Below are 72,089 nucleotides of genomic sequence, written 5' to 3' on the forward strand. Positions count from 1 at the left end.
AATGAAGTAGAAAAAATAACATAAAATATGAGCTCAGAATTTTTATTATTAGATTTAAAAAAACAAAATTTCTCTCATTAAATGTCTTTAAAGTTTTCTAAACACTCTCTCTCAATTTCTGTACTTATCTTGTGTGGAAAATATACTTTGTAGACCTGCACCACTCTGATAAACTGATCACTGTTCAAATAGCACTGTCCTACACCTTATTTAGTCTAATGTAGTCATTGTATTATTTATATCTACTGTATTCTCACTGATATTTTGTCACAGACTGTCAATTCCTGAAAGAGGTGTTTAAAAATCTTCTCTGATTATAGGTGTGTCTTTATCTCCTTTCTGTTCTCTTTGTTGTGCATTATATAAGTTCCAGCTGTTATTAGGTATGTAGATATTTAGGACTGCTTATATTCCTGATGAATTGAAATAATGCTATTACTTTAAAATGTAGCCTGCCCATTTTTAATATATCTATGCAAGTATTCTTTTACCTGTCTTTTTTATATATTTATGTTTAGGCATAATATATATAATTATTCATTTATATGTGTTTTACATATGTTTTAGAAATGATTTCTCTTAACTAGAACATATAATCCTTCCATATTTAATGTAATTATATTTTTATACATAGCATATATATAAATGCATGTATATGTCTGTGTGTATATGTATCTTATGTTGCATTTTATATTTGTCCCACAGCCAATATTCCTTTTGTCTCCTTTATCACTACTTTTGGATTCATTTTTTTCTTTTCCCCTATTTGTTTTTGAGTTACACACTGTTTTACTATTCTTTTAGTAGTTATCCCAGAAATTACATTATGCATTATTATATTATACTTATTCTAGTATAATATTAATTAATGATTTTAACTTTTTCCCAGACCAGGCAAGGAACTTAGAATAATTTAATTTGACACTTCTGCTAATTTGTTCATTTTAATTAGCTATCTCTACCTCTCAGTAGCTAGCTATGTATCTATATTTATGTCAATGTACTTCAAAAGATTCTGTTTGGTAAAATCAAAATTTACTTAGGTCTGCAAATACATTTACCATTTTATTTTCTCTTCAGTTATTCCCATATTTATTATCTTTCCTCTAGCACAGTTTCCTTATATTTGAAGAACATCTTCTGGAATTTCCTTTATTGTAGGTCAGCAGTAGTTAACACATTCAATTATTTGTGGGTGTATGTGTGTGTATTTGATCTTCATTTTTTAAGAATATTACAAGTGTGTTTAGTTTTTGCCTTAGTACATTGAAGATGCTTTTCTGCTGTTGTCATCTGACTTCCTTTGCTGTTGTTAAATAGTCAGTCATCAATATGATGGTGAACCTTTGTAGATATATTTTCTCCCCCTGGTTGAATTTCATATTTCCTTCTCCCTTTGGTGTTTTTCAATGGTTTTTATTTGTCCTGCTTGTGATTCATTGTGATTCTTGAAGCTGTAGATTGATTTTTTTATCCATTTTGGAAAATTCTCAATTTAAATTTTTAAATAGTCTTCTGTTTCATTCTCTCTTGTCTTACGGGACTCCAATCATGAGAATATTTTATTTTTTCACTGTATCTTCTATACTTCTATCTACATTCTGTATTTTCCATTTATCTGTGTCTCTGCATTTCCTTCTTGATGTTTTCTTTTTGCTGATTTGATTCTATTGTTTATTAAATAGTTCCTAATCTGAATATATTTTTAGCTTTAAAATTTTAAATCCATTTTCAAATCTGCAATGTCATTAAATATATGTATATCTTCTCATATATCTTCTAATCTTTGAATTTGTGCTGGACATTGTAAGAAAACTATATCTAGAAATAATCTGAGGACTAGTAAGATGTTAATATCTTCTGAAAATGATTTTCTACAATTTTTCTAGGTGCTTGAGAGCCCTCAGGAATCTAGAATCACTTTAATCCAAATTCAAGAATTGACCACCTAGATAACTGAAAGCAGGGCTGTAGTCTGTAGAAGGGGGCTGATTTATTTACAGTTCATCTTATTTACTGATCAGCACAATGTAGAGGAAAACGTAGCTGATTCCCAGTCATGATGGCGCCATTAATGTGACTTCTGTTTTAATAGGCTAATTATGTTAAGAATATAGCTCAGCTTCTTAGTGCTGTCTTCAGGACTGGAAAAATCAGTAACTTCCAGACTCATCTCTCCAGATTTCCATCCTTTCCATGATCTCAGCCTGTTAATTTCTTGGTATCTTTGTAAACTTTTGATGTTTTTATGACAATGTTATTTTCTTTTCTCTTTTAGACTTGAAAAATATTGCACAAAGCATTTTTAGTTATCTTTTACATGAGGGCTGGCATAAATTTCCTAGTCTGCCTTTCTCAGCATTGAAGGCCCAAGAATGAAAATTTATGCACAAATATTTTGATTAATTGTAATAATAACTACTTCTTCTTAGGGCTTGATATGTATATCAAGCCTTGTGTTAAAAAGTACTCACATAAAGGCATACCTCATTTTATTGTGCTTCATTTTATTGTGATTCACAGATATTGAACTTTTTACAAATTGAAGGTTTATGGCAATCCTGTAGCAAGTAATTCTATTGGTGTCATATTTCTGACAGTGTTTTGCTCCCTTAATACCTCTGTGTCACATTTTGTAATTCTCACAATCTTTCAAACTTTTGTTATGATTGTATTGGCTCTGGTGATCTGTGATCAGTGATCTTTGATGTCATGCTTACAGTTGTTTTGGAGTGCCAGTAATCATGCCCATGTAAGATAGTGACCTTCATTGATACATGTTTTATGCATTTTGACTACTCCGCCAACAAGAAATTCCTCCATTCCTCTTCCTTTCCTCAGGCCTCTCTATTCCCCCTCTATTCCCAATATTGAAATTAGACCAGCTAATAACCCTATGATGGCCTCTAAGTGTTCAAGTGAAAGGAAGAACCTCATGTCTTTCACTTTAAATCAAAAGCAAGAAATGATTAAGCTTTGTAAGGAAGGCATGTTGAAAGCAGAAACGGGCCAAAAACTAGGCCTCTTATGCCAAACAGTGAAGTTGTGAGTAGAAAGGAAAAGTTGAAGGAAATTACAAGAGCTACTCCAGTGAACACAGACAAATGAGAAGAAAGTGAAACAGCTTTTTGCTGATATGGAGAAAGTTGAAGGTTACACTAGCCACAACACTCCTTTAAGCCAAAGCTCAATATTTTGAGCCCAATGTTGGGACCAACTGCTCAGAAAAAAAAATATCTTTTCAAGATATTTATGCTCATTGGCCACACACCTGGTCACCCAAGAGCTCTGATGAACATGTACAAGATTCATGTGGTTTTCATGCCTGCTAACATAACATAGATTTCATTCTTCAAATATTTCAGCATAGCTTCTGTTGCAATATGGACTTCAAATAGCAACAGTAACAGGAGTTTGGAAGAAGTTGATTCCAACCCTAATGGGTGACTTTGGGGCTTCAGGACCTCAGTGGAGGAAGTAACTGCAGATGTGGTAAAAATAGCAAGAGAACTAGAATTATAAGTGGAGCCTGAAGATGTCACTGAATTGTTGCAATCTCACAATAAAACTATCAGATAAGCAATTGGTTCTTATGGATGAGCAAAAAGAGTATTTTCCTGAGATAGCAACTATTCCTGAGGAGGATGCTGTGAAGACTTGAAATGCCAACAAAATATTGAGAATATTATATAAACTTAGTTGATAAAGCAGTGGGAAGCTTTGAGAGTACTGAGTAAAATTTTAAAAGAAGTTCTATGGGTAAAATGTTACCAAACAACATTGCACGATATAGAGAAATTGTTCAAGAAAGAAGAGGCAACCTTATTGTTGTCTTATTTTAACTAATTGCCATAGCCACCCCAGCCTTCAGCAACCATAACCCTGACTAGCCAGCAGCAATCAGCACTGGGGCAAGATCCCCCACCAAAAAATGTATGACTCACTGAAAGCTGAGAAGATGTTTAGCATTTTTTGCAATAAAATATTTTAATTAAGATACGTATGGGGTTTTTTTGTACTTTTTTTTTGGACTTAAGCTATTGCACAATTAATAGACTAGAGTGTAAACATGACTTTTATATGTAGTAGGAAACCAAAAAATTTCTTTGACTTATGTTATTGTGATAATGACTTTGTTGTGGTTTTGTGGAACCAAACCTACAATATACCCAAGGTATGCTTACAAATGATTTTATTTAAACTTCAGTTCAGTGCCCTGTGAGGGATTTTGTCATATTAATTTTGTGATATCAAAACAGAGGCTCAGAAAGGGGAAGTGCTTTTGCCAAGATCACATAGCTTCTAAAAAGGAGAGCCAGTATTAGAACTCACACATATCTAGCATAAAAATATGGACCTTTCCCTACATATTGTGATTCTTACTCTAAAATATGTCTGTTTTGATGTTTTTTCCAAAGTTGTATGTATGTTTCTTTCACTCAATAATCACTTTTGAAGTAGTCAGTTTTGATGCAGTATAATGTTAAATTAAATTGTAGTGAGCCCTTGTATTAGCTCCATAATTTTATCTGATATTTTACAACAATATAGTGGGTCTTAAGAGTTGTTAAGTGAATGAATCACATGGCATTTTAATATTGTAGTGGCATATAAGTGGCTAGCACATAATTATTTGTAAAATATTGGATTCACAAGACCCCTTTCTATTTCCTATTATCATTCAACAATGATGCATAGAACATTTTATATTTCAGAACACATCAGAAGCTCAAGAATTCAATTATTAGTTGAAATCAGAATATAAGAATACCAAGGATAATTTGAAGTTTTGGAAGAGAGGAACATGATTTCAACTATGTATCTCTAATGAAGGGAGAGTTAAAAGGAATAGACTGAATAATGAGAGTGCTTTGAAAGAGTATGAGTCTCTTAGTGTAAATGTGTTCTTTTCCAGAAGACCAACTCAACCATTCTCTACTGGCTCTGCAATTCAAAGGTTCTATTGTGGTTTTCCTTTCGTTATTTCTAACACACAGACTTCTAGTTAGACTGAGGCTAAAGTGTTGGCACTGGGAAGCTTCTTACTCTGTCTATTTTCTCTCTCTCTCTTTTAACGTCTTTATTTTTTCTTTACTGATTGAAAGGTAAAATCTTGGCCACTTAGCATCAGTAAGAACTAAGTCATTATTATCCACCCTTCCTCCTAGCTTAAACATTTGTGAGAACATATTGAATCCTATTTAAAAATATATCCTTTCTTTTCTCCTACTCTTCTTTCCTTTCTTCCTTCTTTCTTATTTGAAAGCCTATTAGGCAGGCCTGGGAGAGTTGGGAAGGGAGCATGAGGGCATCCAGGGCCCACATAAGGAAGGCATTTGAGCAAGGAGGCCCTCACTAGAACAGAAGTTTGCTACATACAGGGACTCACACATAAATTATAATGAGGATACTAGGAGTCAGGGTCCTCACTGAGTTGAGAAATATAAATATGGAAAAGGAAAAACCTAGTAAACATTGCAGTTTGGGATTGGAAATGAAGAGTTTAGTATAAACTCTCTATATAATATGTATCATTTCCTAGCACTGTCCACTAAAGTGACTTAGTAGTGAGATCCTATTAGGAATTGGCCTGCTTATCAGCCTGCTACCATTCTCCAATGGAGGAACTCCTCGGAAAAATGGGTGATTCCAGGACTTAGGTGGGGATAAACAAGATGGACTGAAAAAACTTTTTGTATCAGAAAGTAAGGAAGTGCTTTTAAAAAAATGATAAGGACAGATGGGATTAAAGATGGCGGCATGAGAGGAGAGAAAGAGGCTTCCTCCTAAAACTGGATACAATTAGAAAATTTAATTGGCATAACTAATCCTGAGAGAGCAACAGGAAAGAGGACGGCATCAGACTACACACACCTGAAGAAAAGAGCAGACCTCAGCGAACGGGATAACGTACCAGAGCTGTGGCTCTGCGGGACCTGAGCCCCTCCCCCACCCAAGCTCACCGGCGGGAGGAAGAGAAATGGAGCAGGGAGGGAGTGGAAGGCTTGGGACTGCTGAACACCTAGCTCTGGAGATCTTCTCTGGGAGCACAAACCTGCATTTCATGGTGCTTTCATGAGACTCGCATGACTACTGGGTTGGAAAGTTAATACAGGCAGAGATCCTGGGGAGACTGGGATTCTGGCTGCTTGTGGATAGCAGGGATCCATATCTGGCTGCTCTGGGACAAAAACTTATACCTGTGCGACCGGCCCACTGGCTCAGGCAGTGGAGACAGGCACAGCAGCCAGGAGGCGGGGAACAGCTCTTTCCTCCCCCCAGGAACCAGTACCGCTCCCCTGTGATCCCTGACATTGCTTCAGGGGCTCAGCATCTTCAGAGAGCAGAGCTTTTGGACACTAGAGGGCGCCATATACAAACACGAAACGCCAAAGGAACCTTGTCCAGAGTAAAATTATTAATACAACTCCCGAGAAAGATTTAAATGATATGGACCTCGTGACTCTTCCTGAAAGGGAGTTCAAAATAAAAATCATCAACATCCTAATGGAGGTACGGAAAGACATCCAAGAACTCAGGAATGAATTCAGGTCAGAGATCCAGTCGTTGAAGAGCATGATGGAGGGTATTAAAAGCAGGTTGGATACGGTGGAGGAGACAATAAATGAAATAGAAACTAGAGAAGAGGAATACAAAGAAGCTGAGGCACAGAGAGAAAAAAGGATCTCTAAAAATGAAAGAATATTGAGAGAATTGTGTGACCAATCCAAGCGGAACAATATTCGCATTATAGGGATACCAGAAGAAGAACAGAGAGAGAAAGGGATAGAAAGTGTCTTTGAGGGGGTAGTTGCTGAAAACTTCCCCAATCTAGGGATGGACATAGTCTGTCAGGCCATGGAGATCCACAGATCCCCCTACACAAGGGACCCAAGGAAGACAACAGCAAGACACATAGTAATTAAAATGGGAAAGATCAAGGATAAGGACAGACTGTTAAAAGCAGCCAGAGAGACAAATAAGATCACATACAAAGGAAAGCCCATCAGACTAACATCAGACTTCTCAGCAAAAACCTTACAGGCCAGAAGGGAGTGGCATGATGTATTAAATGCCGTGAAGCAGAAGGGCCTGGAACCAAGATTACTTTATCCAGCAAGATTATAATTTAAATTTGAAGGAGGGATTAAACAATTTCCAGATAAGCAAAAGCTGAGAGAGTTTACCTCCCACAAACCATCTCTGCAGTCTATTTTGGAGGGACAGCTATAGATGGAAGTGTTCCTGTGGTTGGATAGCTGTCACCAGAGGTAGTAAAATCATGGTAGGGAGGGTGGAGCAGCTGATTTCAAGGCAAATGCAAAATTAAATTGACTATCCCCAAAGTTAATCAAGGGATAGACAAAAAGTACAGAATTTGATACCTAATATATAAAGAATGAAGGAGGAAGAAAAAGGAGGAGAAATAGAAAAGAACCTTTAGATTGTGTTTGTAACAGCAGACTAAGTGAGTTAAGTTAGACTCTTAGATAGTAAGGAAAGTAATCTGGAACCTTTGGTAACCACAAATCTAAAGCCTGAAATGGTAATAAGTACATACCTATCGATAATCACCCTAAATGTAAATGGACTGAATGCACCAATCAAAAGACATAGAGTCACTGAATGGATAAAAAAACAAGACCCATCTAGATGCTGCTTACAAGAGACTCACCTCAAACCCAAAGACATGCACAGACTAAAAGTCAAGGGATGGAAAAAGATATTTCATGCAAACAATAGGCAGAAAAAAGCAGGTATTGCAGTACTAGTATCAGACAAAATAGACTTCAAAACAAAGAAAGTAACAAGAGATAAAGAAGGACATCACATAATGATAAAGGGCTCAGTCCAACAAGAGGATATAACCATTATAAATATATATGCACCCAACACAGGAGCACCAGCATATGTGAAACAAATACTAACAGAACTAAAGGAGGAAATGGACTGCAATGCATTCATTTTGGGAGACTTCAACACACCATGCACCCCAAAGGACAGATCCACCAGACAGAAAATAAGGACACAGAGGCACTGAACAACACACTAGAACAGATGGACCTAATAGACATCTATAGAACTCTACACCCAAAAGCAACAGGATAGACATTCCTCTCAAGTGCACATGGAACATTCTCCAGAATAGACCACATACTAGGCCACAAAATGAGCCTCAGTAAATTCCAAAAGATTGAAATCCTACCAACCAACTTTACAGACCACAAAGGTATAAAACTAGAAAAAAATTCTACCAAGAAAGCAAAAATGCTCACAAACACATGGAGGCTTAACAACACGCTTCTAAATAGTCAATGGATCAATGACCAAATTAAAATGGAGATCCAGCAATATATGGAAATAAATGACAACAACAACACAAAGCCCCAACTTCTGTGGGATGCAGCGAAAGCAGTCTTAAGAGGAAAGTGTATAGCAATCCAGGCATATTTAAAGAAGGAAGAACAAACCCAAATAAATAATCTAATGTCACAATTATCAAAATTGGAAAAAGAAGAACAAATGAGGCCTAAAGTCAGCAGAAGGAGGGACATAATAAAGATCAGAGAAGAAATAAACAAAATTGAGAAGAATAAAACAATAGAAAAAATCAATGAAACCAAGAGGTGGTTCTTTGAGAAAATAAACAAAATAGATAAGCCTCTAGCCAGACTTATTAAGAGAAAAAGAGAATCAACACACATCAACAGAATCAGAAATGAGAAAGGAAACATCACAATGAATCCAACAGAAATACAAAGAATTATTAGAGACTACTATGAAAACCTACATGCTAAGAAGCTGGAAAACCTAGAAGAAACGGACAACTTCCTAGAAAAATACAACCTTCCAAAACTGACCAAGGAAGAAACAAAATCTAAACAAACCAATTACCAGCAAAGAAATTGAAGCGGTAATCAAAAAACTACCCAAGAAAAAAAACCCTGGGCCAGATGGATTTACCTCAGAATTTTATCAAACATACAGAGAAGATATAATACCCATTCTCCTTAGTTTTCCAAAAAATAGAAGAGGAGGGAATACTCCCAAACTCATTCTATGAAGCCAATGTCACCCTAATACCAAAACCAGGCAAAGACCCCACCAAAAAAGAAAATTACAGACCAATATCCCAGATTAACATAGATGGAAAAATACTCAATAAAATATTAGCAAACCGAATTCAAAAATTTATCAAAAGGATCATACACCGCAACCAAGTAGGATTCATCCCAGGGATGCAAGGATGGTACAACATTCGAAAGTCCATCAACATCATCCACCACATCAACAAAAAGAAAGACAAAAACCACATGATCATCTCCATAGATGCTGAAAAAGCATTCGACAAAATTCAACATCCATTCATGATAAAAACTCTCAGCAAAATGGGTATAGAAGGCAAGTACCTCAACATAATAAAGGCCATATACGATAAACCCACAGCCAACATCATACTGAACAGTGAGAAGCTGAAAGCTTTTCCTCTGAGATCGGGAACAAGACAGGGATGCCCACTCTCTCCACTGTTATTTAACATAGTACTGGAGGTCCTAGCCATATCAATTAGACAAAACAAAGAAATGCAAGGAATCCAGATTGGTAAAGAAGAAGTCAAACTGTCACTATTTGCAGATGACATGATATTGTACATAAAAAACCCTAAAGACTCCACTCCAAAACTACTAGAACTGATATCGGAATACAGTAAAGTTGCAGGATACAAAATTAACACACAGCAATCTGTGGCTTTCCTATACACTAACAATGAGCCAATAGAAAGAGAAATCAGGAAAACAATTTCATTCACAATTGCATCAAAAAGAATAAAATACCTAGGAATAAACCTAACCAAAGAAGTGAAAGACACTCTTAAGAGAAATTAAAGAGGACACTAACAAATGGAAACTCATCCCATGCTCTTGGCTAGGAAGAATTAATATTGTCAAAATGGCCATCCTGCCCAAAGCAATATACAGATTTGATGCAATCCCTATCAAATTACCAACAACATTCTTCAACGAACTGGAACAAATAGTTCAAAAATTCATATGGAAACACCAAAGACCCTGAATAGCCAAAGCAATCCTGAGAAAGAAGAATAAAGTGGCAGGGAATCTCACTCCCCAACTTGAAGCTCTACTACAAAGCCATAGTAATCAAGATAATTTGGTACTGGCACAAGAACAGAGCCACAGACCAGTGGAACAGATTAGAGACTCCAGACATTAACCCAAACATATATGGTAAATTAATATTCGATAAAGGAACCATGGACATACAATGGGGAAATGACAGTCTCTTCAACAGATGGTGCTGGAAAAACTGGACTGCTACATGTAAGAGAATGAAACTGGATCACTGTCTAACCCCATACACAAAAGTAAATTCAAAATGGATCAAAGACCTGAATGTAAGTCATGAAACCATAAAACTCTTAGAAAAAAACATAGGCAAAAATCTCTTGGACATAAACATGAGCGACTTCTTCATGAATATATCTCCCCGGACAAGGAAAACAAAAACAAAAATGAACAAGTGGGACTATATCAAGCTGAAAAGCTTCTGTACAGCAAAGGACACCATCAATAGAACAAAAAGGTACCCTACAGTATGGGAGAATATATTCGTAAATGACAGATCTGATAAAGGATTGACATCCAAAATATATAAAGAGCTCACACACCTCTACAAACAAAAAGCAAATAATCCAATTAAAAAATGGACAGAGGAGCTGAGCAGACAGTTCTCCAAAGAAGAAATTCAGATGGCCAACAGACACATGAAAAGATGCTCCACATCACTAATTATCAGACAAATGCAAATTAAAACTACAATGAGACATCACCTCACACCAGTAAGGATGGCTACCATCCAAAAGACAAACAACAACAAATGTTGGCGAGGTTATGGAGAAAGGGGAACCCTCCTACACTGCTGGTGGGAATGTAAATTAGTTCACCCATTGTGGAAAGCAATATGGAGGTTCCTCAAAATGCTCAAAATAGACTTACCATTTGACCCAGCAATCCCACTTCTAGGAATTTACCCTAAGGATGCAGCACTCAAGTTTGAAAAAGACAGATGCACCCCTATGTTTATTGCAACACTATTTACAATAGCCAAGAAATGGAAGCAACCTAAGTGTCCATCAGTAGATGAATGGATAAAGAAGATGTGGTACATACACACAATGGAATATTATTCAGCCATAAGAAGAAAACAAATCCTACAATTTGCAACAACATGGATGGAGCTAGAGGGTATTATGCTCAGTGAAATAAGCCAAGCGGAGAAAGACAAATACCAAATGATTTCACTCATCTGTGGAGTATAAGAACAAAAGAAAAACTGAAGGAACAAAACAGCAGCAGAATCACAGAACCCAAGAATGGAGTGACAGTTACCAAAGGGAAAGAGACTGGGGAGAATGGGAGGGTAGGGAGGGATAAGGGTGGGGAAGAAGAAAGGGGGTATTATGATTAGCATGTATAATGTGGGGGGTGGGGGAAAGGGGAGGGCTTTGCAACACAGAGAAGACAAGTAGTGATTCTACAACATCTTACTATGCTGATGGACAGTGACTGTAATGGGGTTTGTGGGGGGGACTTGGGGTAGGGGAGAGCCTAGTAAACATAATGTTCTTCATGTAATTGTAGATTAATGATAACAAAATAAAAAAAGTGTGTATATCTAAAAAAAAATGATAGGAACAAAAGAACACAGATGTCAAATAACACGAATGCTAGCTTGAAGGAGCTCTCACTAGCCAAATATGGGACAATTTGAGCTTTAAAATAAATATTTATAATAGTAGATCATAACTATTAAAATAATACAGGAATACAAAAGTTTACACTAATATAAATTAATAAATAGTTCACCTTACAATAAAATGTGAACTAGTAAATGAGATCAATACAATTATTTCAATTAAAGAAAATGAAGTAAACTTTCTCATTGTTACAGAACTAGTAAGTGTTATATTCAGGCCATAAACCAAATTTGTCTGACTCTAGAGTCTAAGTTCTTAACAAGTACATTTAGCTTTCCATTTCTGATCTTATGACTTTCAACCAGTGACCTCTTGGCCTGACTGCTGGCTTTCTGTGAAGGTCTGGCAAGCAGCCCAGTAGTTGTAATCACGTAATGGAACTGTGAGCCCAGGAGCTATCATTATAAACTAAATCCACCTTTCATCTTTCCTGAAACTTTCCTTAGCCTCCTAGTCTTTGTGCAACTTTCACAACTTCTGACACAAATGCTGTGAGAAAACATTCATATCCATTAAATTTTCCTGGTTGGTTTTTGTTTTTAAGAGCTAGAGTTAATGTTGACATGATTATTTTTTTGAAGAGCTCAGCTAAACAAAACCTTTTTTATTGTTTTGAGAGGACTCAGTTGGCAAGAGCAAATCCATGCCCTACCGTCTCTTGGCTCCAAGAGTAGAATCACCCAGCAACTCAGACAGACCATATTTTGCAACAGACCCTGAGCTAGCTTTGTGTAAGACAGCAGATGCCAGCCAAATGCAACCTCTCCTCATGTCCCTATGGTAGAAGTTTACTTTCTAATTACACTAAAAGGTTTGCAGGCATAAAAAAATTCAAAATAAAATCAGACTTGCTCAAAACAAGTTCACTCTTGAAACAGGGCAAATTAGATGTAGTCTGGGTTTTTAATTTAGCTGGCTGGCTGGCTAAGACGTGGCTCCCACACACAGCACAATAGCACTGGGATTTAAGGAAAGGTCTTTCTGTTTTACCAAATGATCTTATAACCACCAGTTGACACACAGCCACGTGCCCTTCTCCATGCCACAACTTGGCAGTCACCTGTATTTTGTGCTCTGAAATACTGAAATATAAGCCAAATATGTGACAGAATTAATCATGGACTTTGTTTCTCTTTGATTTGATATACTGAAGGTAGATCTATGAATGTTAATAAACACAATTATGGGTTTGGTGCACAACACTAATGATGTAGTATCATATGCCTAATTTCATAACAGTACAAGGTAGAGTGCTCAGCCCAAACCCACTAGGACTAGATAAAGATCCTGTGGGGTGCTGGGCACTTAGAAATTTACCAACTTTCCCTTCCTCCATCCCTCTTTTAAGCTACATAATACATTATTCTCAAAAGAAGGAAATATTTATTATTCAGAGTAAAAAAAACCCAAATAATTATAATGTAAGCAAAGTATAAATCACACATCAAAAGTAATGCTTCCTCAGAAGGCCCAATTTGAGCATAAGTGATATATTTATTAGAATGTAAAGTTTCTTTATGGTTAAATAGAAACCTTTGTCCTTTAATTTGAACCCGAATGTTCGAAAGTAGCTGCCTTCAATGAATGTGTCTTGTAAATTAAGGTGATGTTCTTTCTTCAGACCTGATGAGACCTAGTTGATTTTTATCTCTTCTGCATATGTTTCTCTTTTGAGAGGATGCTTTCAAATTCCAAGTAGGAATCTTTACTGTGCACGTGTTCCTTATCTGAACAGCAGCAGTACAGTACTCTTCCTTAATTAGGCGTTTTTAGCCCAGTTTCTTTCATGGCTGCCATCACCACCACTATCATCCTCATTCTCATCAATCAATATTGAACACTGATTGAATGACAAACACTAAATGAAACCAAATCATACCGCACGCGAAGGGAAAGAACTAAATGTCTCAGAAGATCAGAGAACTATGGATTTTTAAAACCAAAAGAAAAAATATTTTGTAAATCATGTAGTCTAAATCTTTTTTGCTATAATTTGCTCATATCTTCATCTAAACTTTCTGGGAAGTCTAACATAGCCCTTATATCTCTGAGGATTCTTGACAGAACATCTTTTGTCTCCTAGTCTTCTCTGGCCCAGATTTCCTGCTTGCACTGGGCGCTTGCTCATCACCCTACCTCTTCTCACTTCCTGCATTTACTGTCTCTTGTATTGTCACATCACATCTTGGTAGACCCTGCATCAAGCTCAGTCTTTTACTTCCCCCAGGTACCTCAAGATCAAAACAGATGTTTGCTAACAGTAGAGGTTAGGTGTATGTTAATGTGAGCTGCTTGGCACATCAAAGCTGCAACAAAACAACTTAACGTTAAATATTATTAGGCTTACAAATTCTTAAGTCTCTCAACAACACCTTTCACTAGGAATGTCTTGCACACTCTCTCTTGTCAGACTCTGGCCTCCTGCTATCTTCCCCCCTCTCTCATTTTCCTGGATTCTTACCATTCCCCCTAACTGCCTTTTCTGTGTCAGGTTGTTAATAGCTCAAAGTTTGTATTTTATCATGAAGTGTAATTTATTTTTGTGTTATTCTCTTATGTCTTCCAGGCTGTTTTTTGACATATTTTTCCAATTTTTTTTATTGTAGTAAAATCCACATAATGCAAAATTTACTATCTTAACCACTTTGAAGGGTACAATTCTGTGATATTAAGTACATTCATATTGTTGTGCAGTCATCACCAGTATTTTTATAACCAAATGACCAAAAGGTATGATTCTGTTAAGCAGCAAAAAACTATTCACTCTTAGAAAGAATTTTAATTTGAGACTTCAAAATAGTTGTTATATATGTGTGTACATGAATATAATGTGTACATGTGTATACACACACACACACACAAACTCCCCTAGACACAGACACATGCATATTTCCCTTATAAGTGCCACAGTTCCTCCATAGATTGGCCTGTATGCCACTTAGAAACAACTGGTAAGTTTTACAGATGACTATATCCTCCCAAAAGAAAGAATTCATTACATAAATCATGACCAATATTGTACATTTTAAATGATATATAAGGTTTCATGAACAGATGGAAGGGGGAGTTTATATTGCACATTACATGCCATACTTCTTCAGATTGCCCAAATACTTTCTTCTTTTCCCAACATTTAGTTCCTACAGCCACTACTACCCTCTTCAAGGTCCTTCTTACTCATACTCTCTTCTCTCTGTCTTATTCTGAGGATCTCTCCCCTTCCTGGTGTCTTTATCAGTTCTTCTTTTCTTCCTTTACCTAGGATCTGATATTTTCCAGTTCTTCCTATCCTTTTTATGCTGATCAATTTAATGTACTCTGAGTTCCTTCAATTTGAGTTGCCACTCATTACCATGCTTAGCATAACAAAGAACCTTTATTTTCTGAAGTTAGTGGTAAGGTATTATAAATTCTGGTAATACTTTTTAGGTTTATAAAATGAGAGTACATCACAATTTCAAATGCCCATAACTTTTGTCCTACCCATTACCTTAAGATTTTATCCTTAAATATACTTGCATATATGATGTATGTATGAAGTTATTTATTACAGCATTATTTTAATAGATAAATTTGGGGGAAACCATGACAGCCCATTCCAAAGGGACAGTTTAATGATGTACATTTATATGCTGAAATACTATGCAGGTGTCATAAACATTCAGGAAAAAATTTGAAGAAAGTAATTTATATTAAATGATATGATTTCCAAGGTACATTATTAAGTACAAAATTAACCCACAGATGAGTTTACAGATCTATCATTTGAAAATGTATATATACATCAATTTTTGCTTTTTCTTACACAAAGGAGTCTCTGGAGTAGTAAGCAAGAATTTCATAATAATGGGTTAGAGATGAAAGCTCACTGGACCATTTGGGGTGGATGAGTGGCATATGTATTAAATGTTATGTACTAAATAGAGAAAAACAATTTATTTTCCTTCAAAAGCCATGAAAAAAGTAACTGTAGGATAGCATTTAGGAATAATGAAGATGAATGCATCCAAACTTTTTATGAAGCCAGTATCATATCAAGCCTTAAAATGCATCAAAAAAGAACAGTGCAGATCAATCTCCCTTATGATTATCAAAGTAAATCCTAAATAATATATTATTACAAAGAAGCTAACAATATATTAAAAGAATCCCTTCTCCTGACCAAATGGGATTTATTCTAAGGGTACAACCATACTGCTCCACATTAATAGATCAAAAGGGAAAAGTCAGATAAACATCTCTATAGGTGCTGACATTTGATAAAACTTTATATCAACTTGATTTAAAAAAGAACCTGAACTTAAAAAAGAAATACAGAAATATTTTAAATAAAATAGGAAAAATAGGAGAGATTAACACATCCTAACAAGTGAGATTTGACAAGTATGTATTTCAATCATGCCCGACTGGAAAACATTAGTTGCATTACCAGTTAAAAACAACAACACCAAGATGTCAAATGTCACCACTATTATTTAACACTGTTCTAGTAGTAATTCAGAGCCATTGTAATAAAGGAGGAAAAAGGAGTTAAAAATAATTTAAATTGGAAAATAAAATTAAGATTATTTTTTTAATGTGGTGATTGTACACATAGAAAATCCCAAGACTCAACTGAATGATGTAGTGCAAATAATCAGATATACAAAACTAACACTCCAAATTCAGGAACTTCCTATATAGAAACACCAAAATTACAAAATATAATGGGAGAAAAGATCCCAATTACAATAACAAAAATAGTAACAATAAAAAGCTAAGGGAAAAAAACAAAATGAATAAAATCTGTAATCTTGGTAATCTGTAAGAAGAAAAAAATTAATATTAACACTGAGGAACAAAAGAAAGACTTTAATAATTAGCAAAGATACATTTATTCAATAATGTATGCTAAGGCTACTGAAAACCATTTGAGGAAATTGGATCCCAACTTATCCTCCAAAAAATATGAAATGAATCAAATATTTTATCATAAACATATTAAAATAAAGGTAATAAAAGGAAAGCATGGAAGATTTAAAAATATTTTTAAAAATATCTAAAGTATGTAGTATAGGCAATGTAATAATTCCTTATCAATATAAAGAGCTCCTATGATTCATAACAAAGAAAACAAGCCAACAGAAAACTAGGCAAGGAGCATAAACAGTTCTCAACAAAGGAAAAAATGAATGTCTTTTAAAACATAAAAACCTCACTCATAAGAAAATAACATAATATTTAAACCTTTAAATGACTTTTTTACTCACAAGTTTGACAAAAATCAGAATACTTGATTGTACACTGTATTAGTTTGGTGAAAGTGACATTCTCATATAGTGTTGGTGGATGTATGTATTTGTACAACCTCTATAGAATAATCTGTCAATGTCTATCAAAATTTAAAATGCCTTTTTGCTTCCACCCTGTAATTTGATTTCTAGGAATTAATCCTGCATATATATTCACATATATGCATAAGGGTGATTGGTGCTACATTGCTGTTAACAAAAATACAAAAACTAAAACTAAAAAGAAACAACTAAACTCTCCATTAATAATGCATTATTGGTTAAATAATCTCTGGCAAATTCAAATGATACAAAACTATTCAAGTATGAAAAGGAATGAGTCGATTATATGCACTGAAACTGAAGGATGTTCAAGATAAAGTATTAAGTGAAAAAAAGGTGAAAAAATGGAATATATTTATCATTTGTGTACATAAAACATAATGTACAACAGTGTATGCATGTCTGTTGACAACATATATGACTGTGAAGGGTGTTTGTCACTGTGGAGAAAAGCCAGAAAACTCACTTTTCATTCTTGATTTTTGGAATTATGTACCGTCTACATGTTTTACCTGTCTATAAATATTTCTAAAAAAATTTTGCTTGTTGGAAGACAGAACATTTAGTCAGTGTGGCATGGTTGTCATAGAAGCAGTCTGTTCATACTATTGTTACCTCAGTTGAGTTATTTTGTTCTGGGAACATTTAATTCTTCCTTTTATTTAATTCTTAAATATATTCAGAAATATTACACTATAATCCAAGATTGAAAGGAAAGATGATTACATTCACAGAACAAAAATAGACATACACTAGTTAAGACAATTGAAACCAGGAGAAATTGCCAAATTCTTTGAAATAGAACATAGGGTTTTTTTTTATGGTATCATTAATATACAGTCACATAAGCAATATTGTAGTCACTAGATTTCCCCCATTATCAAGTCCCCACCCCATTACAGTCACTGTCCATCAGCATAGTAAGATGCTATAGAGTCACTACTTGTCTTCTCTGTGCTACACTGCCTTCCCCATGCCCTCCTCCTGCTATATTATGTGTGCTGATCATAATGCCACTTAATCCCCTTGTCTCTCCCTTCCCCCCACAACCTCCCCAGGCCTTTGGTAACTGTTAGTCCATTCTTGGTTTCTGTGAGTCGGCTGCTGTTTTGTTCCTACAGTTTTTGCTTTGTTGCTACACTCCACAGATAAGTGAGATCATTTGGTACTTGTCTATCTCTGCCTGGCTTATTTCACTGAGCATAATACACTCTAGCTCCATCCATGTTCTTGCAAATGGTAGGATTTGTTTTCTTCTTATGGCTGAATAATATTCCATTGTATGTATGTACTGCCTGTTCTTTATCCATTCATCTATTGATGGGCCCTTAGGTTGCTTCCATTTCTTGGCTATTGTAAATAGTGCTGCAATAAACAGGGATGCATATGTCTTTTTGAAACTGGGCTCCTGCATTCTTAGGGTAAATTCCTAGGAGCGGAATTCCTAGGTCAAATGGTATTTCTATTTTGAGTTCTTTGAGGAACATCCATACTGTTTTCCACAATGGTTGAACTAATTTATATTCCCACCAGCAGGGTAGGAGGGTTCTCCTTTTTCCACATCCTCGCCAACATTTGTTGTTGTTTGTCTTTTGGATGTTGGCCATCCTAACTGGTGTGAGGTGATATCTCATTGTGGTTTTAATTTGCATTTCTCTGATGATTAGCATTGTGGAGCATCTTTTCATGTGCCTGTCGGCCATCTGAATTTCTTCTTTGGAGAAGTGTCTGTTCAGCTCCTCTGCCCATTTTTTAATTGGATCATTTGCTTTTTGTTTATTGAGGTGCATGAGCTATTTATATATTTTGGATGTCAACCCCTTATCAGATATGTCATTTATGAATATATTCTCCCATACTATAGGATGCCTTTTTGTTCTACTGATGGTGTCCTTTGCTGTACAGAAGCTTTTCAGCTTGATGTAGTGCCACTTGTTCATTTTGCTTTTGTTTCCCTTACCTGGAGAGATATGTTCATGAAGAAGTTACTCATGTTTATATTCAAGAGAGTTTTGCCTATGATTTCTTCTAAGAGTTTAATGGCTTCATGACTTACATTCAGGTCTTTGATCCATTTCGAGTTTTCTTTTGTGTATGGAGTTAGATCGTAATCCAGTTTCATTCTCTTACATTGTAGCTGTCCAGTTTTCCCAACACCAGCTGTTAAAGAGGCTGTCATTTCCCCATTGTATATCCATGGCTCCTTTATCATATATTATTTGACCATATGTACTTGGGTTAATATCTGGACTCTCTATTCTGTTCCATTGGTCTATGGGTCTGTTCTTGTGCCAGTACCAAATTGTCTTTATTACTGTGGCTTTGTAGGAGAGCTTAAAGTTGGGAAGCGAGATCCCCCCTGCTTTATTCTTCCTTCTCAGGATTGCTCTGTCTATTTGGGGTCTTTTGCAGTTCCATATGAATTTTAGAACTATTTGTTCCAGTTTATTGAAGAATGCTGTTGATATTTTGCTAGGAATTGCATTGAATCTGTATATTTCTTTAGGCAGGATGGCCATTTTGACAATATTAATTCTTCCTACCCAAGAGCATGCAATGAATTTGCACTTATTAGTGTCCTCTTTAATTTCTCTTAAGAGTGTCTTGTAGTTTCCAGGGTATAGGTCTTTCACTTCCTCGTTTAGGTTTATTCCTAGGTATTTTATTCTTTTTGATGCAATTGTGAATGGAATTGTTTTTCTGATTTCTCTTTCTGTTAGTTCATCATTAGTGTATAGGAATGCAACAGATTTCTGTGTATTAATTTTGCATCCTGCAACTTTGCTGAATTCAGATATTAGATCTAGTAGTTTTGGAGTGGATTCTTTAGGGTTTTTTATGTACAATATCATGTCATCTGCAAACATTGACAGTTTAACTTCTTCCTTACCAATCTGGATGCCTTTCTATTTCTTTGTGTTGTCTGATTGCAATGGCTAGGACCTCCAGTACTATGTTGAACAAAAGTGGGGAGAGTGGGCATCCTTGTCTTGTTCCCGATTTTGGAAGAAAAGCTTTGAGCTTTTCACTATTAAGTATGATGTTGGCTGTGGGTTTGTTGCATATAGCATTTATTATGTTGGGGTACTTGTACTCTATACCCATTTTGCTGAGAGTTTTTATCATGAATGGATGTTGAATTTTGTCAAATGCTTTTTCAGCATCTATGCTGATCATGTTATTTTTGTCCTTCTTTTTGTTGATGTGGTGGATGATGTTGATGGATTTTCAAATGTTGTACTATCCTTGCATCACTGGGATGAATACCACTTGATTATGATGTATGATCCCCTTGGTATATTTTTGAATTCAGTTTGTTGAGCATTTTTGTATCTATGTTCATCAGGGATACTGGTCTATAGTTTTCTTTTTTTTGGTGTCTTTGCCTTGTTTTAGTATTAGAGTGATGCTGGCTTCATAGAATTAGTTAGGGAGTATTACCTCCTCTTCTATTTCTTTTGAAAACTTTAAGGAGAATAGGTATTATGTCTTCTCTAAATTTCTGATAAAATTCAGCAGTGAATCCATCTGGACCGGGAGTTTTGTTCTTGGGTAGTTTTTTTATTACCAATTCAATTTCATTGCTGGTAATTGGTCGGTTCAGATTTTCTGTTTCTTCCTGGGTCAGTCTTGGAAGGTTGTATTTTTCTAGGAAGTTGTCCATTTCCTCTAGGTTATCCAGTTTGTTAGCATATAATTTTTCATAGTATTCTCTCATAATTCTTTGTATTTCTTTGGTGACTGTAGTGATTTTCCCTTTCTCATTTCTGATTCTCTTTATGTGTTTAGATTCTCTTTTTTTCTTGGTAAGTCTGGCTAGGGGTTTATCTATTTTGTTTATTTTCTTGGAGAACCATCTCTTGGTTTCATTAATTTTTTCTTTTGTTTTATTCTTCTCAATTTTATTTATTTCTTCTCTGATCTGTATTATGTCCCTCCTTCTACTGACTTTGGGCCTCATTTGTTCTTCTTTTTCCAGTTTCAATAATTGTGAATTTTGACTATCCATTTGGAATTGTTCCTTCTCCAAATAGGCCTGGATTATTATATACTTTCATCTTAGTACTGCCTTCACTGTGTCCCATAGAATTTGGGGAATTGTGCTGTTTTTTCATTTTTCTCCATATATTGTTTGTTCTCAGTTTTAATTTGGTCATTGTTCCAGTGATTTTTTAGAAGCATGTTGTTAAGCCTCTTGTGTGTGTGAGCCCTTTTCTTCTTTTTTTTACAGTTTATTTCTCATTTCATATCTTTGTGATCTGAGAAGCTGGTTGGTACAATTCCAATCTTTTTTAATTTTGAGGCTCTTTTTGAGATCTGTTCTGGAAAGTGTTCCATGTGCACTTGAGAAGAATGTGTATTTTGCTGCTTTTGGGTGGAATGTTCTGTAGATGTTTGTTAGGTCTATCTGTTCTGATGTGTTGTTCAGTACCTCTGTCTCCTTATTTCCTGTCTGGTTGATCTGTCTTTTAGAGTGAGTGGTGTTTCGAAGTCTCATAAAATGAATGGATTGCATTCTATTTCCCCATTTAATTCTGTTAGTATTTGTTTCACATATGTAGGTGCTCCTGTGTTGGGTGCATAGATATTTGTCATGGGTATATCCTCTTTTTGGACTGACCCCTTTATCATTATGTAATGTTCTATTTGTCTGTTGTTACTTTCTTTGTTTTGAAGTCTATTTTGTCTGATAGAAGTACTGTAGCACCTGCTTTTTTCTCTCTATTGTTTGGATGAAATATCTTTGTCCATCCCTTCACTTTTAGTCTGTGTATGTCTTTGGGTTTGAAATGAGTCTCTTTTAGGCAGCATATAGATGTGTCTTGCTTTTTATCCATTCTGTAACTCTATGTCTTTTAATTGGCACATTCAGTCCATTTACATTTAGGGTGATTATCAATAGATATGTACTTATTGCCATTGCAGGCTTTGGATTCGTGGTTACCAAAGGTTCAAGAGCAGCTTCTTTACTATCTAGCAGTCAAATTTACTTCACTTACTATGCAATTGTAAATAGAGTCTGATGATTCTTTTTTCTCTCTCCCTTTTTTTCCTTCCTCCTCCACTCTTTATATGTTAGGTACCATATTCTGTACTCTTTGTGTATCCCTTGACTGACTTTGTGGGTAGCTGATTTAATTTTGCATTTCCTTAGTATTTAGTTAGTCTACTTCCTTTGCTGTGGTTTTATTTTCTCTGGTGAAAGCTATTTAGCCTTAGGCATAATGCCATCTAGAGCAGTCCCTTTAAAATACACTGTATAGATGGTTTGTGGAAGGTAAATTCTCTCAACTTTTACTTATCTGAGAATTGTTTAATCCCTCTTTCAAATTTAAATGATAATCTTGCTGGATAGAGTATTCTTGGTTCAAAGTCCTTCTGTTTCATTGCATTGAATGCATCATGCAACTCTCTTCTGGCCTGTAAGGTTTCTGCTGAGAAGTCTGATGATAGCCTGATGGATTTTCCTTTGTAGGTGATCTTTTTTCTCTCACTGGCTGCTTTTAATACTCTGTCCTTGTCTTTGATCTTTGCCATTTTAATTATTGTATGCCTTGGTGTTGTCCACCTTGGGTCCCTTGTGTGGGACATCTGTGGACTTCCTTGGCCTGAGAGACTATTTCCTTCCCCAGATTGGGGAATTTTTCAGCAATTACCTTCTCAAATACATTGTCCATCCCCTTTTCTCTCTTCTTCTTCTTCTGGTGCCCCTAAAATGCAAATATTGTTCCATTTGGATTGGTCACACAGTTATCTTAATATTCTTTCATTCCTAGAGATCCTTTTTTCTCTCTCTGCCTCAGCCTCTCTGTACTCCTGTTCTCTGATTTCTATTCCATTAACAGTCTCCTCCACCTCATCTAATCTGCTTTTAAATTTCTCCCTTGTTTGTTTCATTTCTGTTGTCTCCCTCCTAGATTCATTCTTTAGCTCTTGAGTATTTTTCTGTAGCTCCATCAGCATGCTTATGACTTTTATTGTGAATTATTTTTCATGAATATTGGTGATTTCATTCTCACTGAGCCCTCTTTCTGGTGTTTGAGGGATTTTGGATTGAACAAGGTTCTTCTGCCTTTTCACAGTCCTGGAGGAATGGGAGTGGTCGCCAGTAAGTGGCACAGGTGTCAGCTGGGAGGACAAATTCCCTTCCTCCTTGCCAGTCACTGTGCCTGTCTCTGCTGTCTGTGCCAGTTTACTGTGTGGAGGAAGCAGCCTCTCGGTCAACCCCCTAAGCTTCCATGGGTGGGGCAGGCCTTGGGATGGCCTGGGGCACTGGTGGGGTTCACAGGCAAGTGCTCTGCCACAATAACAAAGCTCCTTCATGGCTCCCGGTCTCAGCAATCATCTCCATTGTCCGTGCTGGTCAACTGCACACAGGGAGCAGCCTCTGAGTCTGGGCCAGTTAGCTGTTCACAGGGAGAAGCCTCTGTGTTAATCTGTTCAGTTGCTGTAGGCAGGGCTGCCCTCTGGCCAGTCTGCAGCAATAGCAGGGACAGCCAGATTGCATGGTGGTGCTGGCCCAGAGGAAGTAATGGCAGGCTTCTTATTGTAGTGAGGGGCCTCAGGGCTGCATTGCCAACCAGGGGGATAGGGTGTGTGAAGCTTCTGAAAGTTCCCCACCTTCTGGGATGAGTGTGCCAGGATGATATTGTCCACCTATTAAACCTTTGCCTCTCTAAGACTTCTAAAGTGCCTGCTTTCTTTTGTCCCAGGGCAGCCAGTTGTGGGAACCTATTCGCAGTGTTAGTCTCAGACTTTGCTTTTCAGCTCCTCTAATCTCCAGAGCACCATGCAATGTGGGTCTGTGCTCCCAGGGCAGATATCTAGGGTTGGGTATTTAGCAGTCCTATGCTTCCACTCCCTCCCCACTCAGATTCTTTTCCTCCTGCCAGTAAGCTGGGGTGGAGTGAGTGCTTGGGTCCCATCAGGTTGTGGCTTTTTACTGTATTCTTTTTGGTGAGATGTTGACTTCTCCCAGATGTAGTCTGGCTGGTGTACTGTTGCTTCTGGTCACTCTTTTAGGAATAGTTGTATTTGCTGTATTTTCAAAATATATGTGGTTTGGGAGGAGATTTCCACCACACTACTCATGCCACCATCTTTTCCTCTCCTAGAACATAGGGTTTTTGAAGGTAGAGCATTTGGTTGACTGATACACATTTCATGAAGGACAGTCATGTAAACTCAACAGTGCCTGAAAGGTGCTAAAGAAGTCAAGACCCCTGGCATGGAATTTGAGGAACAGACTGTCATCCCATGTATGTACAAACACTGGCGATTGAAAGTGATATTGAAGATTATGAAGAAAGTTTAGATACCAATTAAAATCACACTACTGAAGAATCATATTCTTTGGAATATGTTTGCTACTGGGGAGAAAGTGCATATCTTGTGACCTTTCGGTCTACTGAGCACAGATCCCTGCACTCTTGCACAGTCTCTGGTCCCCTGTACCTTTGGAGAAAACTGGTCTGGAATTCTCTTTAAGCAGACATTTGCCTTCTTAGGTCAAGTCTTCAGAAAATGAGCACTCAGTATTCAACACTTTGAGTAAAATGAAAAGGTCATTGTGTTATGGATACAGTCAGTCAAGACAGGGCCAACAGGGAGCAAAAATAGACATGAAGAGGAAGAAATATTGTGAAATGCGCACAAGAGCACACAGAGGAGGGCTTCATCTTAATCACATCTTCTTAGATGATAATTACTTACCACCCAAAATAATCTACTATTGGTTATTATCTTCTGTTTTAACTCTTCCAGAAGGCCTTAAGCCCATTCTTACTTCCAAACAGAATCCTCCAGGAAAAAGATGTGAACTTAAATCAGCTTTCATTTATCCTTATCACTTTCTGAATTTCTCCACTAAGTTTAACTACATCAATTAAGTCTAAGTGTTTCCAAAACGTTTGTTACTGCTCTCTTTGATCCCAGAGGCTTTAAATTCCCTAAAAAGATGGGTTTCTTTATAGGAGTGCTCTAGTGTCCTAGAATAGTAAATCCTTCTTAAAGTAAATAAGTTAATGCAAAGGTGTCATGTTATTATAAATTAAGAATCCTCCTATATTATATAATATTTATTTCCATTAACCTACCCACTCAGCATTTATTCCCTATTTATAATGCCAGACATTGGAGAAAAAGCTTTTTAGAGATATCCCAAAGCCTAGGGGTTTCCTAGTATCTCAATATTTGATATGATATAGAAAAAAAACATTAAAACATTTTTCTGACACTTTCTATTTATAATTTTGACCCCATCTTTTTATGGAGGTTCTTAAAATTGTCCCTTGAAGGTAGATAGATGAACTACTAATCATTTCTGATATGGAGTGGCTAAATCAGTAAAAATGAAAACTAGAATCTCTCTCATGAATTTCAGACCTGTATGTCCACCATCTTCTACAAGGTATTTTCACCTGGTTGCCCTAGGGGTTCTCACTCCACAGGTCTTCCTCAGGAATGAGCTCCCCTTGTCACATCACACTCAAGGACTAGCATCCATCTTCTAGCTCAGGTCAGAAACTCTGTTCTCATTTTTGACTCCTTCTTTTTCTTCCTGATAAATTCAGTAAATCATCAGTATGAGAAAAATTGTAAAACAAACACACACACACCCTTCTGTCTTTTTCCAATGAGGTATTTGTAGTCAGACAATCAGCTCTCAGCTTAATTAAGGATTTAATTTCTCTGCCATATTCATCTTATTCCCTCCAACTTTTTGTCTACACTGCAAACAGGGCTCTTTCTTGAGTAATACATGCTTGAAAAAAAATAAAGCGGTGACTTTTCTGCATACAAATTTGATCATCTAACTGCCTCACTTAGAATTTCTAATACTACACATTGGCTTCAAAAGCTCAGTGAAAATTCTGGCAGTGCTAAGATTGTCCACAAACAGCCCCCTGCTTACATGTCCAGCCTCTGAGTTCCACTCACATCAAACTATTTTAAGTTCCTTTCAATAGTTTGAATTCTCTCTTCTGCCTCCAAATCTTTGCATATGCAGTTACTCCTGTTTAACTGTCTGCTGCTCAACATTTGGGTCTCAGCCTGAATTTCATATCTTCCAAAGGTTTTTCCAGACCCTCCCCAGCCCAATGCCTCTGTCGAGACTGGGTCAATGGGTAAAGTGTCACCTATATGCTCCTATAACCACTTTTGTTTACCCATATCATATGAGGTATTACCTGTATTATAAATTTCCTCTGCCTTACTCTGAATCACTCAGTATATAATGAACAATTTGAACATAGAGAATAGCCTGAAGCCAGCAGAATTCCTAGCACATAGTAGGCACTCAAGAATTATTTTTTGAGTAATTACATGAGTGGGTGAATGAATGAATCTCAGTTCTGTCAAGTTGAAATCAATATCCCAAGATAAGCCCACACCCAACCAAAGGGCCTGAATTCCGCAGGCAGTCAGAAACACAGAGGAACAACAATCTTCTCACTGACAATAACAGTCTTGGTAGGCACCTTCCTGAGGAAAATTATCTGTTTACTGATGCCAAATGTGTGTGGACAGTAAAACCCAATGACTCTTAAGCCCCATACTGGAATCTTCCCCAAGAGCTGCAGCAAGTTCTTGTCTGTGTGCAAAGAATAGAATGCAAGCAGTGGGTCTCCCTGTGAGAAGGACTATTTCCAGTAAAGACAAGGAAGGATGAATGAATGAAAAAGCATTTCTTTCCTTCCTTCATGGAGTTAGGGCTCAAGCATACACACACACAAAGACACACTTAAAAATTACCATTTGCAGCCCCTGGTCAAAGAGGAATGGGGAAAGTACACTAACATTCAGTGTTTCACAAGTATCTCAGGTGAGCTCTCAGTTGCATTGAATATTTTTTAACCATCATCTGTTCGTTGAATACTTAGGTATATTTAAGCTTTTTAGTGTTATTTTATGTCTGAATTAAAATGACAGCCTAAGTCAAAGAGAAAAAGGAGTTATAATGTAGATGTGTACAGGAGAGCATCCTGGAAGTCACTATCCTCAACTCACCCTACTGACATAAGATTAGGAAGGTGTTCCTAGGCATCTGTCTGTTTCATTTTGCACCAGAGAAAAGAAAAAGATATGGAAGGAAGAGCTGGTAATTGTGGTATAAATAATTTGGTGTTAAGGGCTGATTCACCCCCAAAGAGAAAAGACATTAGCCTCAGGCCAGTCTGACTAGGGAAATACCAAGTTTATTGACACTTCTCATTGGAGAAAGGACTGGGAAGGGCTTGAGAGGGTGTCTGCTCCTCATTTTCCTAGGACTGAGATAGCCTCTAAATGTGGCACTGATAATAAGATGATATACTTTCAGTCAATGATGTGTGTGGTTTTCCTCTCCTCCCCCCAGCTATTAAAGCTGTATTCAGTGGGAGACACATAGTAATTTGTTGAAAATCACTATTTTCTAAGAAACTCTCACAAACCCCCAAGAGCCCATTATAGTAACAGAAGTGACAAGAAAATAAATGTTTTTGACAGGGAGTGCTCCTATCCAGGGTAGATGGCTGCAACATCAGTGATTATTCAGCAAATCAAACTTATTTAAACACACTGTCTCTGATACTTAATAAATGTTATAGTGTGGCTTTTTGTGGCTAATAAAACTTGGTTTACATTCCATCCCGTGTCTTCTATGATTTGCCTCCCTGGGCTCACTTAAAGTGCATTAAGAAGCAGCAAGCAAGATCAGGACGATTTGCTGCAAAACTTAAATAATTCATTTTTGCACCACTGCTTTCAGACTGTGTTTTTACAAATGCTGTAATGAGACAAGCTGTGAAATGTTTTACATGGGGAAAAAGACAAGGGAGTCACTGAAAGAAAACTCCCTTTCCATGCCTTATTTCTTTAAGGTTCAGGACAAAAATAAGAAAAGCATGTCTTACAAAAACATTTGTGTTATTTACCTACTCCCCATACATATGGCATCAACTAGATCCCATTTATACTTTTCTGTTAACTAGAATTAAAGTCATGTTATATTGGGGAAAAATTTCTGAATTAATTTATAAAATTGACCTGTGTCTAATCAAATTGCCAAATAGATATTTGAGGAGAAAAGCTTCACAAAATTATTTTAAAGTTTATCTTAATAGGGTAACTGAGCAAAAACATACAATAAATATTGCAAAATTTAACATGATATGCACTTGAGCTGTTAGATCATAAAGCATATTATAAAGCAGTGATATTTAGAAGAGTGTGGGTCTACAATAACTAGGCAGTCAATGAAGCAGTATAAAAAGTTAAACAGGTGAAACAGTCTAGAAACAAGAGAAGAGCATATTCAATATATACTAAAAGCAACACTGCAAACTAGTGAGAAAAGAACACATGTGTTTAAAGAAAAGATAAAAAAATATTTAGTTATATGAAAAAGACATTGTATTCAACAAATCAGTTCAATAGGATTATTTAATTATGTAGGTTTCTTACATATCAAAGAGAACCAATTGTTTTTGAAGATGAGTAAAGGATATGATTAGACAAGAAGAAAATATGAGATATATAAAATAACAAGACACATTTGTTTTTGCTTGTGTTTGCTTGTCACAAGAGCAAGGATAAATGATTATTAACTCCTAGTGTTGATGAGGGTGTGGAAAAAAGTCAACCTCTTAAAAATATCTGATGAAAATATTAGTTCGTTCAATATTTTCTTGTGAGAATATTCTCAAATGTGCTTCAAATACTGTTTTAAAAACATATCTTTTGAACTCAAAATTTCTCTTCTGGGAATTTATATAAGAAAACAATCAGAAATTTACAAAGATATAGTGGAAAGTTTATTGCAAGGTTACTCATAATAGCAAAACTTCAGGAAATGAGTTTGCCTTTTTTTGGTCTTGTTTAGAAACCCTTCTTAATTCTAAGATCATAAGGATATTCTCCTGTATATTTCCTTCAATAATTAAATTTTTTTTTTACTTTTTACTTTTAAATCCTTCATCTGCCTGGATTGTTTCTATATATTATGTGAATTACTGACCTTTCCTTGCATTCTCCATTCCTCTTCAGTCTTAGCTCTGTCCTATGTCAAGTTGCCTTATAGTAATGAGACTGTTTCTTGCCTCTATATTCTTCTAAATAAGTCTTGACATCTGGTAAATTAACTTTTCCACTCCCTACACCACACCTTGTTTTTGTTCTATTCAGTGGTTTCTTGGCTGTTCTTTCCATTTTGCTGTAAAATTATCTTATCAAGTCATATGCATACACTACATACAAACATTGGAATGTTGGTAAAAATTACATCAAATCTCTAGATGAATTTGCAGAGAATTGATATATTTACAGTATTGACTGTACCTAATTATGAATGTGGTATTTTCCAAATATATTTAGGCTTTCTTTATTGTCTTTCAATAAAAATTCATGATTTTCCTCATAAAGGTCTTGTACGTATTTAAAAAAAAATTCCTAAATCCCTTCTTTGCTTATGATTATATATGATATACATTCTTTAATTTTTCTAAAAGTTTGTGGTCAGTATATTGAAATATAACTGAATTTTGTAATTTTTTACTTGGAAACCTTGATATATTCAGTTGTTGATTCTAATAATTTCCCCATAGATTATTTTGGTATGTCATATAAGCAGCCCTATTTTCTATAAATGATGAGAGTTTCCCTTTTTTGCAGTAATTATACTTTTGCCTTTTTCTTGTCTTATTATGCTGGCTAAGATTATAACTGTACTGGTGAACAAAAGTGATGATAGTAGGCATTCTTGTCATGTTTCTGGTATTTTAAAGACATTTTCAATATCTTACCACTGAATGATGTTTGTTGTGGAATTTATTTTATAACTACCCATCACTAGAATAGGAAAATTCCCCTCTATTACTAGTTTGTTTTTGTTTTAAATCATGAATGAATGTTGGGTTTTTAAAAATAATACCCAAAAAAGGCAAACACAAAAAACAAACCCAGTAACATTTTTCATAATAACAGAAATTAAAAGTGACTCAAATGTCCAACAACAGTAAACTGGTCAAGGTCTGCTCTACTCAGAGAAAAACAAACCCTAAGCAGCAGTAAAGGGAATGAAGCCCAGCTACACAACACAACATGAAACTTCTCCAATTCACAACATTGAGCACACAAAGGCAAGTCAAAAAAGAATACATGAGTGTTTTATATCCAAAGAAAGATAAAGAATGGGCAAAATTAAACCATAGTGTTTGGGGACATGCACATATATGATAAAATATTAAAAAAGCAATGAATGATGAACACAAAATGTGCCATACTGGCTTCCTGGGGGTAGGAAGTTTGATGTGGTCAGGAAGGGACCAAACAGGAAAAACTCTAAGAAGCTGGGCAAATGTGTTTTTAAGTTGCAGAAACTCCTGAATGCATGATAAATTTCATAATTTTTTTAATTGAGAAGAACTTCTGAGACATGATGGTGCATTTATAGGTGATTTTAAAGATTTTTCTGCTTTACTTATTTGCATCTTCTAATTTTGTCAACATTGAACATGACTTGTGTGGTAAATTTTAAAATATTTGTGGAATCAGACATAGTTTAAAAAATCTGCATTAGTGGACATGTTTAGTCAGCTCAGCAACTTTAAGACCCAGTTGATCTCACATCAAAAGGATTATCCATGTGATGACAATTTGCACATTCACAGACCAAGGAATTCTGCAACAACTTTCTCTGCTAGTGGATAGGAATACAGAAATTTCAATGCTTACAAAATACTTATAAGTGGTATTACTTGTATGTAAAGAGGTAAATTTTACTGATATATCTAAGACCCATTTTAAGTGTCCGATATTTTTTAAAAAGTAATGTAAATTTAAGTTTTATATCTATCTCTGTTTATGAAGTAATATGGCCACAATCAAAGAACATTTTTAAAACAGATAAAAGGAAAAATGTCACTCCAGATTTTGCCATCCTGCAAAGAGCCATAGCTATTGTTTAATTGTTTTCCCTTTCAACAATATTTTCCTTAACATAGATATTTTCTTCCTAAATTTTAATCCTAGTGAAGACATATGCCCTTATTCTGCTTTTTGAAAACTTAATATTATGTGAAAGCTTTTGTTGATATTGCTAAAAAGCTCACAATATCATATTAAAAGATGTATAATATTTCATTGAGTGAGCTTACCATGGTTTACTTAATAATATTCCTATCATACTTTTGCTTTGAGGCTTCCAGAGACGATCAGTAAAGCTAGTTTAATCTGAATTCTTTACAATAGGCCATGTTTCCATAAGCCCAAGTGCTAGAAATACTAGCTGGCCTAATACTTCCTCTGCCTCTGTTGTGTCCCAGCAGCCACAGAGCTGTGGTACTACAGTCTCCAGAAGCTATTAACAGTGGGGCTGTTGATTCTGTTTCAACAGTGAGTTCCAGAAATCAAACCTGAGGGCTTACTCTCTAAATGCTTCTGTTTCAGAACCAACTGTCTTTATTTCGGGTTTCCCCAAAGGCAGAATCTGAGACAAGGACTTGACATGAGGATGTAAAAAGCATGATACAGGGATAGTAGCATTACCAGTGGCACATCTGTAGGCAATAAAAATGTAATTTGGCCCTGGAATTCTGAGAAGCATATAGGATACCTCCAGAATTGTCCAGAATTGGAGGGGTGAGAGGTTTGATCACTTACCTGCTGGTGTCCATCTCCCATTGGTTGAGGTTTTCCTCAGGGAGTATAATTTTTCCCCCAACTTTGGGCTATGCTGTGTCTTGGCCAAGAATGGAGCTACAAAGAATACTGAGGCAGAAAGACAAGTGGTGCCCTCTGGGAAGCGATGTGCTGGTTCAAGGAAGTTGGCTCACACAGAGCCATCCACCGCAGCTACAGCTGAAATCAGAGTTGGGCTGAGGTAGTATGACGCTGGGCATCAAATGTGCTGGATATATTCATACTTAAGAACTTGAGCCTTTCTTTCAGTGGCAATGAAATCTATTGAAAAGTTTAGTAAGTGAGGGTCTGCTTTGTATAACTGGGTATATACAGAAATACTTGGTAAGAAATAATTAAGGAAGACAAGATTGAAGGAAATAAATAAGGAGTTTTGTTTCAAGTATTGTGATTTGAGATTTCTGTGAGCCATCATCTAACTGCAGATATTCTTTTGGTAGTTGAAAGTACTATTTGCAGCTCAGGGGTAAGGCATGGATAAAGAAAAATATCAGTGTCAGCTGAAGCCATGGGAGAAGATGAGGTCATCTGAGGAAACATACTGAATGAAAAGAGAAGAGCTTCTTCACAACTGAGCTCTCTAGAAAACCAAAGTTTAAAGAGTGAGCAGAGGAAGAAGAATAAACAGAGGAGATAGGCATAAAAAATAAGAAGGTAGGAAAATAACCAGGAAAAATGGACCCAAGACCTGGAAGTAGAGACTTTTATGAAAAGAGTAGTAAACTGCATCAAATACTGAAAGAGGCAGTGATGATAAGGACAGAAGAGAATTCATTAGCCTTTGCATTTGAAGTATAATTGGCCAGTTTGATAAAAATAATTTCAGGAGACGGCTCGGGTAAGTCTGGGTTAGGAAAACTCTAGCTCTAGTGGCATTAAGGCTGGAAGATGAACCAGGCTGGGAGTCCAGGTGATAACTTAAGAAAATCTGCACTAACATGGTGGCAGTGACAGTGGAGAGCATGAATTGTCAAGGTTTGAGGTATATATCTGAGGCAGGAACAAAAGAATTTGATATATGACTAGATTATAGGTTGTGAGCATGGAGAGAGCCAAGGAGAGACAGATTGAAGGTGTCTTTGAGGTTCCTATCTAGCTTGGGAGACTCGGGGACAGATGAGTCATTAAATAGTCTTGATTACATGAAGTGCAACAGTTTTGGGGAAAATGTAATGAATACCATTTTGGGCATGGGGTGTATGAAATAGCTGATCTGTGATAGTCTATTAGAAATATCTAAATGGCACTTGGATTTATGGATCCTGAACTTACAAGAGAGAAAGATAAAAATATAGATTTGTAATTTATCCACATACAGGAAGATAAAGTTATTTGACTAACTTTATAAAGCATATAAGCCTCTCTTCCCAGGAAAATCCTTAACAGAAGAGACTGCAATAGAAAGAATCCAGGCAAGAAACAAGATGGTAAAGGAGCCAGGAAAAGACATACAATGCCAAAAATAAAGAACCCTCCTTATAATGCTTCTGTTCTTACAAAGATAAAGGCCTGAAAAGTTCTGTTTTCTTTCAAACCAGGATGGAAATATTTGCAAGGAAAATGGAAAAAACTCTGGCTTGATCTTCCTACAAATCCCAAATCCATAGCTAGAAATGAACTGCAAGATAGGGCCAGACTTGCATTTTGTAAACAAGAAACCAGTCTCCGACAAAAAACTTGCATTTGGCTCTTAAATTAAATCCGTGTATTTTGATGAATCACAATTTTTTTTTCATTTTAAAATAGTTTATTAGCATGTGCCATGAAGAGTAATGTTCTTACTCTAATTGACACTACAGGGATTTTTCCCTTCCATTCACTTAAAATATGACTTTTTTTTTTTGAGAGGGCATATCTTATATTTATTGATCAAATGGTTGTTAACAACAATAAAATTCTGTATAGGGGACTCAATGCACAATCATTAATCAACCCCAAGCCTAGTTCTCAACAGTCTCCAATCTTCTGAAGCATAACGAACAAGTTCTTACATGGTGAACAAATTTTTACATAGTGAATAAGTTCTTACATGGTGAACAGTGCAAGGGCAGTCATCACAGAAACTTTCGGTTTTGATCACGCATTATGAACTATAAACAATCAGGTCAAATATGAATATTCGTTTGAGTTTTATACTTGATTTAGATGTGGATCCCACATTTCTCCCTTTATTATTATTATTATTTTTAATAAAATGCTGAAGTGGTAGGTAGATGCAAGATAAAGGTAGAAAACTTAGTTTAGTGTTGTAAGAGAGAAAATGTAGATGATCAGGTGTGTGCCTGTAGACTATGTGTTAATCCAAGCTAGACAAGGGCAACAAAACATCCACAGATGCAGAAGATTTCTCTCAAAACAGTGGGGGTGAGGTTCTAAGCCTCACCTCTGTTGATCCCCAATTTCTCACCTGATGGCCCCCCTGCGACTGTGCCTGTCTTAGGTTGTTCCTCCCTTGAGGAATCTTACCCGTCTCTGGCTAACCAGTCATCTTCCGGGGCCATACAGGGAAATGTAAAGTTGGTAAGTGAGAGAGAAGCCTTATTGTTTGAAAAGGTTAGCTTTTTACTTCTTTGCAGATTTATGCCCTGTGGCTTCTATTCCCAACATTTGTCTTGAGTATCTTTAGCACTTGGAGGAATTATGATACTCGGTAAATTCTATTTGAGGCACGAATTCTATTTAAGGGTTGTAATTAGGAAGGAAGAAGAAAAGCTATAGAGGTAGCAGATGGAAGAAAACATGGGAAGATTGATTATTTCTTTGACATATCTTCTTGTAGAGTAATTTAAGCATGTATAGGTTTTAAACTACTAATTAAATTGCGCACACACATTAACATAATAGGAGTATAGTTACATAACCAAAGCAGATCTATAATTACCAGCCATCTCCAGTGAAACCAAGAAAACCAGTTAGGCACCCTAGGCATTTGTGAAAATTTGTCTATGATATGATGGATATTGTCCAACTGTACTTGAACAGTCTGAGAGAAATCAGACAAATTAAAACAGCCCATTCCTGGTGAATCACATTTTTTTATACTCCAGAATATCTAGCTCTCTGCTTTTCTATGTTGCCTCTAACAAGAACATTACATAAGTGTCTTTTACACTGTTGCCTATGCTACCTCTCTTGAGCCCTTAAGTTATCTCTCCTCTGCTCTTCATAAAAGTAGATTGGAATAAAATTATCTGGTTCTACTCCTCTGATGGAGAAAACGCGCCTGGTTGAACCAGGCCCTGGATCCATTTTGATGGGGCTTATATTCTTTTGCTAGGGTTGCTTACACATCAGAAATGTATTTTCTCACAGTTCTGGAGGCTGGAAGCCTACAATCAAGGTTCAGGAAAGTTGTTTTCTGGTGAGAGCTCTCTTCAGGGCTTGCAGCCAGCTCTCTCCTAGCTGTGTACCCACATGGCTTTCCTTCTGTGGTACATGGAGGGGGAGGAGGGGTAGAGGAAGATGGAGATAATGAACTACCCAATATCTCTTCCTATGAGGACACTAATCCTATCAGATCAGGGCCCCACCCTTATGATCTTATTTTACCTAATTATTTCCTAAAAGTCTTCTATCCAAATATATAATCACATTGGGGGTTAGGGCTTCAACATATGAGTTGGGGTGAGGCTGAAGGAAAATTTCAATCCATAGCAGGGCTTATACTGCTGATATAATTCAAGAGGAAGAGTATTCCACAGCCAAGTGGCTATGGGTCTTGAGTATCTATCTAAACTGTTAAAAGGATTAGAGAATCTTATGAGGACAGAAGATTGTTGGTTGAGTTTGTTTGTTGATATCTAAGAGAGTTGGCTTTTGTAAACACTTTAAAATCAAAATACCTCTTTTTTTTTTAGTTAATGTGAATAAGCATTTGTTATTTACCAATATAGATAATTACTTTTTACTGTAAATTTGTGTAGGGCTGAGCTTCTCTCAGTTGGGTGAACTCTAAACAATAACATGAAACCATTATAAGTAATATTTATGCAGAAAGGATGCAACAGTAACAGTTGAAACTATAACATCACTTGAAAGTTGGGTGTGTCAGGGTGTGGAGATTATCTGAGCAGGATCTCAGAGTTTATGGCTTATCCCCAGAAAACATCCCAGGAAACCATATAATAACTCCCTGAACACCCTGTCTTTGGGAAGGTAGAGGCCACTGGACTGTGGTGGGAGATTCAAACTGGAGAGCTGATATTGGCCACAGCCATAACTTCGGCCTTGTCACATGAATCCTGTCCTGCCCCACCTTTGGCATTTATGATTAACTCCAAGAAGAGGAGGAAGGACACAAAAAGCTGAAAGATAGAAATGATGAAAGACACATGCTTTTATACAAGAGGTTGTGGATACACATCTCCCCTGTTTGTGTTTCAGCAATAAAGATTAAAGCACCAGTAGGAAGAGGCTCTTCTCTGCCTCCACGAAGCAGTTGTAGGAGCAAATCCAATGTGATAAAACCAGTGCTGTTGAAGTCATAAGAGAGAAACAGGGATGTATCCATAGCTACCAGTGTCTGGCAGTGGCAGTGGCCAGGAGCAATGAGGGGCAGCAGCTAAACGAGGCTCATAGGTGTCCTCATAAGTATTCAGGAGATCCCAGGAACTCTTAGAGCTAAGGGGAAGATTGATACAGCTGAAGTCCTCACCATTTCTCCAGTGGGATATACATCTTGATTATTGCTAATATGGCACACAGCTTTCAACTTTCTTCCTTAGGGTGGTGAGGGCAGGGACTAAGGTATGCAGTTGCTTGTGGATTTTTGTATATCTGATTACAATGTTGATGCTAGTCCTAGAGCATAAGGCTCAAGAAGGCAGGCTACCCAAGTATAACTGCCTATCGACAGTGCCTAAAATGTGCCCCACCTAGACACAGTGGGCATATTAGTGAAGATAACCCTTTGATGCCCTGAGCTAATAAATGGTAAGTAGGTGTGACTCTTGAAGGCCACATAAAAAGAGAAAGGTATGATTCAGTAGCTGAAGTGCAGAAGGTCTTGCTATTCATATGAATGCAGTGGTCTTACACAAGTCACTCTCTCTGTGTTCACACACACACACACACACACACACACACACAGCTTTTTTCTTCCTCCCTTAGCTTTGTGGCCCACCTACCCACTCACCCCTGCCAAACACACACACAGATGTGGTTGTAAGTCATCTTTGATTTTTCAAAATAACTTTGATTTTCACTTTAACTTTACATCACTTGCAAACTCATGTTAGGGTAAGGAGAAATCCATGCATATATTGGAATAGGGTCAAGGAAGGATGAAGTTGGGTCCTAATATTATGTGCTTCATTCCTAACATCTCACCTCCACCTTCCCTACTTTATGAAAAAATATACTTTCATGCAGATAAAACCTTGACTAAACCTTCCAAATCAGGATTCAATTTGGTTTTTCCAGTGTGGGAAAATGAGTTAATTCCTATGGGTTCTTCTTGATCATGAGAGGGAGAATACAACAGAAAATAAACATACAGACAACTCTCTGTGCACTAGTCTAAAAATGGTAATGATTGGAGCCCAGCCTGAAAGCTGCATCAGCTGCTTTACCTCAACTTCTTGCCCTTTTCCCAACATGCACATATTTATAACCTGGGTTTCCCAAACAGATTACTCTGTATTTCCGCCATCTGGTTTATGGAATTTTTTTTTTAACATGCTACAGACTGCCAAACGGTAACACTAGCAAGATTCTTGTTCAAGGGAAAGCAACTCTGGCTGAGTGTTGTAAAAAGACAGCACATTAGCTCCTTGGAAGCGGTAGCACAGTTGACTTCAAGAACACAGGAAGGACTTTGAGAAGGTTTAATTAGGATGCGACCAACCGCATTATAAGTTTTGGCAGAAGATTGAAATGTTCTCTTCCATGAGTATAGGGAGACTTTTACCAGACAGTAAAAAGTGAAATGTTGTTTTAATTTTGACTTCATTTTATAACTATGTCTGCACTGTAGAAAAATGGTATAGCTTCATTTATGCAGAGACCTAGCTATTGTGTTTTTGTTGCTTCCATTTCTATCATGAAAGAGAATCTAATGTTAAAGCCCCCCCTGTTGAGTGGAAGGTCCCATAAAGTTCATGTCACAGCAACATTTTTGTTAAGTGAATCTTATTACACTGTTCAATTCCATTATAAATGTCAGAGATTCAGTCTACGGGAAAAGCAGCTGGCCCTGAATAGAATGAAATCACGGGTCAGAATGTGGAAAATGTCCTCAAAACACTTATTTAAGGGAACAAACCCTAGCTGTTGGAAAATAAATGTTGGCATTCAAGATATGCTTAAAAGTACTCTGCACTCAAATAACATAAAAAATAAAAACATAGGGGTGGGAAATTTTGGCAGCTTTCTCATCTGACTTACCTTGACTTACTTATTTCAATTAGTGTTAAGAAAGCAATTCCTAATGATGAGAAAATTTGGCTAGGATGTTTTATTTTGTTTTAATCAGCTTCAGTGAACTTAAAATTTCTGGTTTGATATTCTACGTAATTTGGGGGAAGGGGAAGAGGGGAATGAAGTGGCGTGCACTGTTTCTAGACCTTTACAGTAATCTCTCCAAATATCTTTATCTGTATCCTTATACTTGGGGAACAGAAGGGATGGTATAAAATGCAATACCCAAAGTGTGCATGCCTTGCTTCACTGGGGAGTTCTGCTCTGGTGTTTGAAGAAACACACTTGGTAAGGGACTTTGTGGCATTCATTGGGCAATGGTTATACATTTTGTGGCTGTTCTGATCTTACGTTTATTTCAGTTAGCTGACTGTTTTTCTCAGTTGAGACTGGTAGTGTATCATATGGTGTTTTTTCAGTTTAGAAAAATTTTGAGCATAACTATATGGATTTATTCATTCACTCATCCAGTCACTCATTCATTCATTAATACAGAGATCAACTACAAGGTTACTGCTCTAAGGACGTCCATAGTGCCAGGAAAAAATTTGAGTGTCTCTAGAATGTTGAGCACAGTATGCACAATCTGTCATTTAATCGCCACTCCTTAAAATACAGGCATTATCATCCCTTCTTTAGAAATGTGTAAAGCGAGGCTCAGAGGGAGTATGTAATTTGGTCATACTGGCACGAAGTGAAAGAGTCCAGATATAAACTCAGAGTTCTCTAATCTAAAATCCCATGCAGTTTCCCCTGCAAGACCACTTTGACTCTTAGCAGTTTAAGAATGAGGTAATCAAATTACAATGATAAAATGGGATTCCTAAATTTTGTAATTTTAAAAGTATGCTTTTCCCAACATGAATATTGGTTTTCATGAATATCATGAATTCTTTAAGTTTAGAAGTCTGGGAGGCAACTGTTCTATAAAGGAGAGGAATACCTGTACTATTTAAAATAAATTTCCAGCAGTTAGCAACCCCCTGATAACATATTACTGACAACTGGAGATCTTGCTAACAACAGTTCTATGGATGAAACCTCCCACTGTGGGATCCATCATGTTGCTGCCATCTGCACAAATCTGAAGAGGAAGTGGAAGATGGGAGAGGGGTGGCCGGCCAAAAATCTCTCCTGGTGACCACTCTCAGTACAAGTGAGGTGAGAGATGAGAATGGAACTCTTCAAGGGTTTCTCCTCCTCCTCTCTTTTGCTCTGGACCAGTTCTAGTCCCCATAGATTAGAGGAGAGAGAAGAGAAAATTCAGCAGGCAGAAAGTAAAGTGGTTGTAAATGAAAAACGGGAAAGGAAAACTTGTAGAAAATATTTCCAATACTCTCAGAAATAGTGGAAGGAGATAAAGCCCTCAAAATACCTGGAACACGATTGCATAGTTCTTCAATGAATTCCAAAGCCCTGGATGGGGGAAATTTCTGCCTAACATGAATAATGTAGGCACAAAAGTACATAAAGCAGGGAGGATTTCCAGTGAGTCAATGTGCTACATTCAAGGTGGTCTCTGAGATAATTGGAATCAATAGAGTTTTCAAACATAGATTTCATATGTCCTGATATCAACTCTTTATATATCTAAGTATCTGTATCAGTATCTGTATCTATCTGTATCATCTATATCTCTATGATTTTTATTTAAATATATTTGATATATAACATTGTATAAATTTAAGGTGTACATGTTAATTTGATATGTTTATGTATTGTAGTATGATTGTCATTGTAGTGATAACTAACATGCTATCATGTTACATAATTACTCTTTCTTTTTAGTGCTTTGAGTAATGAATTTCTAGTCTCTTAGCAAGTTTGATGATTATGATACAGTATTATTGTCTTTATTCACTATACTGTGCATTACAGCTCTAGAGCTTATTTATTGATGATTGATTTTAAGTTTGTGCCCTTAAACAATATTTGTCCTACTCCCCCATGCCTCATTCCTTGGTAACCACCATTTTTAATCTCTGTTTTTTGAATTTGGCTTTTTAGATTCCACATGTAAGTAATATCATTCAGTACTTGTCTTTCTCTGTCTGACTGACATCAACTCTTTTAGCTTGAAAACTCTGAATTCTCAAGGGGCTCCCTTAGAGAGTACATCGGTTCTCTGGTTAAGCCAGTCATCTCTAAAGTACTTAAAGGGACCCAGGTAAATCACTCTACTTAGGAAATCCATCACACCTAACTCATCCTCAGACATGGAACCTTACTTGACCTCTGTCACACTGCGAAAAGGCAAACTGAGCTCAGCAGAGAATTTGTGAGACCTTTTGTAAGCAAACTTACGAAACATCCAGAAAATTTCTAGAGGGTGAATTTCCAGAAATATTATTCCTGTGTCTCAATTATGAGGGTACTGCTGAAGGAGACTGTACCTCCCAGCTTGTTTTAGGCCGGGGATGAGGAGTATTCAGGGGTGATCTACAGAGATAGCTATTAGGTTGGACAGGAGGCTAAGAGTGAAAGGCACTGACATGTAGTGGGGAGATGAGAAAACATAAGACCAATTTAATAATACTGCTGTAAATGATCGGTAATCATCAAGAGATGTTATTTTTCTGTTTCAGTTCAAGCAAAGTAGTAGTCTGTTTTGTCAATAGAGATTGGAGCATATTTCTAGATATCCATGGAGAGAGAAGTCTGTCAGTTTCTTCTCTTCTTAATCTTTTTCCCTGTTTTATTACAATATAGTTGATACACAGCACTGTAGAAGCTTAATATATGTAGCATAATGATTTAAACTACATGTCATAAATGATTATCACAATAAGCTTAATTAATATCCATTTTCTCATATAGACATAAAAAAAATGGAAAAATAATTTTTTTTCCCCTGTGATGAGAACTCTCAGAATTTACTCTCTTGACAACTATATGTCATACAGTAGTCTCAACTATAGTCATTGTGTTGTACATTACATCCCTACTACTTATTTACCTTATAACTGGAAGTTTGTACCTTTTGGCAGCCTTCTTCTGAATCTTAACTTTGGGCTAAAATGAATACCAAATACAGATAAGCACTAGGTCGTAACTGGGGGATACTGAGAAGCAAGATGTGGGATGACTTTTGTAGAGCAAGGAGCTCAACCAGTGAGACAGAGATGGCTGCAGTTCACCAAAATTCCCATTCTTCTCTTCCTTCTAAGCATACAGCCATACCCATGCTTGCCAGCCTCCCTTACAGTCAGGGTCACCGTGGGACAGAGTCCTCAGTACTTTGTGAGTGAAAGTGATAGTCACCTCTTTCACACATAGTCTGTGGAAGTCTTCCACACATGTTCTCCAAGCTCTTCTGGATGAATAGGACAGAAAAGACTCCAGAGTCTTCGGAGAACTTGCGTTAAAAATGACAGCCTCAGTCAGTCTGGATTACTGAGCCACCTGTCTTGTCTGTTATGTGAGCGAGAAAGAACCTTCTAGTGAATTTCTGTCATTCTACATTTCAGGTTCCATTTGTTTCACAAGCTGTTTCCCTACTAATCACTAAAGACAATCACCTGGGTGAACATATATGTAATATGTAGCTACATCTTATAATTTAAAAACAAACAAATAGCTGCGAGAAGCCTCTTCTCTGCAGGCCTCTGACATCCTTTGCTGTGTCTGGACTTGAGAGGAAGCCTTGCAAAAGATAGGAGGGATTAGTGCACACACTTTCCTAGGCTCCCATAATGCCACAGTTGCATGATCCCATGACAGTTGGGGCCATAGCATGAATTGTTCAGATTTCTAAAATGGATCTGGAAATTTATGCCTTTCCTGTGGGGAAAATTCTTTTGATTTATGATCACCATGTTTATATGTATTAAATCATAATGAAGTATATTAAATATTTTGGTTTGGTTTTTAATTTTGGCTGAGCAGGGTGATGGGCACCCAAATTAATGACTATTCATGCATGGCATAAATTCTGAGAGGCATTTACAGTGGGTGTGCCTTATTGGAATGGCCAAGGCAGATTGATGGTCTCTGTATCCCACAGGAGTATCAGGCAGTCCAGCAACTGCTCAGTGCACTCGGTCTATGACCATAAACTTGAGTTGTTGTGATTGTTGGTAATAGTTGTACCTTAAGCCATGAAGAAGAGTTATTTTAAATTGATGATCCATGTTGTTTCCTAATCACTATTTTTAAAGGCCTTGATGCTTCTACAATGTCAATGTTAGAGCCAACGCATGCCCACATAACTGATGGAAGTGCTTTGATGATACATTAATATCTATCTGTATAACCATCAGAGTAAATTCATTTATTATTTGAATATCTTTGCTGACACCTAGTTAAAAACAACTGTTGTCTTTTATTTTTGCAAAATATTATTACAAGTTTGTCTCTGTATTGTTCTCATGCAAGTGAGAGCCCTTCCAGAGTTATTTATCAATTAAAATACTCTTTATCAATTAACAGATTGACTTTTCTCTCAGGAAAATATTAGGTACCAGAACATATGAAGAAAAGAGAAGAGATATGTGACATGGATTCTACAGTCTTAGGAGAGACACATGTAGCATGGTAAGAAATATTACCAGACAAAGATAGAATTTCATATTTCCTCAAATTTCAGAGTTGCTCAGGAGGACCTAGATTTAAATAATGTCCCTGGTCCTTTCTAGCTGTATAATGCTGAATAAGTCACTTGACCCATGGAGGCTCAGTTCCCCATCTGCCAAATAATATTGGTACTACCCATCTCCCAGCACTACATGTCAGATTCAGGAGTAGAGCCACCTTGAATGGTCCTAACACCAGTACTAGCAAAACAAGAAAATATTCATGGTTATAAGCCAGTTGAGCCATCAGTGAGTGAGGGGTCCTCACAGGCAGGGGAAAGCTTAAAAAGCAGCAAATTATCAAGGATAAATCCTAAGACTCAAGACATAAGGGCTCTAAACCTCCAACTATAGGTGAGGGTCAAACAGGTCTAGGTAAGTAGTATTCAGCAACCAGAAGCTTGTCTATTCAAACATGATTCTGTAGTATATTCTGTGTCAGTTAGAGGCATCTTACAGTAGAGTACTCAGGAATTTGCCACTGATCACTAGTTCCTGTGAACTGAGTTACACTTTTAAGATCACTAGATTGACAAAGCACTGATCATCACTTGGTTTACTTATTTGTTTATTGTACATCATCTCCCCCACTGGGATGTAAGCTCCATGAGAACCAGAACATATTGTTTTTCCACTGACAAATTTCTTTCACTGATAAATCCCTAGTGCTGAGAACTGGAAATGTATAGGCACTCAACATACGTTCTGAATAAATGAATACATTAAATAAATAATTGGGTATCCACTGTGGGCAAATCATAGTATTTGGGCCTGAGGCATCTGCAAAAGATAATTAAGATAGGTCCCTGCCATCAAGAAATGGGTTTTTTTGTGTCTAAGCCAATTATGTGATATTTTTTGTTCACAACTGACATAGAGATGGGCTGAATTAAGGCAAGATTGGCCAGTAAAATGAATCAGTCTTCCAGATGCTTTTGAGAAAGACAATTTTGGACTCTTAAGGGAATCCAACCTTTCCCTCCCTCTCTCTCTTTCTCTCCTCTCCCCTCCACCGCTCCTCCGCATCTCAGCCCTTGGTGCCCACAGTCACCTTGAGACCACAGCAGTGCAGGGAGCAAAGCAGAGCTGAGAGGGGGAGAGATACGAACACGTGACACACCTTCCTTGATTCCCAACCCATTTTCTGACTATCAGTTCTGTGAATCCTTGTGAGTTCTTGTTGTTTAAGCCACTGAGAACTGGTTTTTGTGACTTCAGCCAAAGCATCACACTTTATATCACCTGTTACAGTTCTTTCCAGAGAGCTGGAGAAAAAAATATTTGTGCTCATCAAGAACCTGCCAAGTATTCTTTCACGGTCTTTCAAAATACTCTACACCAAGAGGCACTGTCCAGTTCTTCCCCAGATGATGGGAGACAGTAACAAAGCCTAGATTGATTAAATTGAGAATAGAACCTAACCTAATCTCGGCCTTTTGGCTAAGATCAAGTGTAGTATCTGTTCTTATCAGTTTAGTATCTGATAACGTCCTCTATCCGAGGACAATATACTTAGTGGATTTTTGGAGCAGAGAGATGGAATAGGAGCTTGCTCCATCCACTCCACGCATCACGCATCGATCTGGTATTGCAGTACCTCCAGGAACAGTGCGCCCCCTCAAGGGGAAATAAACGTCTGTTGAAGATCAGTTGGAAGTTGCGGTTGCATCGCCTGGGGTTAGCTCAGACTTAGCTCTGATGTCAGGCTGTGAGCTCGAGCTTTAGTTTTTAGTTGCTACTTTCCTTGATGGGGACGCGGGCGTCAAGCTCTCACTTACTCGTAAATCTGAGTCATAATCCTCTGACAACTATTGAAGATTCATATCTTTTTTAATTGCCAGCGTTAAAAAATTTATTTATTCCCATAGAGGAGCAGCTCAAGATAAAGAAGGAAGCTCAAGGGGCTCCTTTCGATTTCTGCTGCATAGGAGATCCTCAGTTTAGTATCTGAGAGTGAGAGTCAGGAGGGCTTTTTCTGGAGAAGGCGGCCACTTTGGCTCAGGGACATGTATAGACCCCTCAATGTCACACCACAAAAAATGTGGCGACAAAGATTATGATGAGGATGGGATTTTCAGCAAAGGTGCAGGGGAGCTCAGCGAAGTCCTAGAAGCTTCTGACTTCAGCGTCAGCTGCTGAAGAGCTCGGAGAGGAGAGTGAAGCACAAGACCCCACTGCAGAGTGAACCCAGCCCGCCCCAGCCCACCTACAATGTTTCTAACATTGGCTTATCAATAAAATACATAATTTTCTCTGAAGAAAAAAAATTATAGAACCTAAGTTTTGCTACTTTTGCCAAGAAGCTAAGAGGAAAAACCAAAATCAAAACTATTGTACATAGAAGAGAGTAAGGGTGTCCTGTATCCTTTGAGACTTGTAGTGACTAATGTGCATGTGGTGGCACCTTACCCAGTCACCGACTTTGTTTTCAAGAGGTGCCGTGATGGGTAGTGCGACAGACCAATCTGATCATTCAACAGTGTGATCTTGGTTTCCCTGGCCTGTTTGCCATTCTTCAGTTGTGTCCATGCGTAGGTAGAAAAAGGCTCAGCAAAGAGATGATATTCAAACAGATTTTCCCCAGTCCTAGTCATTATCATGGCTGGAAGGTGTGAGGGAGAAGTTTAAAGCTGTTGGCTACCAGAAAGTATTTAAAATTTAAATAATATATATACTTCTTCCATCTCCCAAACTCACAGCAGCTCTCTCCAACCTTCCCTGCTTATTTTCTCCATAGCATTTATTATCTTGACAAACTATATATGGTAGTTACTTGGTCATTAGACTATATCTACCCCACCCCCAACTAAAATGTAGACCCCACAAGGGCAGGGATTTTGTTATCTAGTTTACTGCTAACTGCTAGCACATTGAAGAGTGTCTGATCCATAATAGTTAAATAATCAATATTTGTTGAAAGAATGAGTGAATGGATTTTTCATTTGTAACAGCAGAAAACATTTGAGACATTTTATAAACTTGATTTGAAATTACAAATCCAAGCTTGAAAAAGCTTTTAGCTAATAAACAACTTTTAAACATGAAGTTACTTCTTTTAAAACTTGGATCTACTCAGAACATATTTGACTCAGGGAAGATTCTGTTAAGGAAAGTGTAGATTCACTCAATCAGGGAGCAAGGAGAGACTTCAGAGATTTTGGGAATACTGACTTCACATATCTTAAAGTTATAAAGATGTACTGTGTTCATGTACACTGTTAACTGTCGAACCTTCCTATATCGAAACTAGGATCAGATATATATTAATTGAAAAGCGCTACAATTAAAAAAGGATGGTCAATGCTTTCAGACTCTTCCCTGGAATAAATGAGAGGCAGAAATAGTCCAACTTTTAGTTTAAAGCATGGTGGACTAAAAACTTGCACTCGTTTTTGTTCTGTTTCTCCAGGTGGTTCTTTCTTTGCCTGGGAAGATTGCATTCCCTACTCTAGGCTGCAGCTAATTCCTGGTTCCTCACGCCTCCTAATTTCTCTTGCCCCTTCTGTCTCCTTCCCCCATTATTTAAGAAGATGTTGTGGCCCAGTGATCTGCAGAAAGTTAACAAGTGCTAAACATGTGTGGAATCCATATGATCCCTCAGTCCATTAGTTCTCCTCTATATCCAGTTTCTTTCAATAAGTGCCATTCTGCCCCTTGTTCCAGAAGATGCTTGTGAATAAAACTCATTACTGCATGGCTCACAAAGGGGGATTGCCAAATAGGTCACCAGAGAGTTTCCCAGCTTTCGGTGGCTGGAGTGCCGTATTTCCTCAACAGCAGCAGGTAGTCAACCAGGGTGTTTATTCACTGAAGGTCAGGCTTTTGTGTTATGAAACTTCTAGCAGATGTGATAAGCAGTAAATTGCAGATCTATCACTTTTCTTTCACCCCAGAAAGTACATGTGTATGAAATCAGCAGAAGACTGCCTCTCTGTGATTTATGGCCCACTTTTGACCACCTCTTATCAGGTTCCCACAAGCCCTTTTCTGATGCAGCCCATGTCTGAATGACAATAGACACACCAGTGCCATTATGCACCAAAATCTCTCTGCATTCTAGACACCGAGATTACATCTAGGGTATTGATTTATTGCTGCCTTCCTCCCTACAGGGACCAGTTTGTTCAGCCTGAACAAGATCCACTATTATTAAATGGAGCCAACAACTCTTTGTGAACTTGGTAAAGAAATAATCATTTGCTCCCATTTGCTTTCTAACAATGTGGGCATATAAGGAAATGCTTGCATTTAAATATTTAGACTGTTTATTTGTCTCTACTCATCTCATCTTTAAGTATGCAAAATAAGATAAAACAGATCTTTGGGAGAACAGAACCTTTGTAGTTTCTCAGATGTTGAAACACAATGTGCTTCTTTTTATGAACCACACTGAAATTATTACAAATCTCTGCTTTGGTGTGTATTTCTGAAACACCTACTGTATCTGTAGCAATGAGATTTTGTGACAGCTTTAACAGTTTCTACAAAATTTATATGTTCTACCAGTAGATCATTTTGGGGAGCGATATAAATTTTACAGCACATCAGAGTTTTATATCACTTACAAACGCCTGATGTAGGATTCACATTAAGCAGACCCCACATCCACCCACGGTTTTCTATTCTTCAGGGTATTTATGTTTGCCAGGCAAAAGGGCCCTTCAACGCTTTTCTTTTTACAAATGATCATTCCTCTTCCCTTGTTACCTTTCAGTTTAACATCATTCAGTCTGACTATTTGTCTATGGGAGATTCACTCACGCTCTCATCAATTTACATAGTAGGCAATCTCTATACTCTCTCTGCTCTCTAACTCCTATGTAGGGGGAGGGTGGTGTTTCTGAGTTTCTGGAACCCCTAAAGACCGGACTGAGCCAAGTGAGAAGCAAAGAAGGGAACCCTCTTATATAGGGCTCTTATTTTCTGAAACCCCAGTTGATTCCTATGATCTGACATAGGCTAGTGAACTTGGAAGTTATAAGTTAATAACCTTAATTACTTTAGGAAATCTGGGTTGTTTCTAAGTCTATGAGAAAATTCTAGGACCACTATCCCAAAGATTTAGATACATTGAAATTAGGGAAGAATAGAATCAAATTCAGAATCAGAGGTATAGCTGGTACTCTTGTTGAGATTCTTATCAGAATTCTGTTTTTCGAAAAATTTCTGCCATCTCTTTCACTGGCTCAGGAACCTCTGTTTTTAACATTTCTCATTCATGTAAGCTCTATTCTTGGTCCCTGAATACATGGAAATTTGATATGTAGATTTTAATCATAATGGATAAAAGAAAGTTTATGTGTTGAGAGGCATAGTGGGCATGTATGGTCTGTCTCTTTCACTGGGAAACCATCCTTACCTCCTGCTTCCCACCTCCACACCCACTTCCAGCCCCCCCAAAAAAATCCTGCTCAATCCATTTGGTTTGAGTAGGATTGGGTTTAGAACTTTGACCTTGGGGGGCATATTTGTGTGACTCTGGTCTCACTAATCAGAAAGATTCTTTTTGTGTCTGTGGAATCATAATCTACACACATGCTGTAGGCTCAGGGCTGCTGAGAGCCAAATCAGTGATACATGAAAACGACCTGATCTGAGGCTAAAGTAAAACAGTTCAGACAGAGCCCAGAGATGGAGACAAATTTCTAAGACCTCTTAATACAGTTCTACCTAAAGCCCAATCCACTTCTGGACTGTTCATTTGGGGAAGCCAGAAAAATCCCTCTTTTGACTTAATATAAGGGGAAAAGTAGACACCAACATATGGGGAGTGAATTCAGATAAACTATGTTGTATTTCGGGCATCTCATGGTCTGTGTTTTTTACACCACAAACATGGTCATTTATCTCTTTATGTCCTGTGCTATGGTCATTATGACATTGTGGAGTAAGAAATTAAAAAGCATAAAGTCCTACTAAAACAAAGGTTGTTCCATGTTCAGGTCAATTTATATTTTCACCGGCCTAAGAAACCAGTTTGGATAAGGAGGATAAGACCAGAGGCATGTGGGTTTAATCACCAAGCAATAGGGAGCCAATATAAGTGTTTGAGAAAAGGAGTAACAATTACAGATTTGCTCTCTAAGAAGCTAAGACTGGCAACTGTGTGAGGAAGGACTAGCAGTGGGGAGAAATTTGTGGGAGAGCTTTTCAACCAATGGAGTCGGCCTCAGCTGGGGCCATGGCAGCAAAAAGGAAAAGGAGAATTGGTTTGGGGAAAGTTTCTGAGGTTGAATTGACAGGACTCGGTGATTGAGCACATGGATGTGGGAATGGAAATGTCAGAAGTCCAGTAAAGAAACAGATAAATAGTGATGATATTATTGGTACTAAGAAGGAAAAGGAGCATGCACTGAGCAGGTAGAAGAAAGAAGGTATCCCATGGTCATTTCACCTTTGGTTGTAGTTTTGTTGCCTTCTGTGTGATCTGTTGAGTTTGGACATATAGAGCAGTATTAAGGCTGAAAACACTAATGGTAGGAGAGTTCCACATATAACTGGTAGTGGAGTCACAGGGATGAATGCATTCATTTATGGAAAACATACATGTTGAACCAAGGGAGACAGAAAAGCAGACCCACAGGGACCACTGACGTTCAAGGGCTGGAGTCAGTCTGAGGAACCAAAGGAGACTGATCAAAGGCAGCCAGAGGTGAGGCAGGAGAACCAGGAGAGAACAGATCTTTAGGGCTTAAAGACTACAAAGGAGGGAGTGGCCCACAGCTGCCTCCTTCACAAATGTGAGGATGGCACTGAACTTACCAATTTACTGAAAAGTGAGGTGACATAACACTTATTGGAGAGCTCAGATGGGAAATGACTTTGCCACAACAGTGGCTTTTCCTTTTTAGGTGAAAATTCCCTGCCAAGTGATAACAACACATCTAGGGTTTATTCAGTATGAGCATCAGCCAAATAGCTCATGTAATTCCAGTTTTAGCATGTTTTTTTTCCTTCCCTCCAAATGTCATCAACCTCACCGACCTTCTTTCTTCCACCTGCTCAGTGTCCTACTTCTGATCATCTAATACCTATTCTTTTACTCATACTCATACTCATGTCTTCCCTGCATCATTAACACCACTGGCATATCAATGCTGACATTCATTATATGCCAAGCACTGATCCCAACATATTCATATACAGGCATAATCCTTTAATATTCCAGACACCATGACAAAGTGAACATCACAATAAGGCAAGTCTAATGACATTTTTGGTTCCCAAGTGTATATAAAAGATATCTTTACATTATACTGTCATCTATTAAATGTGCAATAGCATTATGTCTGAGAAAACAATGTATATACCTTAACTTAAAAATATGTATTGCTGACCTTCACCTGAACTTCCAGAGAGTCCTAGTCTTTTTGCTGGTGGAGATTCTTGCCTCAAGGTTGATGCCTGCTGACTGATCAGGATAGTGGCTGCTGAAGGTTGGGGTGGCTGTGACGATTACTTAAAACAAGATAACAATGAAGTTTGCTGCATCAGTTGACTCTTCCTATCACTAGCAGTTTCTCTCTAGCATGGGTTGCCGTTTGACAGCATTTTAGCTACAGTAGAACTTCTTTAGAAATTGGAGTCAGTCCTCTCAAACCCTGCCACTGCTTTATCAACTGCATTTATGTAACATTCTAAATCCTTTTCTCCCATTTCAATAATCTTCACAGCAGTTTCACTAAGAGAAGATTCCACCACAAGAAACCACTTTCTTTGTTCATCCATAAACAGCAACTCTTCATTCATTAAAGTTTTGTCATGAGATTATAACAATTCAGTCACCCCCTTCAGGATCTACTTCTAATTCTAGTTCTCTTGCTCTTTCTACCACATATGCCATTACTTCCTCCACCAAAGTCTTGAATCCCTCAAAGTTATTCATGAGGTTGGAATCAACTTCTTCTAAACTCCTGTTAAAGGTTGACATTTTCACGTCTTTCCAGGAATCGTGAATGTGCTTAATGACATCTAATGGAGAATCCATTACAGAAGGTTTTTAATTAACTTGCCCAGATCAATCAGAGGAATCACTATCTATGGCAGCTGTAGCCTTATGAAATATATTTCTTAAATAATAGGACCTGGAAGTCAAAATTACTCTTTGATCTATGGGCCTCAGAATGGATGTTGTGTTACCACCCATGAAAACATTAACCTCATTGCACATCTCCATCAGAGCTATTGTGTAACCAGGTGCATTATCAATGAACAGTAGTATTTTGAAAGGAATCTTTTATCTGAGCAATAGGTCTCAATAATGGGCTTAAAATATTCAGTAAACAAGGTGTAAACAAATGTTCTGTCATCCAGGCTTTGTTATTACATTTATAGAGCACAGGCAAAGTAGATATGGCACAATTCTTAGGGGCCCTAGGATTTTCAGAATGGTAAAATAAGCATTGGCTTCATCTTATGGTCACCAGTTGCATTCCCCAACAAGAGAGTCAGCCTGTCCTTTGAAGCTTTGAACCCAGGCATTAACTTCTCCTGTCTAGCTAGAAAAAGTCCTAGATGGCATCATCTTCCATTATAGGGCTGTTTCATCTACATTGGAAATCTATTGTTTAGGGCAGCCACCTTCATTAATCCTCTGAGATAGAACTTCTGGATAATTTGCTACAACTTCTACATCAGCACTTACTGCTTCACCTTACACTTCTGTTTTGGAGACGGCTTCTTTCCTTAAACCTCATAAACCACCCTCTGTTAGCTTCGAACTTTTCTTCTGCAGCTCCCTCACCTCTCTCAGCCTTCATAAAATTGAAGAGTTAGGGCCTTACTCTGGCTTAGACTTTGGCTTCAGGGAGTGCTGTGGCTGGTTTGATCTTCTATCCAGACCACTAAAACTTTCTGTCCATACCAGCAATAAGGCTGTTTTACTTTCTTATCATTTGTGTATTCACTGGAGTAACATTCTTAATTTCCTGTAAGGAAGTTTCCTTTGCATTCACAACTTAGCTAACTGGTATGAGAGGCTTACTTTTCAGCTCATCTCTGCTTTTGACATACCTTCCTCACTAAGCTTAATCATTTCTAGCTTTTGATTTAAAGTGAAAGAGATGCAGCTCTTCCATTCACTTAAATACTTGAAGGCCATAGTAGAGTTATTAATTGGCCTAGTTTCAATATTGTTGTTTCTCAGGAAATAGAGAGGCCTTAGGAGAGGTAGAATGATGGGGGAAAGGCTGTTCAGTGGAGCAGTCAGAAAACACATATAATTGATGAAGTTCACCCTCTTATATGGGTGGGGTTTGTGGCACTCCAAAACAATTACAATAGTAACATCAAAGATCACTGATCACAGGCCACCATAGCAAATTTAATAATAATGAAAAAGTTTGAAATATTGTGAGAATTACCAAAATGTGACAGAGATACAAAGTGAGCAAATACTGTTGGAAAAATGGTGCCAGTAGACTGACTTGATTTTTGAAAAGTGTTATATCTGCAAAATGCAAAAGGGAAGAGTAAGAAAACAAGGTATATGCTTGCATATTAATTTATTTAATCCTCCCCAAACTCTGTGATATAGATACTATATACTTCCATTTTATACCTAAGGGTATTGAGATACCAAGATGCTAAGTAATTTTTCCAAGTTCATATGACTTGTAAATGCCAGAGCTAGGATTTGAACCTGGGCTGTTTGTCTTTTCTTATACATCAATCACACATCTGTATTCTGTTTTATGTGTGTGTGTGTGTGTGTGTGTGTGTGTTTGCATGCACATGCATGCACATGCTCTTCTGCACTATTTAGTGACTTACCAAATAGCTTACAAACCTTTTGGTGGCAGTGCCAAGATCTTGTACTTATCTGAATTCTTATTTGAATTCAGTAATAATAGCTAATGCTTATCGTATACTCACTAGGTTTCCAGCCCTGCGCTAAGTACATGTATTTCATTTATTCAGTCAAATCCAGTGACATGAATAAAGTTATTATTAGTTAGCTTTTATAAATGGGGAATTTGAAGCTTGAGAAGATTAAATAACTTGCGTAAGTTCACACAGTTAGGTGGAACAGTTAGGATTTAAACTCACATGAGCACTAACCTCTAGACTATATTCCTTCACATCTAGTTGCTCATGTGAGTAAGCTCAATAAATGGAGACTTACTGATTGACTGTAATCATGCATGAGACTGCAGGGGTGGAAACTCATTCTCCTAATTCAGTCCTGCTTGCTGGCCATGTCCCATTTCCCATCTATTTTCCATTTGATGGGGAACCTCTGAGCAAGCCTACCATCAAGTGTTAGATTCAAAACTACATTGGAAGCTCAATTATCCGAACAAATCAGAGCTCAAACATGTTCAGGCATACGGTTAGCTTGACTAATACAGTTTGAAGATTAAAAAAAAAGGAACAATGAGAGAAATTTTCAATTTTAGTATGTCAGAGCATAAAAGGTAAAGGAAATTGGCTTTAGGGAGTCATTTGAATAATGGGACAGTTCAAATAAACGATGTTCAGATTACTGAGTTTGCACTGTACTTAATCTACCATAGACAGAGCTGCACTCCAGGGCATTTGCTTCGGTACCAGGCACCCTCTTTCAAAATTCAGCTCAGCCATGCTCCCCTCTGCAGCTTACTATAGCTCATCTTCCACCTTTAGAAAGTCTTAGATTTTTTTTTTATCACTTTTCAGGTAATGGAATCCCTTGAGTTGCTTTTTTCTAAGTTATACAACAGCCAAAAATAAAATCTCTCCCAGCTGATGGCCTTCTCCAGGTTGGGACTACATTTTCACCTTCTTTCAATGGAAACCTTAGGAATAGTAACAGCAAGAATAATTGTTGGCTTGCCACCCAAGTACCCACTCAGAGCCTTAGTATCCCACTGAATGATATACATGGAGCACAGTCTAGACACTTGGCCTTATTCAGGTCTATCAATGAATGATGGAGGAGAGTGGGCAAAGAGCTACCCTGGCTTTCCTGATGCTGAAATCTAGGATTTGGTTTGTCCTTGCCAACTGGTGCTCCACTTCCAGGACATGGCATATACCACACTTAAAGTGACAGAAGAGAAAATTTGATCAGACCTCAGTCAGAGAACCATGTAGAATATGTAGATGCTCTTCCAGCACAAAATCATTTGTCAGGATGAAATGTCTGATTGTCTTATCAATGCTCCATCTTCAGGATCTGAATTATCCTCCTGCTCATCCACCCATGGATGCAATGGAATGACTGCAACCTAGGAGAACAGACCTTAGAAAAGAAAAAAGTAAAAAGCTCTTCAGAGGAGCTGAGGAGCCAGGGGATGGCTTGTGAGCAGGTAAAGCCAAAGGAAATGGGATTGCTCCTGATCCCTGCAGTACTGGCTACATGGGGCTTCCTGGAGAACTCAGGTCACAGAAACCGCACACATACATTGAGGAGCAGGAGGGGCCAGTTGAAGAGAAACATTTTCATTTCTTCACCTCTACCCTGCTTCCTGTAGATTGCTTTCTATAGCTTAGAAGACATGAGAAAGAAAAAAGAAGCACAGAAAAGGGAAGAGAAGAGAAATCTGACCTTGGAGTTGGCTCTCCACAAGGATAAAACACATCGTCTACTGCCCCTTTCATTTATTCAAAATTCATCTAAGATACAAAAAGTCCTTAGAGAAAAAAATGTAATTCCCATTAAAGGTTGGATTTTGAGCACAGTCTACTCTTTTATTTAGGGAAGCATATTAATAGTCCTTTTACTTATGAAGGACTGTGCATGGCAGGTGAATGGGAATTAGAGGATTCTCTTTGAAGAGCACAGGAGCAGTCAGGTGGAGCCCTTTGGTCTTGAAGAAGTGTGAAGAGATGGAAAAGAAAGGTGAACAGCCTCACTTTTGCAATTTGTCAGCCAGCTGCTCCCTAAGATAAATGGCCAGCCATGGAAAATAGTTCAGTAACTTCAAGAATAGCGATGTCTGCTGTTGTCCCATGTGCCAAGAAATAAGCTCACTTTGTTATCTATCCCCAATTCCTGACTGGAAATTTGTTTCTCATAAAAGCCAAAGTTAGTGACACTGGGGGAAGTTAAGAGGTGTTAAGTGCTCACTGTTGGGATAGGACAGCAAAGGGAATTATGACTTTCACACATCCTGCTTGCTTTGAGGCTAGCACGGTGCCAACAAGAGCGCTGAGGGAAAGCAGCAGTCCTGCAGTTCCAGGGGATGAGCAGCCATCAAATTCTCTGAAACCCAAGGCGACCAGGGACCTCTGGGAGGCAGTGAGAGATGAGCAGCAGGTCGTATATGAACTGATTCCACAAGGTGATGCAAGAGAAACTCCCCTTTCCCTAAATCTGAAGGCAGATGGGATGATGGAATGGGGGCGCAGTAGGCTACATCCTGCTAATATGTGGCTTCGGACAAACCAGATGGCAGATAACTGAGTTATAATTCATCCAATAAGTGTTTATTGAGCACCTGTTACATGGCAGGCACTGTGCCAGGTGTTAGGGACATAAAATCCAATTACACAGACAGTACCCTCAAGAAGTGTGCATCTAGAGAAGAAGATATGCATGTGGATCAACAATTACGCAACACTGAGGTGAATAGGATGATGACTGTAACAGTGAGAACAGCTACCACTTACCTGATGTTTACTCTGAGCTTGACATTGATCTGACTGCCTCTCATGTGCTACAACATTTACCCTTCCCCATGACTCAATATGGAAAATCTTTTTAGTCGCCCCATCTTACAGATGAGGAAATAGAGACTTAGAGAATCTAACTTGTTTTGGTCCAAGTTCATTATGTGTCCATCTCTCCTAACTAGGGTGTGAAACTTCATGGTCTACTCCCAGAACTTGTCCTCTTCACCCGGTGCAAAGGAAGCTTGGGGGATGAGCAGAGGCATCAGCCAGCCATGAAGCCTTGAAAGCTGCAGCAAGATAATATTGCATTTGATATTAAAATGTGAGAAAGAGCTTCAGGAAGGATGTTGGGGGTGGGAATGGAGAAGGATGTGTATGAGAGCTTCAGGCAGAGGGAGTGGCTGGTGGCCCTGGGGAGCCGCGAAGCACTGCGTTCTGCCCACAGAGCTGCAACATGGTCAGAGGGTCCAAGGAAGTGGGTGTGGGGTGGGAGGGGCAAGGGACCCATGGCACATGAGCCTCGAGAGGTAAGTGCATTCTCATCATGGAGGACATGGTGGGCCGAATCAAGGAGTCTGAAATGTACTGTGAAGGCTTGAAATCCATGGAAACCTCTTAGGGAATAGGATGATCTCAAGCCACTGTGCTGGCAAAGGTCACTGGAACAGTACTGAGAGGGATACAAGTGGGTGAAGATGGAAGAGTGAGGGAGTCTGGTTAGGAAGGTAGTGCTGTCATTGGTTTGACCCACTTGGTCACCCGCAAAAAATGAGACAGAAGGCACTATAAGAGAAAGTAAGAACATAGGCCAAGACAGCAGTTACAGAAAATTACACACAGCGAGCCACCCATCCCAGTACACACACGCCTTCTTGCCCTTCCTTTACCACCCCCGGGACCAGATCAGCAAGGTCCTACTAGGTGGTGAAGTCGGGGATTGTCCTTGAAGCACACTGTGGAACCTGGCTTACCTCCTAGCATATCTCCTCTCTGTCCAGCAGACCTAATCTGGAGGCCAGGAAAAGAAAATGAAAGCAGGCAGCTGCGGTACAGAGGTTAAACGCTCATGCTTTGGGGTCCAACTTCCTGCGTTTAAATCCTGTCCTTGCTGCTCACTATCTGTGTGCTCCTGGACAGTTTTTTAACCTCCCTGTGCTTCAGTTTTCTTATGTATAAAATGGACTTTTAACAACAATAAGACTAATAATAGCACCCACTGCATAAGATAGGGGAGGATTTCATGACATAATAAATATGAAGCACATAGACTACTGGTGGATGGAAAAAGTTAGCAATTATTTTCCAGATAACCACATGCCTGATTTCTGGGGGTTCTTCTCTCCTGCCAAGCAGGAAAGTAGCTGTCTGAGTTCGAAGCCAAGGCCTCTTGGCTTGAGGAAACATTTTCCGAGAGCGCTTCAGGCTCTCCGGCTCTCTTGCAAAGGCCCCTGCACTTCTCCTGTAGAAGAACAGGAAGCTGCCCCTTGGCCCCAGTGAACTCACTAGTCAGGATGACTTCTCACCAGCAATGGATCCCAGGCTCCTGGACAAACTTCACAGAAACTCATTTTTTTCTATGAAGCTTAACAGTCAGGCTAAATACAAGTAATTCTGATTTTTTAAAAAAGGGGAAGACAGATGGAAGCCCATATTCTAGATATGTCTTTGGCAATGGGAAGTTGTTGTTTGGGCCGTAAAACTCCCTGCTACCTTCCTTTGGCTAATAAAACCATGGAGGACCTCATCGGAAGCATCCATCCTATTTTGTGACTTCCTAATTTATTCAACAGCTCAGGGCTTTCTCTCATCCATCATTCAGGAAATCCTGGATTGAATGGGTTAAACAAAGAGACGAATTTGAAACCTTGATGGGGGGATTTGAGGATCTTGTATGGTTGCGGAATCTTAAGGAATAGAAGGACCAGAAATTCCTCAGTATGCTTAAAGCTATCCAGGGTTATGTGGAGTCTATCAGGACTGTTTCTCCACATAAATTACTAATCTTCTTGGGAGCATGTCCAATCTGAAGCTATGGCTGGAGCATCTTCATCCTTGAAGGTTCACGTCTCACACCTCCTCCAACTGAATTACACCCTTGAGATTTCTAACACTACCAGCAGCCATTATCTCACTAGAGGATTTTGACAGGAACAGTCAGCTCTGTACCTACTTCCTCAAGGACCAGATTCTATCGGAAATCATCGGCATTATTTGTCATTTACAAATAGTTAATGTAGCTTCAGTTGACAAAAATGAGGCTTAGAATCACTGCTTCACAGACACCAACTCACCTGAGAAGATAAGCCTCGCTCTGCAGCCAGGGGTAGCTGAGCTGAATTAGAAGTCAAGCTCACAGTAGGTGGGTGAGCATGCATTTGAACTGTTACTGCTTCTACTCTTTCTATTTCTACATGAGTTGTACTTTCAGCAGCAGAACAGTGGGATGAAGCCTTGACCCAGGATGGCCGAGGGCATCCCACCTGAGAAATCTTCTGTGCCAAAAACTTTGACATCGACACACAATAGGGGGAGCTAACTAAGCCAAAATAGAATGAGCAGTGGACAGATGTCTGTTTTCAGCACTAAGGTCCAGAACCCTCAACAAATTCACTTTACCAAAGTCTCTATGCTCCAGAGGAGATGCCTGCAGTTCTTTGTAAGTCTCCCCAGCTGCCCACTGTAATCCATTCAGATCTTAATATGTTCTTCAGGATCTTCATGTGCCCTGAATTTATCTATTCATCTTTAATACCTGCTTCCAGAACAATAATCAGCCTGGAAGTCATGAAGATCACTGCTTATAACTAACTAGCACTTCTGTGGCCATCACCATTACATGGACATGTTCCCTTCCATAAGTGGGTCATAATCCCATTTATGTGGGAATGGACATTGGTGCTTCATCTTATTCCTGGAATTGGTTATTGCAATTCTTTCATTGCCATCTCTCTGCTTATTAACAAATTTTTTCACCCCAAGGCTCTCCAGCACCTAACTTCTGACTCCAGCCCATGTCACATTCCAGCTCTAAAAGTACTTTCAAATTCTGCACCCGTCTTGTTCACCTTTGTATTGCTTATTATGTGCAGGAGAAATGCTCCAGGAATCAGCCTATCAACAAGTCCTAAAGGAGAAGTTCCATTTCTGAATACCCTTCAGCCAGAACTTGTCTGTCCATATGGCCACTGTGGACTTACTATACAGATTACTATGATCTGTTCAAAGCATTCTGCTTCACAGCCATCCTCCATATTCTGAAATATACTCCATTTCTCTGAAATCTTAAGTCCATTGTCACCCAGCAAGTGTACCATAACTAGAGAAGCCGTAAGCCTCTCAAGAAGACCTACATGTTAGTCGTCACTGGGCAAGAGAAGAGCATAAGTATACAACAGCTAGCCTGGAATACTTGGAAATGACTTCCAAGTAAGTACATGTTTGTGCCATCAGTCTTTACTGAGACCTGGAGTATAGGCCAAAAAATAAACAAACCAAGTAAAGAGCAAAAATTCATCCATAGTTGGCAGTCTACAGCCTCCAATCTAAACCAACTGTGTCATTTTGCAGATTAGCATAAAAATTTATGGAACTTTCCTAAAGTATTCTAGATGATAATTAGTACATTGAATATTTTCTAGCTTTATATTGAGGTATATTAACAAATAAAAACTGTATATAGTTAAGGTTCACAATGTGATGTTTGCTATATACATATATTGTGACATGATTACCATAATCACACTAATTAACATATCCACCACCTCACAGAATCATCATATTTTTAGTGAGACTGTTAAGATCTACTCACTTAGGAATTTCAAGTATAAAATACAGTCATTGCAGTGCTGTAAATTAGCTCTTCAGAACTTCATTCTGCATAATTGAACTGTTCTCTTTGACCATCACCTCCCCATTCTCTCTACCCTAAAGGGTCTGATAACCACCATTCTACTCTCTGCTCCTACGAATTCAGTATTTTTAGATTACATATAAAAGTGAGATCATGCAATATTTGTCTTTCTGTGTGGCATTTCACTTAGCATAATGTCCTCCAGGTTCATCCATGTAATTGCAATGACAGGATTTCCTACCTTTTTCAAGGCTAAATAATATTCCATTTATCTATTCATCTGTTTTCTTTTTCTGTTCATCTGTTGATGGACACCTGGATTGTTACCAATCTTGGCAATTGTGAATAATGCTGCAATGAACATGGGCATGTAGATAACTCTTCAAGATACTGATTTCATTTCCTTGTATATATACCCAGAAGTGGTGAGCACATTGACTTTTAAACTTATTTAAAAGCAGCTTATAAAATCTGTGGACATGTACAACTTAAAAATGACTATAGTAACTTTTCTTCTTTTTTACAGTTATTGTTGTCATGGTAGTTATTCTTTCAATAGATATTCATTGAGGACCCAGGTTCTGGTGCAGAAGGATGCCTCCATTCATCTTGAGAAACTCAATGGCCTAACTGGAAGGACACAATATAGCAAACTCTCCACAGTCCACTGTGATATGAGCTTAATAAGAATACAGATGAAGCTGTGAAAAACAAAAAACTTCTGCACTCACACAGGGGAATCAGGGAGAATCATATGATCTGTACCTACAAGTGTAAGCACATGGTCACTAGATAGTTAAAGGGAAGGGAGAACCGGCAGAAACAAAGATGCCAGAGAGAGGAGGGAGACCGGAAAGAGGAAGGTATGTATTAGTTAGGGTATAAAGCTAAGCCTTTGTAATAAAGAGACTGATATATAGAGTGACTCAAACAAGATAGCAGTGTATTTATTTCTCTGTCCAGATGTAGGCGGGCAGTCTGGAGCCAGTAGACAGCTCTGCTCCATGAGGTCAGCCTGGTTTCAGATTCCTTCTTTCTTTGTTTGCCTTTGCCAGCAATCAGCAGCACTAGGCTATGGGAAAAGAAGAAGAGAAATGGAACATAAGCAATGTCCTCTTCACACAACATGACTTAGAAGTTGCATACATAACTTCCACTCATGACCCTGTTACTGAACTTAACAACATCAAGTTTCAAAGAAGCCTGGGAAATGTAGTTTCTAACAGGATCACCACAGCCTGCTAATACTCAAGGGATTTTATTATGGAAGGGAGGTGGAAACATGTATAGGGAGGGACAATTGCTGGCATTTACTGCACTGTTTGAGGAATCCTATGTAACTCTTGCCTGATGTATGGAGGAATAGCAGGAAATGAAGATCCTGGAATGTGTGCTATTAGATAAGGAAGACACAGTCTATAATCCAAGCAGAATATGTGAAAAGATAGAGGTGTGCAGTTTGAAAGTGGATACAACAGCCTATCGGTATGGCTAGGTCAGTATCGTATAAACCTCTGAGGGCAGTGGCTTTGTGGCATCTAAGCAATCTTCACACTGGGGATCAAAACTGGGTTCTATTTTAAATACAACTGGCATACAGAGATGCCAGCTCTCTGTTTTTAAATTTTATTCTGTCAAAGTAATTGTTCATAAGAGAGGTTAGATTAGAGTAGCTTATATGAATTCCTATAAAATAAAGGGAAGTTTACCTTATGAAATAAAATATTTGTGTGTTTTATTTCAAGCATCAGTTGGACCACATTAGATTGGAATAATCATACTATGATGTTGTAGGACAGAAAGCCAGAATCTGGAGGAGGTGGTAAGGAGGATGAGATGTGAAGCATGTGGTGGGTGTGCTATGCAAGGTAATTTTCTGTTTACCTGTAGCAAGCAAGCATAGATCTTGCACTTATTCCATATTACACTGAGGTTGAAGCTAATTATTTAAACCTAGAAAATCCAGCTCCTTTCAAAGAGCCAAAATTGTGCTCCACAAAGGCAAATCATCACTCTGGAGGTCACTAGGTTTCCCTCATTTGACAATAACATTGTCTCTAGACTTTCTCTAGTAACTGGGTAGGACATCCTGGTAGAAAAGACCACAGCTAAGAAAACCAGGTTGATGCTAATGGTGAACCCTGTGCAAGCACATCTCCACAGTCAGAGGGACAGCTCTCTTGGTGACAAAAGACATCTTTTGGACATCATGATGTTCAGGACTGATGTGTGAACTTTCCTACTTGCCTCCCTCCTGTTAAGTTAGGAAATCCTGGAACATTAGTTAGCAGGTGACAATCTGGAAGTACTAGTTACAGATTTTTAGCTTCATATCCTCAAGACCAGCTGCTCCATGATGACCTCTCTTTGGCAAGCTCCACTGGCAGCTGTTTAAATGTGTTGCCCTTGGCAAGTACCCACCAGCTGTTCCCACCTGTGGTCATATGCAGGATCTGTCAATTATGCTTATTAAATCTATAAATCCAAGGGATAATCTGACGTGTTACAAAGAACCTCAAGCATGGTATATAGGCAATAAATTTTGTGAATCTCCTTTTAATATTTGATTATTTTAGACAGGGATTCTCATTCTCTTTTCTCTCATACTTACACAACCATGCAGTGCTTGATTTAAAAAACTAAGTAACTGGGGGGTCACTCTGTTGTAAGATAACAAATACATAAGGTATCAGATTTTTGATCCCCCACCGAGGATGTATCCCTGCTCGAACCTATTAACTGAAGAACCTGTTGCTTTCTCTCCCTCACTTCTTATCTTCTCCTTTTGCATGGCAGTTTAAGCCATATAATTTGACATCTGAAAGAGTTACATAAGGCACAGAACGTGAAATGCTCTGAGAAGTCACACCATTCATTAGACTCACATCATAGGATCGTAACAATTAGCAGTATTGAGAATCTGCAGCATGAGGTCATTTTAGCCCATCTTCCTTCTCTCTGCTCTCTGCCCAAATGGGATTATTTCCTGTTTTATTTACTAGCTCTTTGTTCACTTAAGCAGGAAATAGATTAAATATGGCACTTTCTCACTGGTCCATCCAGCGTTATCACAAAAGGTCCCAAAGTAATTGGCACTACCTTCCTTGAATCCTCACTCAGTGGCCTTTCTGCTATAAATACAGTACTCATCCCAGCTGACATGCTTGTATTATTGGACAGACTTTAATCTCAGCATTATACAGGCCCACAATTTTCCTCCACCAAACACTATTTGCAGTTCTGTCCCAGATGTAACAACCTAATCAAAACAGACTTTCATAGATTTCATAGAGCACTACACAGAGGATTGGTTTCCAGGGGACTATGCAACAGATATCTGTATGTTTACTGCCTCCCTTTACGAAACTTGATACAATGCAATTGGTAGATTGCTCATTGAATACTGGAACTCGACTCATAAGAGATGAATTGTAAATTATAAGGGTTAGCAGCAGCCAAAAACACTTTCAAGTACTCATAATGCCAACATTCTCAACTGTAATACCATTGATGTTGAATTAACACAGCATATTTCTCTTTTCTACGTTGTCTTTCTCAGGGAATCATATTATCAACTCAGTCACATCCCTGACAATGAATACTGCCCTTTTTCGAGTGGAAAAGAGCAACCTTTCGATAACGAACAGAAATAGGAAAGCCTTTCAGAACACTGCCTAGAAATGGTCAAAGGACAAAGGAATCATTACAAATGCAGAAACAGAGAAGTTTAGAGCTGAAGGAGTTTTTGGAAACACCTATTTAGGAAACATACGTTTGGGACATACTTTATAATTAGAAAAACAATGTTACCTAAAAACAAGAAGAAAAGAATGCCTAGATTTCAATTCTTGGCCTGTCACCCACTAGTGATATGAATGCACATAAGTACCTTGATACTTTTCAGCTTCACTTGTCAAATTAGGGTTCATAAGACCTGCCTTCAATCCTCACCTTTTTCAGTGGCCTTTTGAATAAGTTTATCATTGTAACCAAATGAATTTTTTAAATAATAAAAAACTAAATAAATGTAAGGTATTACTAACACTTTTACCAGACTCAGCATCTTATCTGACTTCTTCATTTTATAAATGCAGAAACTGAGGCTCACAGATATTAGAAAATTCATTCAAAGCACCAGATGGTACATACTAAAGCTAAACCAATAACCAAAGTCTGTCATTGCCCACTGGGTACACTTCCCTTTACTTAACACAGAAGATTCACAAAATTCGAATTTGTTTGAAGATAAGTGCAAGGCAAAATTATGATATACTCTTCCAAGGGAAAAAAAAAGCCCACCTTTGCTCAGGCACCTGGCTGCCTCCACCATCTTAGCACTTCTATAATATATTATACTTGCAAACTGGGATATAACAGTTAGTTAATTGAATCTTTGTAGCAGATGGTGGAAGTTTATGAATTGAATCAATTAATGAATAAATAAAAATAAACTGTTGCTCTCATTAGTGTCCCTAAAAAATATGCAAATAGCATACATTTATTTTCATAGTTCACAGATGGAGATTTTGAGGCCCATAGAGGTTCCATTTGCTCCTAGGCAGGTGAGTTATAGACAGACACTCAGTCTAAAAAGGAATTTCAACAGACTATCATTTGTTTCTTTCTTTCTTATCCAGAACAAAACTTAGTAGAGACTATTTTCAGTCTTTTCTTCCTGTCTCCTTATCTGTCATTTCATAATCCAATCTGGCCTTGGCATAGGACAGCTAGTTGCACAAGCTGTAAGCAGCCTGGACATCAGTCAAACCTCTGTCCTTTTCCGTCAGAAAGATCTCATACCCAGAGAGCCAGAGACAACGGGAGACTGGAGGCCTTGAAGTAAGTGCCTGAAAGGAGACAATGGAATCTTCCATCATGTAAAACATTAGTAATAGTCTATGTGCCTCCATTTCTGGTAGTTTCTATGCAGAGGGAAAGGAGGGAGATTGTTGAGTTTTTCATGGCTTGGCATTTCTAACAATCCTAACATCTGGAGGAGCTTCGAGTCTGTCCATAGTAACAGCCCCACAAGCCATACCTGTCCCTTAGGCCACTTTGGTGGTACCTAGTAGAGTCGGAACTTACAAAACATTTTTGGAAGCCGCCTCGTGCTATGCAGCATTTCATTGATGGTTAGCACCACATTAAAATGTCATTTCAGGCAATTAATATTTTATTTATAAACACTTATAAATATTTATTATAAATGACTATTTAAATAGCAGCACATGAGAAAACAAATCTATTACGTTTGTATTAAAACATCTTTAGATGCTTAATTATAGGAATATTTAGACAGACCATTAAAAATTTATGCTAACTTTCTTGAGAAGTCTGGGACAAGTCAGACCTCCCTATGTAGCTAAGGGGGCAAATTTGATCAGAATGTCACAAAAAAAGGGGAAAATATTCCATTCCCAGTTTCCCTTTCTAGTAGCTGGACAGTTTTTGTCTTCATGCCAGAGAAGCCAAAAGGTATCTTTTCTTAAAAATTGTTGGAAAAGATGTACTCACTCTGGACAAATGTTCCAGGCATACTTGGAATCAAAATGTTATGTGCTTAAATGTATTCAATTAAGCATCTTCAGCTTTTTCAGCTATTTCAGTCAGTTCACAAGTATGCAATTGGCAGTCCTATTTTTCAACCAGAAGAAAAATGGTTATTGCCTGCATTGATCTGCTGTAGAGGACATCACCTTACCCTATTCAGTTCTGAAAATATAATTAAAACATTCTATTTTGATACTGGTGGCTCACCAAAGTATAAGGATTTAGGTAAATATTTTCCATTTTTATGGCTGTTAAGTTTGAAATGAAAAGAAAGTGAATGAAACTGAATCTCCTTAACTAGCTTCAACTGATTTATTTCTGTTGAAATGTATTGCAATTTCCATACATCACATAATTTCACCTCAGTTACTACACTATTTGATTGGACTTTAACTTTCTTCATGTATTTGCATTATAGCTATTACACAAACAGCCTATAAGATTGGTATACATTTGGAGTTTTAAAAGTACAATGACTGATTTGATAGAAAAGTTGCAGTTCCTCCATGTATTTCCAAGGATTGCTCTTTGGAACATTTTGTTGTCACATGTCTCTCAGTTATGTTTGTTTTAATTGCTCTTGGCTTTTGGTATGAGACAAGTTCACTCTAATACATTTCCCAGTGGCTTGACATAGCATGATAATCCATAAGGGTCATCATGTGAATTTTAAAACCATCCAACCCCGTTAGCTGCCTTTAATGATCTAAAGTATATTTTTGAAAACTAACATTATTATTTGTAGTGGAGAATATCATCTAACATAAAAAATATGCAGTGGATATTTTGCATAACCAAATCAAGATAGAGATGGGCAAGCATTGTGGAATAGAAATGAGCGATCTGGAAAGACATGCTGAATGGTGATATCTGATGGGCATAACTTTGAAATAAAATCATAATAACCTGAGGAAATCATTTTAAAGACCTTCAGAGAAACTCAGACATACTAGAACAGCTAGTTCTTTGCCTGGCATTTTTTTCCCCCAAAAGCCACAGCAAACAATCTTAATGGCATTTAAAATGTGGACAACACTGTTTTGAAATATTTGCCATAAGGTCATATGCCATAGTGAAATGTCCACTGGAAGTGGACAATATAACAGTATTAAAAAGCACAGCTTCAACAAGCCTAACTCCAATAACCACCAATAACCTGGTTATGAGTACAAATTTGTCCAGTCTTCTTCCTTTCTCACACAAGCAAAACCATGATCCAGTGTTGTGTTTTACTCCAAAACAAAAACTGCTGTAATTCTCAAGGAAATGAGACCTAGCAATCTATTCCAAAAATATCTAGCCATCATTCCATGAAGATTCTGATGTTCTGTTTATTCGTTTGGGGGTCAGTTCTTTTATTCCTGAAGCAGTGGCTATTTTTGTAATTCAATTTTTTATTCTCCCTTTAATCACACCGAGAATGCAATGCTTATAAACTGTACCAATGTGTCACCTAGCCTCTATTTATTACATCTTATGCTTTAAATATCACCTCTGACAAACAAAAGAAAAGCAAATGTCCCTAAATTTCCTGAAGGGCTGAAACATCAAGCCCGGATTATTATTGTTTATGTCTCAGCTTTAGCAGCTCCAGTGTCTCCATGGTCTGCTGTGTGCCGGGCTGGCAATGATGGATGGCCATTACGGCAGCTTATTGGAAATGGCTTGATTTATAACCTGTTCTCCTGCCTCAGTCTAATGGCTTCATTTCTTTCCTCTAGTGCGTGATGCCACAGCCAAGGTCATTGCGCCAATGGCCTTTTGTTGTTAGTCTGCTGATGACCAGTGTGCCCAGGAGTCAGCGTGGGGAGGGGTAAAGGGGGGTAGGGTGCAGGGGTTGGGGGAATGGGGATAGGGAAGCTCCAACCTTTACATTTAAATTTTTTTTCATCTCAGTCCCTGATAACTGCAGGAGAACAGTAGATTAAATGCTGTCTTCTATTTGCTTCCCGTGCTTGCCAGACAAGGAGCTGCTTTATGATCCTCAGTGGGGAAGTCTATTACTCACCTCTACTTTAAATGACCAACATCAAATATATACAGCTCCCATTAAAGCTGAGATCAATAAAAATGCCATTAAGATAGTAAAAGTTGCTGATATTAGTGAAGCCCCCAAACAAAATATTTGATTTTCTTTCAGGTTGTTAGTGAGATGGAATACGAACACATCAGTGGAGGGAGAACTGGCCATGCCTATGGTCAATAATTTATCTCAGAGATTCATTCAGCCTCTCACCCAATATTTCCCTCCTGTCTATTGATTCCTCATCATTATTTGTCATAAGCTGTCCTAACTCAAGGAGAAAATATGCCCTGCTGGTCCAAGGGGAGTCATACCTGGAGAAATAGAAAGGAATTTCATTAAAAGCAAGAAAGAACTGCTGTGGCTTTGAGAAACTCCAAAAGCAAGTTGCCAAGGCTTTTGTTAGGGTCTTAAAGCAAGTTGTACGCAGCCCAGCAGCATTGCACATGGACTTCATGAAATGTGGCCTGAGGTTATTTTGATTGTGGCTCAAGGAAGATCAAAGACCTTTTCTATGTGAGATTTCAGCTCCCAAAAGTCATGTGTGAATATACACACATGCACACACAGACACACATATACAAACATATATGTATGTGTGAGTGTGTATATGTTTTTCCTTTCCTACTTTCCCTTTCCTTAGAATGTTCTGAGTTGATTTTCCCAACTGGGCTTTTACGGGTACTAGAAGAAAGTCAACAGTTTTAGAGACACTTAAAAAGAGGGTACAGGTGTATGCCAGTGCCATTTAGTCAAACTGAAACCCCAAAGGTAGAAGCATGCCTTTGGAACAGGATTAGTTTTTTAAAGCATGGCTATTTGCTGAAGGGCAATTTTTAATAAATGAACTATATTTAATTTTAATGGAATACATGTTTGTGATGTGGCATTCAATGGTAATTTTTTTTTTTTCTTCTTAAATAATTATTTTTTATTGAAGGGTAGTTGACACACAGTATTACATTACATGAGTTTCAAGTGTACAACACAGTGGTAGAACATTTATATACATAATTCTAGGTTCCAGCTATCACCCTACCAGGCTGTTACAATATCTTGACTATATTCCTTATGCTATACATTACATCCCGGTTACTAATTTATTTTACCATTGGAAGTCTGTCCTTTTTTTTTTTTTTTTTTTTGTGAGGGCATCTCTCATATTTATTGATCAAATGGTTGTTAATGACAATAAAATTCTGTATAGGGGAGTCAATGCTCAATGCACAATCATTAATCCACCCCAAGCCTAATTTTTGTCAGTCTCCAATCTTCTGAGGCATAACAAACAAGTTTTTACATGTAGAACAAATTCTTACATAATGAATAAGTTACATAGTGAACAGTACAAGGGCAGTCATCACAGAAACTTTCGGTTTTGCTCATGCATTATGAACTCTAAACAGTCAGTTCAAATATGAATACTCATTTGGTTTTTATACTTGATTTATATGTGGATACATTTCTCTATTATTATTATTTTTAATAAAATGCTGAAGTGGTAGGTAGATACAAGATAAAGGTAGAAAACATACTTTAGTGTTGTAAGAGAGCACATGTAGATGATCAGGTGTGTGCCTGTAGACTATGTGTTAATCCAAGCTAGACCAGGGCAATAAAACATCCACGTATGCAGAAGATTTCTCTCAGAACGGGGGGGTGAGGTTCTAAGCCTCACCTCTGTTGATCCCCAATTTCTCACCTGATGGCCCCCCTGCGACTGTGCCTGTCTTAGGTTGTTCCTCCCTTGAGGAATCTTACCCGTCTCTGGCTAACCAGTCATCTTCCGGGGCCATACAGGGAAATGTGAAGTTGGTAAGTGAGAGAGAAGCCTTATTGTTTGAAAAGGTTAGCTTTTTACTTCTTTGCATATTTATGCCCTGTGGCTTCTATGCCCAGCATTTGTCTTGAGGTATCTTTACCACTTGGAAGAATTATGATACTCGGTAAATTTGATATGAGGCACGAATTCTATTTAAGGGTTGTAATTAGGAAGGAAGAAGAAAAGCTATAGAAGTAGCAGGCGGAAGAAAACATGGGAAGATTGATTATTTCTTTGATATATCTTCTTGTAGAGTAACTTCAGCATGTACAGGTTTTAAGCTACTACTTAAATTGCACACACACATTAACATAATAGGAGTATAGTTACATAACCAAAGCATATCTGTAATTACCAGCCGTCTGCAGTGAAACCAAGAAAACCAGTTAGGCACCTTAGGCATTTGTGAAAACTTATCTATGATATGGTGGATATTGTCCAACTGAACTTGAACAGTCTGAGAGAAATCAGACAAATTAAAACAACCCATTCCTGGGGACTGTTCACATGCCATATGTTCTTTTAACAGTAAATAGTTTGTAGTTGTAAGACTTTGGAGTGCTACAATTTGCACTTCTCCAAATTCTTGGTTGAGTTCCAACAGTATAGATCCAGTCCAATTTTGTTGTTTTACTGTATGCACAGGCCAGCTTAGATATCTCCTTCCTCATTCCCATGGCAAGTCCAGGAACTGGTGGGATGAGTGCATCTACAGCTGTAGCAGTGCGTGGATCTTTGTTGGGGTTTTTTGATGATCATCTTCTGGCATGAGTCTTCCAGAGAGTGCTGATGTTGGAAGTTCTCTTTCATATCGTATCTTAGTTCATTTTCGGGGTAGCCCAATTAGGCTTTGATCCTCTGTATAAACACAAACAGACCCTTTGCCTACACTTTTATATGCCCTTTATACCCTTGTGTAGAACTCGTTGGAGGTTACCACACAGGAACTGCCCTTTTTTTTTTTTTCTATCACTAATCTACACTTACATGACGAATATTATGTTTACTAGGCTCTCCCCTATAAACCCCTTTACAGTCATTGTCCATCAGCATAGCAAAATGTTGTAGAATCACTACTTGCCTTCTCTGTGTTGTACAGCCCTCCCTTTTCTCCTACCCCCCCATGCATGTTAATCTTAATACCCCCCTACTTCTCCCCCCCTTATCCCTCCCTACCCACCCATCCTCCCCAGTCCCTTTCCCTTTGGTACCTGTTAGTCCATTCTTGAGTTCTGTGATTCTGCTGCTGTTTTGTTCCTTCAGTTTTTCCTTTGTTCTTATATTCCACAGATAAGTGAAATCATTTGGTATTTCTCTTTCTCCGCTTGGCTTGTTTCACTGAGCATAATACCCTCCAGCTCCATCCATGTTGCTGCAAATGATTGGATTTGCCCTTTTCTTATGGCTGAGTAGTATTCCATTGTGTATATGTACCACATCTTCTTTATCCATTCATCTATTGATGGACATTTAGGTTGCTTCCAATTCTTGGCTATTGTAAATAGAGCTGCAATAAACATAGGGGTGCATCTGTCTTTCTCAAACTTGATTGCTGCGTTCTTAGGGTAAATTCCTAGGAGTGGAATTCCTGGGTCAAATGGTAAGTCTGTTTTGAGCATTTTGATGTACCTCCATACTGCTTTCCACAATGGTTGAACTAACTTACATTCCCACCAGCAGTGTAGGAGGGTTCCCCTTTCTCCACAGCCTCGCCAACATTTGTTGTTGTTTGTCTTTTGGATGGCAGCCATCCTAACTGGTGTGAGGTGATACCTCATTGTAGTTTTAATTTGCATTTCTCTGATAATTAGCGATGTGGAGCATCTTTTCATGTGTCTGTTGGCCATCTGTATTTCTTTTTTGGAGAACTGTCTGTTCAATTCCTCTGCCCATTTTTTAATTGGGTTATTTGTTTTTTGTTTGTTGAGGCGTGAGAGCTCCTTATATATTCTGGACGTCAAGCCTTTATCGGATGTGTCATTTTCAAATATATTCTCCCATACTGTAGGGATCCTTCTTGTTCTATTGATGGTGTCTTTTGCTGTACAGAAGCTTTTCAGCTTAATATAGTCCCACTTACTCATTTTTGCTGTTGTTTTCCTTGCCCGGGGAGATATGTTCAAGAAGAGGTCACTCATGTTTATGTCTAAGAGGTTTTCGCCTATGTTTTCTTCCAAGAGTTTAATGGTTTCATGGCTTGCATTCAGGTCTTTGATCCATTTTGAGTTTACTTTTGTATATGGGGTTAGACAATGGTCCAGTTTCATTCTCCTACATGTAGCTGTCCAGTTTTGCCAGCACCACCTGTTGAAGAGACTGTCATTTTGCCATTGTATGTCCATGGCTCCTTTATCAAATATTAATTGACCATATATGTCTGGGTTAATGTCTGGATTCTCTAGTCTGTTCCATTGGTCTGTGGCTCTGCTCTTGTGCCAGTACCAAATTGTCTTGATTACTATGGCTTTATAGTAGAGCTTGAAGTTGGGGAGTGAGATCCCCCCTACTTTATTCTTCTTTCTCAGGATTGCTTTGGCTATTCGGGGTCTTTGGTGTTTCCATATGAATTTTTGAATTATTTGTTCCAGTTCATTCAAGAATGTTGCTGGTAGTTTCATAGGGATTGCATCAAATCTGTATATTGCTTTGGGCAGGATGGCCATTTTAACGATATTAATTCTTCCTAGCCACGAGCATGGGATGAGTTTCCATCTGTTAGTGTCCCCTTTAATTTCTCTTAAGAGTGACTTGTAGTTTTCAGAGTATAAGTCTTTCACTTCTTTGGTTAGGTTTATTCCTAGGTATTTTATTTTTTTTGATGCAATTGTGAATGGAGTTGTTTTCCTGATTTCTCTTTCTGTTGGTTCATTGTTAGTATATAGGAAAGCCACAGATTTCTGTGTGTTGATTTTGTATCCTGCAACTTTGCTGTATTCCGATATCAGTTCTAGTAGTTTTGGGGTGGAGTCTTTAAGGTTTTTTATGTACAGTATCATGTCATCTGCAAATAGTGACAGTTTAACTTCTTCTTTACCAATCTGGATTCCTTGTATTTCTTTATTTTGTCTGATTGCCGTAGCTAGGACCTCCAGTACTATGTTAAATAACAGTGGAGAGAGTGGGCATCCCTGTCTAGTTCCCGATCTCAGCGGAAATGCTTTCAGCTTCTCGCTGTTCAATATAATGTTGGCTGTGGGTTTATCATAGATGGCCTTTATTATGTTGAGGTACTTGCCCTCTATTCCCATTTTGCTGAGAGTTTTTAACATGAATGGATGTTGAACTTTGTCAAATGCTTTTTCAGCATCTATGGAGATGATCATGTGGTTTTTGTCTTTCTTTTTGTTGATGTGGTGGATGATGTTGATGGACTTTCGAATGTTGTACCATCCTTGCATCCCTGGAATGAATCCCACTTGGTCATGGTGTATGATCCTTTTGATGTATTTTTGAATTCGGTTTGCTAATATTTTG

At 37.9% G+C, this 72,089-nt stretch overlaps 1 non-coding gene across 1 annotated transcript; it reads left to right on the forward strand.

Annotated features, from left to right (window-relative positions):
- Positions 1 to 44,196: 44,196 nt before the first annotated feature.
- LOC118930023 (U2 spliceosomal RNA) lies at positions 44,197 to 44,395 on the forward strand. Its single transcript, XR_005031840.1, has one exon. It is a non-coding gene; the product is annotated as a U2 spliceosomal RNA (small nuclear RNA).
- The last annotated feature ends 27,694 nt before the right edge of the window (positions 44,396 to 72,089 follow it).

The sequence above is a fragment of the Manis pentadactyla genome, chromosome 2 (assembly GCF_030020395.1).
Source record: "Manis pentadactyla isolate mManPen7 chromosome 2, mManPen7.hap1, whole genome shotgun sequence".
NCBI lineage: Eukaryota > Metazoa > Chordata > Mammalia > Pholidota > Manidae > Manis > Manis pentadactyla.